This window comes from Spinacia oleracea, chromosome 6 (genome assembly GCF_020520425.1).
Source record: "Spinacia oleracea cultivar Varoflay chromosome 6, BTI_SOV_V1, whole genome shotgun sequence".
NCBI lineage: Eukaryota > Viridiplantae > Streptophyta > Magnoliopsida > Caryophyllales > Amaranthaceae > Spinacia > Spinacia oleracea.
In genome coordinates this window covers 112268288-112319259 of record NC_079492.1, presented here as the reverse complement: position 1 = coordinate 112319259, position 50972 = coordinate 112268288, and the positions used below count along the sequence as shown (strand labels likewise).

Genomic DNA, 50972 nt, shown 5'->3' with positions numbered 1-50972 from the left:
CAACTCCTCCTCAATGATGCCCCATTTGTGTTTACTGATGCTTGTCTTGAGGCCTTTTACAGGATTAAACGGGCACTGATTTCGGCTCCTATCATCCGTTCTCCCGAGTGGGATCTCCCGTTCGAGATAATGTGCGATGCAAGTGACTATGCAGTTGGGGCAGTTTTGGGTCAAAGAAAGGACAAGGTCTTGCATGCTATCTACTATGCTAGTAAGACCTTGTATGTCGCTCAAGTTAATTATGCTACTACTAAGAAGAAGCTTCTAGCTATAGTCTATGCCTTGGACAAGTTTTGTTCTTATCTGATTGGGTCCAAGGTGATAGTCTACACTGACCATGCGGCCCTTAAGTATCTGCTCTCTAAGAAGGAAGCCAAACCTAGGGTTATTAGATGGATACTACTGCTACAGGAATTTGATCTGGAGATCCACGACAAGAAAGGGGCTGAGAATGTGGTTGCAGACCACTTGTCTAGACTGAGATATGATGATGGTAATCTGTCTGCACCGACCGATGATTCATTCCATGATGATCATCTACTTGAGATTGCGGGTCAGTCACCATGGTTCACAAACTATGCGAACTACATTGTGGGGGGTACTCTTCCGGCCGATATGACATATCAACAAAAGAAGAAGTTCTTGCACGATGTTCGGTTCTACTTTTGGGATAATCCGCATTTGTTCCGCGAGACTGCTGAATGGTTGTATAAGCGGTGTGTTCCAGAATGGCAAGTCCATGGTATAATCAATAGGTGTCATTCTTCTCCTTATGGAGGTCACCATGGACCTTCTAAGACTAATGCCAAATTGTCACAGTGCGGGTTTTACTGGCCTACTATGTTTCAGGATGCATAGGTTTTCATTATGGCTTGTGATGCGTGCTAGAGGACCAACACCATTTCGAGGAGGCACGAGATGCCACAGAATGGGATACTTGAGATAAAGGTGTTTGATGTATGGGGGATTGACTACATGGGACCCTTCCCATCGTCCAAGGGTAATCTGTATATCCTTGAAGCTGTAGATTATGTGTCCAAGTGGGTGGAAGCCATTGCCTCACCTACCGACGATGCTAAGACAGTCATTTTCATGTTTAAGAAGATCAATTTCCCCAGATTTGGAGTTCCTAAAGCATTGATCAGTGATGGAGGGTCACACTTCCATGAGAAGCATTTAAATGCGCTCCTGCGCAAATATGAGGTCTATCACCGCACCAAACTAGCCTACCACCCTCGTACGAGTGGGAAAGTTGAGGTCTCTAACCGGGAGAACAAATCTATACTTGAGAAGGTGGTGGCGAAATCTAGGAAGGATTGGAGTGACAAGCTCAATGATACTCTATGGGCATAGAGAAATCCTTTCAAGACACCTATTGGTACTTCCCTGTATCGGTTAGTGTATGGTAAGGCATGTCATTTGCCGGTAGAAATGGAATATAAGGCTTTTTGGGCAATCAAACAGCTCAACATGGATGCTAAGCTAGCCGGTGAGAAGCGGCTATTACAGTTGAATGAGCTAGATGAGTTTAGATTGCAAGCGTATGACAGTGCCAACATCTATAAGGAAAAGACTAAACGATGGCACGACAGTTACATCCTTCAGAGGGAGTTCGCAGTGGGCGACAAGGTTCTATTGTTCAATTCTAGACTTAAGTTATTTCCTGGAAAACTTAAGTCTAGGTGGTCTGGGCCGTTCACTGTGACCATGATCAGTAAGTTTGGATCAATCGAGGTAGAAAATAATACAGGAGAAAGATTCGAAGTCAATGGGCAACGTCTAAAGTTATACCACGAAGGGGCTACCGTAGGAGTGGTTGAGGTCCCGCACATCCACCCTTCCGCCTCATAGATGCTTGAGGTAAAGAGGTCGAGCTTGACCAGAAAATAAACCAGCGCCTTGCGGGAGGCAACCCGTATTTTATTGCTTACGTTAATATAGTTTTGATTTTTTGTACTTTTCGTGTGTTTCTAGTTTGATCTATATCACTAGAAAGGTGAGAAGAGGGAATTACACTATTTACATGTTCAGTGGTGTGCAGATTTGAGGCCTTAGTTCGAAAAAAGTCGAAAAATAGGCGAAACACAGCAAACAGTCAACCGCCTGGTGGGCAGGCAATGAGCTCCCGACCGGGCGTGCGTGGATGGGTTCATTATCGTACATTTTTGCCCACCGGGCAGCTGAATGCCCATCGAAGTGAAATCGAGCTACATGCCCGGCAGGAGGACCTGTGCCCGTCGGGAGGAAGACTACGGAGGAGTTTTTCAAGCTTGGGTTATGGATTTTGGCTAAGGAGGGGGAAAATGAGAAAATCTCCAGCCGCCCGGTGGGCACCGGGCGATGAGCGTCCGACCGGGCGCGCGCTGAAGGGAACGAAAACATTAAAGATTGCCTGACGGGCGAACAGCGGCCCGTCGGGCGGGTTTCGAGCCAGCGACCCGTCGGGCAGACCGATGCCCGTCGGGCGAGAGGAGAAAATCGACTACAAACTACGGGCTCACTCCCTTTTTCTTCATTCTTTCTTCTTTCAGCTTCTTCATTCTCCCCTCTCCTCCATTAAACCCCAAACCCTATAAACTTCAAACCTCCATATCTCCCTCATCTCTCACCCAAATTCATTACATAATACATCAAAATATCACCATAACACCCTCTTCATCCTCCACCAAACTAATTTTACTCTCACTCTCTCCCCACAAAAAACCCAAATTTCATCAAAACACCTCAAACTCTCAAATTTGTTCATCAATGGCTTCTAGGCCCAAGAGGACGTGCACGGGAACAAGGAGACCGGAGGAAGCTTCTACGAGTCATGCACCACGGTTCGGGCCCAACCCGACATTTCCGGACATATATATCGTCCTAGTTAGTGAGGAACAATAAGCTAGGCTCGCCCATCTCAAGCAACGGAAGGTAGTCCCTACTCGTTTTATATGTCAAAAATCTCTAAATGATATGGGCATTGAGAAGGATGTTAGGAATTTATTTTGTGGTGTAGGGATGAAGCATATGTATGGCATGCTTATATTGACTTATAAGAAGCTTACTCTTGAATTCTTGAGTTCATTTAATGTGCATAGAAATGGGTACAAGGAAATTGTTCGTGTGTCCTTTTGATTGATGAACCAAAACTATAATATGCCTATCAAGGATTTTGGTAGAATATTTGGGTTAGCTGTTGAGCACAATCGATTCCCCGGGGAGGGGCATAACAATTCAGAAAGCTGACGGGGAATTCTGAACCCCCTAATATGCAACATTTGCACGCTTCTGCTGTGCAACACCCAGTCCCCATTGTCTTCTTCCGGTTTATGGGATTTACTATTTTTGGAAAGGAGGAGAATCAGAATGTGAGAAGTACGGAGTTAGAGGTGATAGGAGGGTATATGATGGCTGGAGATGGTTATAGAATGAACTTGGCTCATCACTTGGCCAGCCACCTGCTTGCTACTGCAACCTCCCGGTACAAAACGAGTATCACTCTTGGGGGACTGATCACCCACATTGTTATTGCAGTAGCCAATTTTGCTGAGCGGGACCACACTGTGGTTCCAGGGCGTAATTTGTTGGATTTGGACTACTTTGCGAGAATTTTCAAGTTATACTCTAAGCATCTGATGCTTCGTCCTGGCCTTATGTCATGAATGTTCCAGAGAAATGCATTGTTCACCCTACCAGACGTTGAGGGCCGCACTAGATTTTCTAGGGGCCAAGCCCACTACCTTTATGTCGGTGAGAAGATTGCTCCACTTGTTAGGTTATGATACATATGACATTACATAGATCATGCGGAAACAACCATTAACCCAAGACAACATATTATTTACACATAATCATATAGCATAATTTAGATGCATACTCTTTGTTGCGTGCCCTCCCTAGCTGCGCCCGAACCGAACAAGAACAAGTCTTTAGGACTCCAAGTGTCGTCCCTCCGTAGATAGTCCACAGCACGTCCGGATCCGCCTTAAGATTGACCAACTAGAATCGCCCTTAAGGTACTAGAATTTTCGGCACTTTTGAGCAAGATGTGTGTTTGAATTTTTCTCTCAAAAACTCACTTTGAATACTTTGAAACTCGTTATAAATTGTGAGCCCTAGCCTCATATTTATAGGGGTATGGAAAGGGAATCGAAATCCTATTCAGATACAAATTAATTAAACCTAGAATCCTACAAGAACTCTAATTTAATTAATTTATCAAATAGAATTAGGAATTTAATCATTAACCGAACTCTGCATGTTTTAGGAAACGTGCACGAACACAAACACTTGCACACACACGCACGGCAGCCACGATGGGCCACCATGCGTGCGCGCGAGCAGCAGCCCACGCAGCGCCCGCGCGCGCTGCGCGCTGTGCGCGCTGCGCAGCCTGCTAGGCCTGGCCTTGCGCTGGGCCTGGCGTGGCTGTTTTTGCGGCGCGCTTGGCTTGCTGGGCGATGGCCTGGCTTCGTGCTGGGCCTCGTCCGGCAGGCCTCGTCCGATGCTTATTCGTACGATGCGCTTCCGATTAAATTTTCCGATTCCGGAATTCATTTCCGATACGAACAATATTTAATATTTCCGATTCCGGAATTAATTTCCGTTTCGAACAAATATTTAATATTTCCGTTTCCGGAATTATTTTCCGATTCCGGTAATATTTCCGATTCTGACAATATTTCCGTTTCCGGCAATATTTCCGATTCTGGCAATATTTCCATTTCCGATAATATTTTCCGATACGTACCATGTTTCCGTTTCCGGCAACATCTACGACTTGGATAATATTTATATTTCCGATACGATCCATATTTCCGTTTCCGGCAATATCATCGTTTCCGGAGTATTCATTTCTTGCCTGTGACGATCTTAGCTCCCACTGAAACCAAGATCCGTCGGTTCCGAATATTCATAGATGGAGTATTTAATGCCATTAAATACTTGATCCGTTTACGTACTATTTGTGTGACCCTACGGGTTCAGTCAAGAGTAAGCTGTGGATTAATATCATTAATTCCACTTGAACTGAAGCGGCCTCTAGCTAGGCATTCAGCTCACTTGATCTCACTGAATTATTAACTTGTTAATTAATACTGAACCGCATTTATTAGACTTAACATAGAATGCATACTTGGACCAAGGGCATTATTTCCTTCAGTCTCCCACTTGTCCTTAGGGACAAGTGTGCATTTCCTAATTCCTTTGTCGCTCGATGCTTGCTCTTGAACATAAGGTAAGAGTTGTCATCCTTATTATGTCCAGAGGTGTTCCTCGGTTTCAGAGTTCAACTGATCAAATAAACAGATAATCATAGCCTATGATTCATCCGAGCACGGCCATGCATTTCACAGTTTCTAGCTCTCCGAGTGGCCTTGTACAACTTTTAAGCATCTCATCCCGATTTATGGGAGGACAATCCCAATCTTGCGATCTTGAGATTAGACTTCGTTTGATAGGTGATTACCTGAGCGTTGCCTTTATAGCCTCCTTTTACGGTGCGACGGTTGGTCAACGTCAAAGCAACCAGTTCTCAAACAAGTAATCTCAAATCACTCAGGTATTGAGGATTTAGTGTCTAATAATTTAATGAAATTTACTTATGACAGATTTTCATCTCTTACAGTAAAGTTTCATAGGTCTTGTCCGATACTAGTCTTCCCAAAGTAAGTATCTATGCAAATGATTATGACATTGCCATGTCCACATAGTTCAAGAAACAGAACTACTAGTCATCTTGCATTCTAGTCGTCTAACGTTTTCTATGCGTCCAATTTTATAGAAAACTCCGACTAGGGACCATTTTCAACTTTTGACATTCAAGTTCACTTGATAGACATTTCTTAGTCACAGGACTGGTCCTGACAGTCTATCTTGAATATATTGTCAAATTGAAGGGACTCATCATTTAATACTAAACCAAGATTAAATGGAATATGAAAACACATTTCATATATGATAAATGTTCAACCCCAATGTTTTACAACCATGGGCCTCAAACCCATCTTCTAAAACAATTCATGGAATTCAAAGCTATGCTTGATTTCCAGTGCTACAACGTGAGTGTTGCTTCTCACTTGTTGCATAGGTTTAGTTATCATGCTTTGCCAATCTTAATATCCTTTTCATCGAATGTTCTTCGAGATATGATGATAAGATCTTTTCGAGTTTGTTTATTATGTGATCTAGTCTTTCTTACTTCGATGGTGGTTTTACTCATTTTGCAATGAAGAACCATCAAGTTAGCAGACGTTTTTCTTGCTTCAAGAGTGGTTCTACGCATTTTTCAATGAAGAACCATCAAGCCAGCAGATAGGTGATCTACCCAAGTTCAGTGAAGAACTTTAAACAACCCTGTTTTATTTCTTCTTAGGCAATAATTACTTTTACTTCAACTGTATAGGTTGCTAGTGATGCTTTGTTTGGATTTACCTATCCAGGCAGTTCATAGATATGTGGAAGATTCTCCAACTATATCTTAGAACATAGAAATTATTATTTTAATTTCCCACGCAACAACTCATGGTCTCCAATCCATGTTGCCATTTTCAAAACACAATGCTCAATAGCTCGTCCTTGTCAATGGTTAACTCCAAAGGGTCTTGCTTGATCCTTTGCCAGTGTTTATGCGTGCAACATCAATATTTAGCATATCCTTATTTCCTTGAATCAAGAACTATTCCTATGTACCTTTTCAAGTACCATAAGTATTTTTGATCTCAATCTAGTTGATCTTTACTTAGATCAATAGAGATTGGTATATGTTCGTCATGCCTAAAGTCATACGATACGTTTTTGGCGATCCTCATATTATATCATACATGATAAATTCTTTTGTAGAATAATTCCCAATTGAATTCTATTCATGTAACTTTAGCTCATTCAATTTTAGTAGATACTGAATCCAGCTAAATTCTTTGACATATAATATAGGTTAAGAATCTCATTTAGACTCTTTGATGTTTAACTTAGTAAATGCTTATACATAGTTCAAACATTCTTTACTTAGATTTATTCACATGGGTCGAATATCTCCAATGGAGACTTTCGTGTTTGATTTAGTAAATGCCATTACTTAATCTAAAACAATATTATAAGATCTTTGTAAATAGATCTTAATACCCAATATGTACTAAGTTTCGCCATGGTCCATCATTGATGAATAATTTCAAATCTAAGTCATTAGCATTTGAATGTTATTTCACAATAGAGAGATATGTGTGTGATACACATAGGACCAAATAAGTTTTTATGTACTCCCACTAAACTTCTTATACATCTATAAGAATCATGTATATTTTATGAAACTAAAATGCTTATTAGCTTCACTTAAAATACAGTTCCAATTCCCAATTGCTTGCTTAAATCTGTACTTAGATTTTATAAGCTAGCTTTCCTTTTCAAGCATTTATTTGGATCCACAAACTCTATGACATACCATGTACATATTGTATTCCATCATTTGATTGAGGAATACGTTTTGTCATCCAATTGCCATATGTACCAATATGCAATCATTGCTTGAATTATAGACTTAAGCATTATGATTTTGCATGAGGTTTCAACACAATCCATGCCATGAATTTGCTTGTAACCTTTAGCAACTAATCTAGCTTTGTGTGTGAACACAATTCCATGTTTGATGGTTTTTATCCTTAAAACAAACTTGCAACCAATAGGTGTGAAACTATTCTTGCAAATCAACAAAATTTCAATTTTGTCATCAAAACATTGAGTATGTTTTATGGCCTCTAACCATTTAAAACATTTAGTCTATATATGGCCTCTAACCATTTTAGGGAATCTGGGTTTCGTCATAGCTTTCTTACAAGTCACAAACTCATTAATCTACATGATAACAGTTTGACTGCAAGTTGTAGGTTTCTTCACTATTTAATAGAAGGATCTCATAGTTTCAGTGACTTGAATTCTATGCCTACTTGGGTATAGAACATCAAACAATAGAATATCAATAGCCACTTGAAAGTCCTTTGAATATTATGTTCTCCTTGAAGCACTTGTAAAGTCTTCTAAGAGATGTCTATTCTTTAAAGCCACTCCTAAAGTCCTTAAAAAATAAGTTCGGGTTTTCTGAAGCACTTCGAAAAGCCTCCGGAATGTCCGTTTATGTTTGTTGTTCGCCTCGAAGACTTTCGAGGTCTATTTTCTCCCACTTGTCATTTTGGAAACGAATCTCCAAAAGGACATTATTTCGAGCAAACAAACATTATGTTCTCAAAAATTCGTGGTAGAAACAATACCCTTGTGTCTCATTTGAATAAATCACAATGAAACATATATCTAGACTTGGGCCTTAGTTTGTTGAATAACAAACACTAAGCTCCCACTGAGTTTTGCAACTCTCTAGATATATTTTATGAAAAGTTATTCTGAAATTACTTTTCAATAGCTTTGACGAATTTGGTTTAGTTTGGTGGTAGTTGAGCATTTTGTTTTAGAAATTATAGGAAAAGTCTTTATGATTCATCATTGATCGAATCAAGTGCTAATTGACTTCGATTATTCCAACTAAGATATGTTATATCTTATGGACCTAGATTGTGAAATTACAACACACAATCATTGATGATCATATTTGGTCTCAAGTAATCATCAACATGATCTAACCTAGATCTTTATGATTTCTTGCCAAGTGGATTTTATACTTCTGAATCTTTGAACTAGTCAAACAGATTCAAACTTATATCACTTTGAGTAAATAAACCTATATTCACTCAAATCCATGTGAAATAATAAAGTCATAAAATCTTTCTTTAGCTTTGAACTCTATTGTCTAGGAGTTCTAACAATAGTTCATATCTTTTGTTACTTTCAACAAGTAAGACTAGTCGTCTTAAATTGATCTAGAAATCAATTAACTTTCAAAAGTCCATCAAAATAGAGCTTTTGAATGTTAACTTGTTGATATGGTCTAAGCAACAATGCCAAAGATTAGTGGAACTCAAATCAAGGGTTTGATTTGAACCTAGTAAAGTTCTTTAAAGAGTTGTTTGTTTTAATCAAGCATATTGACTCATTCCGTAAATGACCATTTCATTCAAATAAACAAACAAACAAACAAGCATTGTTTTTGTTCTTCTGAATGTGAGTCTTTCTGTGTTTGAAGCAGAAATTTAGGTATGCTGATTATGGAACAAAATAGCCATTTAGTTCCAGCCTTTGAAAGGACTTAAAACAAACTAGATGACTCTACAACTAATGTAGCATTGCCATGCTTCATTTCCCACTTGTAGGTCATTAGTGTATCCTAGCTTCCATTGTTTGAGTTATTACCGAAGTAAGAACCTCAAGCGGTATATGATACCAAGGAAGTTTGATTACTAGGTCACTTCTCTTTAAACATAAACTTATAGGTAGAAACGGAATCGTAATTCCTTTCATTTGTTCCCCGTTTTCCTATTTCTTGTACCCTTTCTTATAGTCTTAAGAATTGAATTCTTTAGTGTTGACTTTTATACTTTGTTAGACATGTCCAATGTCACCAACAAGGTTCTTTACCATTTTAATTTCTGTTGAATATTTTGTTTCAACTAGATGATCTTACCAGAAGCTTCTAAAGTTCTCTAAGTATCGATCTATTCGAATGTCTAGGGACTAGACTCATTCGAGAATTAAATGGACAAAGATATTAGGTTGTTAACCATTGGTAAAGCTGAGCGTATTAGACTCAATGCTTTATGATCTCAAAACTACAGTGTATTTTGAATTCACAAGCACCAATTGGTTTGCCATTCGATTTTGATATTCGAAAACAACCATAAAAGTCGATATAAGAAACGTACATTTTAAATTGCTCACTTTCTCTCTTTTCCGTGAATCGTTCTTGGATTCACTACCAATCGAGGAAATTTACTGTTACCTTTCTAAAAGGATTTATTGCAGTGCAAGATATTTAATTATAAACAATAATTAAAACATACATTGAAGCATGCAAAGTCTAAACATTTATCATGAATAATAACTTGAAATTAAAGCAACCATGCAATTCAAACAAGTTATTAGCATTTTATTCGATTTTATTGTTCCGGCAGGTGTGAATAAAATGATTCCAAGACCCTAAAACCATTGAAGAATTAAGCACAGTTTGTCGACTCAATTCTAAAACATTTTAGGTAAGCAAAAGCCTTTTGCTAATAGTCTAGAAACTACTCTTGGTTGATAGGTACGTCTAAGAACTTATTAGGTAAACCTATCGATTTTGCCACGACATAAAAGGACTCCTTACTTATATCGTTGAGTTTCACCAAAACTAACATGTACTCACAATTATTTGTGTACCTTGCCCCTTTAGGACCAATAAGTAACACCTCGCTGAGCGAAAACTATTACTAGATTGATGTAAAGGATATCCAAGCAAGTGTATATTTTGGCATGGCACCTTTTAACTCAATTTTTAAGTTTGGAACTTAAGGCTCTTACTATGTTGGTTAGATTTTAAGTGAACTAAAATCCTTAATCATGCAACATAATCAAGCTTTTGATCTCATGCATTTTAAGACATATTTAAAAGCAATAAATAACTTAAAACATGCATAAGATATTTGTGATCTAGTATGGCCCGACTTCATCTTGAAGCTTTAACTTCAAAGTCCGTCTTGAAAATCTCCGTGGGAGGCACCATTTTCTTCAAATAGGATAAGCTATAACTAATTACAACTATTTGATGGTTCGCAGACCATATTTGAATTGAAAAACAACTTTGGTATTTAAACCAATTACATTCAAATTAATGGTACGCAGACCATATTTTCTATCCTATTTGGGCCATACTAGTCACTTCATAACCTGCAAAACAGTACATATACAATATATATACCATTCACCCATTCATTATCATGAATGGCCCACATAGCTGGTTAGTAAAACACATTATGCATCAAGTAAACATTTGCAGCAATTAATCAAGGGCACCAATAATCTACCAATTATTCAGTCCTTATTAATTCTAATCAAGTTGTTTTAACCTTAAGGATTTGTAGACCTAATCAAGAGTTTATGACTAAAAAACGCTCCCACTTAAACCAATAAATTCATATGCTTTACTAATTTTAAACATAAAAATGTATTTCTAGTCTAACCGGAAACATACAAATTTAATTAAAATTTAAAGCTCATATAAATTTATAATTGAATCCAAAAAGTTTAATTTAATTTCAGTCGTATTTAAATTAATTCATGATTTTAATTTTAGTAAAATAATTAGAATAAATAACATTTATTATTATTACAATATTCAAAATTAAAATCCAAGAAAATAATTTAAATTATTAATTTTAAAATTAATTAAAATTACGTGAACTGGAATTTTCAAATTAAACATTCAAAACGATCTTTAATCGTAACGCAAACACCCTACGCGTTGCACGCCCATGGGCCGCACGCACACAGCCATTGCTGGCCATGTGCGCGCAGCCCATGCGCTCGTCGCATAGCTGCTGCATCCTCATCGCAAGCCTCCGCACGCATAGGTGCTCGCTGCGCGCGCCAGCGCTCATCGCACGCGAGCTATCGCTCGCAGTGCGCGCGCGACATCGCTCGCTGGGCGCGCGACATCGCTCGCTGGGCGCGCGACATCGCTCGCTGTGCGCGCGAGCAATGCTGGGCGCAGCGCTCGTGGCACGCGAGCTTGCGCTCGCTGCGCGCGAGGCTGCGCGCTCTTGTGCGAGGCAGCGCGCGTTGTGGCGCAGCTCGCTTGCTGCCCACACGCGACTGCCTTGGCTCGCCCTTCGCCCATGCCCATTCGTCCATTGCTCGTGGCACACGACACAAGGCAGGGCTGCTGCCTTGTGCTCGTGCACTACGTCCTTGCTCATTGCATTCGTGCCGCACGGGCGACGAGCTCCCTTGCTCGTCGTCGCATGCCCGCATTATACAACACCCCTTAAGGGTAACACGAAGCGTCCATTGCTTCGTGCGTGCAAGTTTTATGAACGAATCGCATAAAAATTTAAAATTTATAAAATTAATGACAAATTAATAAATATTATTAATTTCATAATTTTAGGGCGAAAAATCGAAAATTTATTATCCAATTGATTTCCGATTGTTATGGATTCAAGTCTAGGTCATAAAAATTTAAAATTTATCATAAATTTACAATTTTTATGGTGGTTTTTAATCATAGGTTTCTAATTAAATTACAATTAATTATGAAAATCAAATTAATTCTAAATTATTCTAATTTTCAACAAATTAATCATAATTACAAATTAGATTGCATAATTAACAAGACTAGGCATTCAAACTTGTTAAACATATGCAGTAGGTCAATCAAAAATTCAAGATTTATCAACAAGAATCGCAAATATTTAATTTAACATCTTAAATTTACGAAATTTTGCATTCGAAAAACTAAAACCTTCGAAAAGTCATAGTTAGGCTTCGAATTTGAGAATTCTGGGTTCGGCAGAAAAATACTATTTTTGTCAAAATTTTAGAATGCCTTTTACATGCGGAATTGACACAAAAATCACTCAATTCGGATGAGTAACGAAGAAACTGCCGAAAAACTGCGTACGTATAATTAAATAAACGCAATTTGCAATTAATTAACAATTACGAAAATTAATCACCCCTTTTAATTCTTGCAAATTTGTAATATTTAACCATGTTCATGCAATTTAGATTATGAAAATAATAAGGGGCTCGTGATACCACTGTTAGGTTATGATACATATGACATTACATAGATCATGCGGAAACAACCATTAACCCAGGACAACATATTATTTACACATAATCATATAGCATAATTTAGATGCATACTCTTTGTTGCGTGCCCTCCCTAGCTGCGCCCGAACCGAACAAGAACAAGTCTTTAGGACTCCAAGTGTCGTCCCTCCGTAGATAGTCCACAGCACGTCCGGATCCGCCTTAAGATTGACCAACTAGAATCGCCCTTAAGGTACTAGAATTTTCGGCACTTTTGAGCAAGATGTGTGTTTGAATTTTTCTCTCAAAAACTCACTTTGAATACTTTGAAACTCGTTATAAATTGTGAGCCCTAGCCTCATATTTATAGGGGTATGGAAAGGGAATCGAAATCCTATTCAGATACAAATTAATTAAACCTAGAATCCTACAAGAACTCTAATTTAATTAATTTATCAAATAGAATTAGGAATTTAATCATTAACCGAACTCTGCATGTTTTAGGAAACGTGCACGAACACAAACACTTGCACACACACGCACGGCAGCCACGATGGGCCACCATGCGTGCGCGCGAGCAGCAGCCCACGCAGCGCCCGCGCGCGCTGCGCGCTGTGCGCGCTGCGCAGCCTGCTGGGCCTGGCCTTGCGCTGGGCCTGGCGTGGCTGTTTGTGCGGCGCGCTTGGCTTGCTGGGCGATGGCCTGGCTTCGTGCTGGGCCTCGTCCGGCAGGCCTCGTCCGATGCTTATTCGTACGATGCGCTTCCGATTAAATTTTCCGATTCCGGAATTCATTTCCGATACGAACAATATTTAATATTTCCGATTCCGGAATTAATTTCCGTTTCGAACAAATATTTAATATTTCCGTTTCCGGAATTATTTTCCGATTCCGGTAATATTTCCGATTCTGACAATATTTCCGTTTCCGGCAATATTTCCGATTCTGGCAATATTTCCATTTCCGATAATATTTTCCGATACGTACCATGTTTCCGTTTCCGGCAACATCTACGACTTGGATAATATTTATATTTCCGATACGATCCATATTTCCGTTTCCGGCAATATCATCGTTTCCGGAGTATTTATTTCTTGCCTGTGACGATCTCAGCTCCCACTGAAACCAAGATCCGTCGATTCCGAATATCCATAGATGGAGTATTTAATGCTATTAAATACTTGATCCGTGTACGTACTATTTGTGTGACCCTACGGGTTCAGTCAAGAGTAAGCTGTGGATTAATATCATTAATTCCACTTGAACTGAAGCGGCCTCTAGCTAGGCATTCAGCTCACTTGATCTCACTGAATTATTAACTTATTAATTAATACTGAACCGCATTTATTAGACTTAACATAGAATGCATACTTGGACCAAGGGCATTATTTCCTTCACCACTACCCCAGCCTCAGCAGCAACCTTAGCCCAAGCCTGAGCCTGGTACCTACTTTAGTAGGAGAGGACTTCGAGAGAGAGGGGATAGACATCAGGGTAGCCCAGCTTCACAGGGGGAGCATCGCTCTTTGGAGGAGCGCATGGACCATCTAGAGATTCGGTTCGATCACTTCGAGGTCGATCATCAGAGGGCTATGTTCCCCATTTATAACCATTTTACTAGGCAAGGAGTTGTGCCTCAGGAGGCCCAACACCCTTTATGGTCTGGCTATCCCCTAGAGGGATATGGAGTTCCTAGTACTAGGGGCACCTTCACTCCCACTCACTACTACGGACAGTATGGAGAGGATTCTAGCAGGCTTGGTGGCCATGCAGGAGATGATATGGATGCTGATGGCCATGGCCATCAGGATGATTGATGATGATGGTGGTTCCATGCCCCTTGAAGTCAATGAGGACATTGTCTGATTTAGCTTGGGGGGGGGGGGGGTGTTCATTTCCTTGTATATACTAGGTACTAATGATGGTGGTTCCATGCCCCTTCAAGGCAATTGGTGTGTTTATTTGCTTTATAGGTTATATTTAATGCTTTAAAAAAAACAAAAAAATACGTTCCGATGAATAAAAAAATCATAGTTCCCTGTGCCCCTTGTTTGAAAACTATTTTGATTCTTGGTTTTTGATGACGAGCAATGTTGATTTGTTGACCATGATTTGAGATTCGACTATTCTGATGCCTTAACATGAGTCAATTTTGGCTAACCGTTTGTGGACTTGGTGCTTGGCTAGTTGATTTGGTTAGGAATGTGTGTTAGCTTCCTGGTATATCATTGATTTTGAGTATTGGTTTGCAACTGTTAGTAATGTTTTATGGCTCACATGCATGCACATTGAGGAGGACGAAGACATTTTTCTTTAAGGTGGCCTTTAGATGATTTTAGATATATTTGTTCCCTTCTTTTCTACCCATGTTGTTGCTTGTGCCCTTTTATTCGGTGACTAACCATATTACAAGCTCATTGAGCCCCATTGGTTACTAGTCTTGGTTTGAGGGAGCTATTAGTGAGTGAGGCGAGGGAGTTGTGGTGTGCTTCATTTGAGAATGATTTGGGTATTGGAAAAAGGAAAGGGAGTTCTTCTTGTCCTTGTGTGGTGAATAAAAAAAATTGAGTAAAAAATGAGAAGAATTGAGAATGTGAAGGTTCCCAAAAGGGAGAAAAAGAAAAAAAGAGAAAAAAAGAAGATAGAAAGAATTCGAGCGTGGAAAAGAAAAGAAAAGAAAACTTCATTATGCTCGAAAGATTTAAAAGCATGAATTCACTCAAGTATCGTAATTTCTTATCTTTATGAGTGAGATTGGTTATAATTGTGAAAGAAGGCAAGAAAGTATGGTGTAGTTCATTTGTTTCTTTATCATGTGTTGAGTGGGAGAGTTGTGTTCATCACTTGTGATTGGTCATGGATTTTTCTAGGATTTATTCTCCCCAAAGCCAAGGCTTTAAGCTCACATTTTACCCAAATATATTACACCCTTACCTAAGCCTAACATTACAAGCTTTGAAGACCTTCCCACCTTTGTGCATAGAGTCATATTAATATGAAAGTAGTTGCTTATCAATGCAAGTTATGACGTGACGTATTCTGAGTCGATTGTTAGGTTGAGTGCATGCCCTTTTAAACACACGAGTGTTTGTGAGTTTGGGAGGGCATTGTTCACATAAATTGTTGGGAGGGGAGCGAACGGGTACATCTTTTATCCGCCACATAACTGAGTAAAGAGTGTGTAAGCACTAGTCTTGAATTCCATGTACACTTGTGGTTTGCCCTGCGTGACAATTGTTAGGGAAGATTAATAGTCAAATGGTCTTGATTGGTTGACACTGATGCATGCTTGTTGGATTTTGCCTTGAATTGTATTCATTGTTTTAAGATGTATTTGGGGTGAAGTTGATTTGTGTATTCATCGATGATTTCTTTGATTAGGGACAAGCAAAGATCTAGCTTGGGGGAGTTTGATATATGCGTTTTCTATAGAGTTTCCACCCCCGTCCCTTAGTACTTTTCCGTGTTAAATGATCTCTTAGGATCCATTCACTACTACAGAAATGTCATTTAATAGAGATTTTTTAATAGCGCTTTTATCCATTTCGCTTTTGAAAGTATAAAAAATAACATATGATAGCGCTTAGAAAAAAAACGTTGTCATATGTACAACTTACTATAGCGCTTAATGATAAACCACTATTAAAATGTATGAGAAAAAATAAATAAAACTCCTTGGCAAAATAAAAAATTCGGATTTTTCACCAAATGCCCCTGAGGTTTACTTTAATGCACCAAATACCCCTAAACTTTCCAAAATGCACCAAACACCCCTGACGTATGCAATAATATCATTAAATGCCCTTTTGTCTGACGGACGTTAACCCTCCGTTACCATGTTTTTACCTTGTTGCCCTTACTTGTCCTTTCTGGCGCCATATCAAAAAAGAAAAAAAAAAAAATTCAAAACCTAACTTCCCAACTTCTTCCTCGACATTTCTCTCTGTTCTCTTACACCATTAGAGAGCACTTGAGTACCAAACCAAAGAGAGAGAAAGATCGAAATTCGCTGGGATTTGTGTAAAACAACTCGCAATAGTTAGTCGAAGTAAATCCCCACGAAAAGATCGACAATTTGGTCCAAAAATCTGCAGTTTTCGCGAGTCCTACAAAAGTGGGTGCAAGGAGAGCAAAGGACTGGAATTTGTGGCTTCAACTTCATCAAAATTGTGTCAAGGTTAGTTCACTCAATTCGTTTCTTGTTCTTGGTGCTATTTTTTGCGAATTTTTCTTTGATTAGGGTTAGGGTTTTGCTAAAATCGTGATTTTTCCATGAGATGGGTTAACTTGAATTTTGGGGTGTTAATGGTAAAACATAGTGTCTGGTTGTGCTTTGTTGTTTTGCCTAATGATTTAGTTCATTAATTTGAATTTTTGTGTTGTGTTTATTGTTTGTATAGGATGGTCGCAATTTGGTTGTTATGTCATTATAATGATCGGAATTTTGATGTGAGGGTACAAGATACTGATGAAACGAACTACATGGATTTGGTTGATGACTTGTTTGATGATTCTATTAAGCAAGATGTTCTGATTCCCGATTTATTTAGATTATTTTATGTTAATCCTAGTACGAATAAAAGAGTAGAATTGTTGAATGATGTTGGTTTGATGGGCATGTGGGGTTTATTTAAGCGCACAGATACTGTGGAAATATGGATAGAGAAGGCAAATGAGAAGGAAACTTCAATCCAATTTAGGACTGCAGTTAAGAAAAGGAAGGATAGGAAGGAAAGGAAGGCTGCAGAACTTAGAAGGAAAGCTGAGGAGTTTGAGAGGGAGAGGGAAGAGGAAAGGAGAAGGTTAGAAAGGGAGGCTGAGATTCAAAGGGATTTGGAGGAGCAATTGGCAAACACAGTGGCAGTTGAGGTGCCTGTGTATGATGTTGAGGATTTAAGCGTAGAGTACGTACGTGTTTACAGCTCACAACATGCTGACTGCCTTTCCCCGGGAGGTTCCCAACCACCAAATACACAAAAAGAGCCTTCACCACCACCAAGAGAGCCCTCACCACCACCAAATGTTCCATCACCACCAAGAGAGCCCTCACCACCACCAAATAATCCATCACCACCACCAAGAAGTCCCTCACCACCACCAACCTCACCACAGACACAACCACAGCAACAACAACAACAACAGACAGAACATCAGCAACAACAACAAACAGAACATCAACAACAACAACAAACAGAACAACAGCAACACCAACCCACAGAACAGCAGCAACAACATCAAACAGAACACCAGCCAGATCAGACACCCCCTCCTAACAGGGCTGAGTTAAACAAAGGGAGGGGTTTCAGAATTTCTAGAAGTCATGCTAAGAAGACGGGTGAGTTTGTTCCTAAGAAGAGGGGGGGAAGGCCTGCTGGTTCAAGGGTGAGGAAACCCACTGCATACAATGTGGAGGAAGAGGAGCAATGGGATGATGAGAGTGATGATGAAAATTTTGAGGAGAGTGAGAGTGATAGTGAAACTGGTTTCAACTCCGACGATTTCATTGACGAAGAAATTGAAGAAGATGAAGAACAAGATGTTCTTAAGGAGGTAATTTCTGAGAGAAGTTTTGAGGATCATTTAGATGGGAGTAATAAGCTGGATAATTTGTATGCAAATGGGAAAGTTGTGGGAAGCATGCCATGGGGGACTATCAAGTTGCAACCATGGATGATATTCCAAAGCAAGACACACTTCATGGAGGTCTTCAGAGACTTCTGTATTCAAGAGGGATTTGCTGTGAGTGTTGAAAAGGCTGATACAACCAGATTCACTGCAATGTGTCTGGTTGAGTCATGCAATTGGAGGATCCATGCCTGTGTGTTGTTGGATGGGGTCAGTTGGGCCATTAAAACTCTTGTCAGTGAGCACAAGTCTTGTGGGAGACTTGAGGAGAATCCCATGGTGACATCTCAGTGGCTATGCACCAAACTACTTCCTGACATTGAAGCAAATCCAGAAATCCCAATTAAGACACTTCAAAGAAAGGCATTGGGGATTTATAGGGTACAAGTGAAACAGAGGTTGATGTACAAGGTGAGAAGCCTCGGGAGGCAGCAAATTTATGGAGGTTTTGATGAGTCATATGCCCTTTTACCATCCTATGCTGAAATGATCAAATCTACCAATCCTGGGAGTTATGCCTTGGTCACTTGGACTGCAGATTCTGGTAACGTGACACCCCGTTTCAAGGCTTGCTTTTTCTCCTTTGCTGCACAAGTTAGGGGTTTCTTAAGAGGTTGTAGGCCTATCATAGGCATTGATGGTGCACATTTGAGTGGATACTATAAGGGAATTCTCCTCACTGCAGTTGCTATCGATGGGATAATGAGATTTTTCCATTAGCCTATAGCATTGTGAGTACGGAGAGTATGGACACATGGTCCTATTTTTTCAGAAGTTTGAAGGCTTTGTTTGTTCAACATGGGTGCCAGAGGGATGACTGGACTTTTATTAGTGACAGAATGAGGGTAATTACTCCTCCCTTTCTTGGTTTTTATTATTTGTAGTATTGTTTATATTTTTTTCAGTTTTCTGGTTCACTTCCCTAGTTATTGAAACTTGGAATTGTGTTATGCAGGGAGTAGAATCTGCTTTGTATGATGTTTTCCCCAAAGCAGTCAGGAGGGTCTGTGCTCAGCATCTGTATACCAACTGCAGACAAGCTGGATACAGTGGCACAGCCTTCCATGACTTGTTCTGGGTTGTTGCTGATGCATACAATCCATATGTCTTCAACAAAGCCATGGAAAAGATTGGCAAACTCATCCCAGAAGCAGTGGGATATCTTGACAAAGTGCCTGAACAGTGGTCCAGACACAAGTTTGATGTTGGGGTCACTTGTGATCACAACACCACCAACTTTGTGGAATCCTTCAACGCGTGTACCAAACCCTTTAGGGATCTTCCTGTTTTGTCACTTCTTGAAGGTAATCCTTTACATTTTATCCTATTTTTGTGTCATTGGAACTTATTTATTTAGGTTTGTATTCAAGTGTCCGAGTCGGGTTTGTGTTCAAGTGTCCGAGTCGGGTATGTGTTCAAGTTTCCGAGTCGGGTATTTATTTTGCATTAAAATGTGTGATGCCAATTATTGTATTCTGTTATGTTAGAAATAAGGTCTTGGTGCATGACGAAGATCGGGGCCAGATTTGATAAAGCTGTTGACATTGGACCCGATCAATTGACGCCATATGCTACTAAGGAGCTTGAAGAGAGGAGTGTTGACTCGAGGTTCTGTTATGCAACTAATGCTGGGGGGGTGAATTTGAGGTTTTAGATGGTCATGTGAAGTTCCCTATTAGGCTTGCTGCTAGAGTTTGTGGTTGTGGGAAATGGCAAGGGTGTGGTATACCTTGCAAGCATGCTATTAGGATAATATACCATCAAAGACTCAATCCTACAGATTTTGTTTCTCCTTACTTCAAAGGGGCAGCCTATAAGCTCACATACTCAGAGCATATTCACCCCATGCCTGACTCAACACAGTGGCCTACATTTGAGCTACCTAGGATTCTTCCCCCACTAATGAGAAGGGCAGCTGGCAGACCAGCCAAGCAGAGAAGAAGAGGTGCTCATGAGAAGAAGAGGGGGAAAAGAAACACCACTGTCAAGTGTGGGAAATGCAAGCAAATTGGGCATAACTCAAGAACTTGTAAAGGAGGTTCCACTGCAAAACAGAGGAAAGAATCTGCTGCAGCTGCTGCTGGTTCTGCTGGTGCATCAACATCTGGTGCTAGGAAGAGGAAGGCTCCAACATCTAATGCATCGAGCAGCAAGAAGTCCAAAGCTGCATAACTAGAAGTAAGCTTAGGATTCAGTTTAGTATTTCTGTTTTAAAGCTTAGGTTTATTTTGAAAAACAACTTAGGTTGTGGCACATTTTGGCATTTTTTTGTAAAGCTACCCACAACTTGATGTTCGGTTTATTTTGGAAACAAACTATTTCAGTTACGAGTTCAAAGACTTGCATATTATTGATAAATGAAATTCATGTGCTCGTGCCATTACAACCATCATTGTTTGTCTTGATTACTTCTTTACTACAAACATTAGACACAAAAACATTACAATTCCTATTTTAATTGCTGCAGCTTGGAATTTTTTGAGCTCTTTCACTCTTTTCTTCAGTTTCTTCAGTTCGTCACTTATATTGTCGTTGTCTTCCGATGTTCCCTCATACTCTATATTGCTCTGTTGCTGTTGGTGTTGTTGATTTTGGTGTAGAACACTTCCTTTGCACCACATAAAATGGTTACAAGGATCACACTTGTAATATAGCCTCTGTGGATTTTTGGATGTCTCGGAGCTTTTTATTGCACATTTTTTGGAACAAATAGGACAACATTTGTTTGGAACAAGTATGTATGAAAACAGATTGGATGATGATGTATTGGAACAAGAACTCATGCTGTGTTGTTGTTCTTGCTGCTCTGTTGTTGCTGCTTCTGTTGTTGATGCTTCTGTTGTTGCTGCTTCTGTTGTTTGTTATTGTTGTTGTTGTGTTGTGTTGTTCTTGCTGCTGGTGTTGTCTATTCTTGTTGTTGCTGTGTTGTTCTTGCTGCTGGTGTTGTGCTGTGTTGAAGTCCTTGCTGCTGCTGCTATTGGTGTTTGTTCTTGTTGCTCTGCTGTCTTGTTATTCTTGTTGTTGCTGCTGCTGCTGTTGTTGTTTGTTCTTGCTGTTGCTGGTGCTGGTGTTGCAGGGTTCTGCTTGTTGTTGGTGCTCCTGTTGCAGTGTTCTGGTTGTGCAGGTGGGGGTTTGGGGTGGACTGTTTGTGCAGTTGGGGGGGATTGGGGTTTAGGGCAGTGTGGTGTTGTTGTTGGGTATGGTATATATAAGGGAAATTAGTGTATGGGTGACTGCAACGGCTATATTATTCAAATTCAACGGCTAGTTTTTGGAAAAAAAATTACCAAACCTCAGGGGTATTTGGTGCTTTTTACCAAACCTCAGGGGTATTCGGTGCATTATGTTTTAACGAACTAACTGCCTAACGGAGGGTTAACGTCCGTCAGACAAAAGGGCATTTAATGATATTATTGCATACGTCAGGGGTGTTTGGTGCATTTTGGAAAGTTTAGGGGTATTTGGTGCATTAAAGTAAACCTCAGGGGCATTTGGTAAAAAATCCGTAAAAAATTAACGCTTAGCTTCTCTTTTCCCCTTATGTTATTTTCACCAGCAAAACCCTCTCTACTTCTACAACCGTCTCACCATGGAGAAAACCGAAGAGGAGAATTTGCAAAGAGCTTGAAGCTCTACAACACCAATAACGTGAGGTTTCTCCCTCTTCCTCTTAATTTCATATCTTCTTCTACTTTTGAAAATTGAATATGAATTCTGGCTGCTGCAGAATACAGAGCGTTTTAGGGATCCAAGAGAATTACGTCGGGGAGGATATACAAGCAACGCTCGAAGGAGATCCTGGCCTAATCCTGCACTTCAACATGGCTTATACGACCTGTATGACTCTTTCTATCTATTTTTCTTTGTCCCATGAACATTGCAAATCTACATTTTTCTGAACTAATTGACTGAAATTAGGTTGATATGATGAATTCGAAGGACGAGCTTCCCGAAGAGTTCCGCAGTTATCAAAGGTTTGAGTTTCTCCGTTGAGTAATTTGATTAATTATACCCTAAATTTGTAGTCTATGACATAAATTGAGCGTTTAATTGGAATTTGATATTTATGCTTGATTTGCATTGTGGGAAATGTTTAATGGGTTTAATTTGATATAATGAAGGTGGATGATGATGGGGAGGTGGATAAAGAAGAAACCCTGCTGCTAGGCAGTTTTTTTCTCCATAAAATTTGCGACCCTTTGCTGAATTGGGATCCAATTACGATTTATTTAATTATGACTTTTAGGGTTTGGATACAACTACGATTCGTTTAATTATGTGTTTAAGTGTTAGTTATATCCCAATTCTTTGCCCTTCTATTGCTGCATTAAGTGACATCAGTAGCCAATATCTGGTACTGTTATTAAATCTATACTTTCATGGGTTATCTCAAACTGGCTCATGCCATGGTTTTGAGTGCAGATTATAATGTGCTAATCTAAAGCAAAAAACCCAACTATTGCCAGGAATTGAGAAATGTTCCTCTGACCCATTGCACCAGAGCAGTAAATTGAGGATTTTATTCTTCTATTTAGTAGGAAATCAGTTTAGTTCACTGGTGCTTAAAAGATTATGGTTTGTGTGATTTGGAGTTACTGTAAAATGATGTCCTTGACGAGGTCGACTGAAGCTCATGGGCTTGCTGTCACACTAGGGGGAAACTACTGTGTAGAGGCTAAAGAGGTGGAGGGGATTTATCCTTAAAGAAGCATGGTTGTTCCTTTTCCTTTTTTTTCCGTGTGAGATGTGAGTGATGAGAGAAATCCAAGGAGAAGATGCTACAATGTTAGAAAAAGAGAGAGTCATTTGTTAGGCAAGGGTTTAAATTTTGATTCTTTGATAATAGAATAGCAATGCACTAAATTTCTTCTAACTCTTACTGGAGTTTAGCATTCATTATTAAAAGCAGTTGTTGGTGCTACTTCTTGCATTCAGTATGAGATCAGTAATTCATTTAGTAGTACAAATAATTGGCCTAGCTTCGTAGTACTTGTACATGACATTGTGCTTTCGTCTAAATTAGTTGTGATTGTACTGTAAATATAAAGCTGATCACAGTAGAATCTAAGACAATACGGCTTCGTGTTAGAGAACTCCTTCATCAAAAACCAGTGATTGATAGGGTTTAAAAACTCGACCTCCTAGATATCAATGGTCTTTTTGATGCAACTTCGACGTTGTAACTATTGCAAGTCCCACAATCGACCACTTCCTTTTCTTTTCCTTGGCCTCTTTAGTATTTTCTTCTAATCTATTTCAAAAAATTTCTAGTTCTGAATCACAATCGTCGTTTACCCTAGAAGCCGGCCTGTCCCTCAAACTTGTCTGATACATTCTTTTTTAGAAACAGATTACGGTGTTATATTTCTGTTATATGAATTGTGACATGCACAACTTGATATGTTTCTGGAACTCTATATAAATAACATATATTGAGTGTGGCACTTTGCCTTATACCGATGAATGAAGTTCGCAGCAAAAATAAGAGAACAATTAGTACAACTCGACGACTCTAAGTCCTAACCGTGTGTTTGAATTAAGGTGATTTTCAAACGTATAAGGCACTATTATTCTGAACTTTGTTTGGCAAAACTGAATTGAATGGAATTAAAATAAAGTCGAAAACAACAGGGTCTAAGAGGGTGATTTTCTCTTCGGAAGGGTGACTTTTTAATTGAATATTAGGTGGCCTTTTGACAGAATATAGACTGACTTGCTTCATTCTATTGTACCTGTCTAATCCTTTGTGAAACCTACTCTAGGATTCTGTTTGGTGAATTGGATATGAAGTAAAATGTCTGCTTGTTTGCAGCCACTAGAATAAATAGAAACGCAGTAGACAAACAAACTCTAGTCTTTATAGAAAATATACATCCTTTGCCGAAAATGTAAAATAGTATGTTTAGAGGAAAGAATCTTACACAAACATCCAATAAGATACACTGAAATAGACGGAGAACATTTAAATCAAAGATACTCTGAAACTCAAGAACTAGGGAGTAATTTAGAAGAATTTGATGTTTTCCTGAACATGAAGTTATCAAATTTGTCAAAGGCCTTTTGTGGAATAAAGTCTTGGCTTTTTTTGTTTGTTTGTTTGATATCTATCCATGCAGGAGTCTATGGAAATGGATGCTGGCTATTGTTTCTTGAAGTCTAGAAGACTGAATGTTGGGATGAGATTTTTTGAGGGTGCCATTTTTTTTGTTTTGTCCTGGTATATATACTGATTCCTGTTCAGGTGACTTTGTACTAATATTCTCTGAAGCGTGAGATCATTGTTTTTTTAACTAATTTTGCGCCAAGTTTGGACAGGAGGTTTACTTATGCTGCTGCATTTTGTGGTTTTTATTAGTGATACTGTTTGTGTGGATTCAGAATTAGAATGTTTTTGCTAATGAATATGCTTGAGATGTCTTGTGGGAACTAAGGTTCTCACGTTGACTTGCTTAGTAGTACATACAAAGGCTTAGCTTGTAACAGATGTTACTCGGGCACTCATCTATACACGGTTACACTTTTAAATGTCCAACTCACCTGTATGACTGTATTCCATGTTTGGTCCAAAATGTGAGTGTGAGGGGGTCGAAAAAGCACGAGGCTAATGCGTGACCTCGTCCCTCGTGGGTGTGACGTTTCTTTTTGTCAAATCAAGTGTAATTGGATTTCCTGTGAGTTTACACCCAATTGACTAGTAATATAGGAGTCGCCATTCAGTTTTTAACGACAATGAGAAAAACTGACTTTGCTATTTCTCCTTTTATTTAACGAATCTCAAACTACGGGACAGGATACGTTCTGTTCGATTTTTGGATCGATTGCGACAGAACGCGTGATCAATTTCGCAGCGTGAGGCTTAGGCTTAGGGGTTGGAGTCAATACTCAGAATAATGAATTGTGTGTGTCTTTTTTCACGTCGAATTTGGGGCTATATTTATAGAAAAGAGTTCGCGGAAAGATAGAATTTTAGAGCTCTAATCCACGAAGAATTAGGAAAGAACACGTCCCAGGTAATTTCAGCGCCCAGGGCTGCGCGCCGAAGATTTCGGCACCCAGAGCCAGGCGTTGAAAATAGGGTCTGGGCCGTTTTCTTTGTCAGATTCGGACTCTTAGAATCCGGAGTGTTTGAGACTTATCCGAGTCTTTTAGCGCGTATTAACTTTGTGCCGGAATGCGTCTGGGCCCGTTACGAACTCTAGGCTCGTTAGGATTTTAATTAATACGTAACTCTTATTTTCGAATCATATTAGAAATAGGATTCCTCTTGCAATTTCTATCTCATTTAGGATTTATGTTGGAGTGCAACACCTAATTCTGACAGGTTTCTATCTTTTATGACTTTCCACTTTTAACAACTGCCCATTACAACAGTTACTATTTTAGCAGGTTTCCATAAATAGCAGGTTTCTATAAATAGCAGGTTTCTATAAATAGCAAGTTTCGGGTGAAATGAAAAGGGTTATTGAGATTCGTTATTTTATAGGAGATGCGTTGCCAAGTGGAGATTTATGTTCTCATCATCGAACCTTCCCTTTCGGAAATGGGGACAAAAGTAGGTGTCTACAGTTAGCCCCCACTTTGACTAAGTCTCGGGATGAGACGATGGTCAAAGTATTGGACGGAGTGCGTCACACAAGCCATAGTGTAGGTGACTTGTTTTGCGAGGGTCTCACGAGCCCCCGAGTGATAACATTTGACTTAAGGGTCATCACTTGAAGTGTCGACATATCCCTCACGTGTCATTGGGATTTGTCAACGGATAGTATAGAAACTCCCTCACTTTGTCATTGGAAGTACCTAAAGAGGCGTAGAAACTCCCTCACTTTGTCATTGGGAGTAGCTACAGATGTTTTCGAAATCAAAGCTATAAAGTGTAATTGGGCCTGGCCAAGCCCAATCACGAGGTAAAAATGTTTTTAAAGATTCTCATTTTCAGGGTTAGCTAAACGAGAAAACCCCCTTGTTTTTATAGGACGTAAAACGAAGGAAAATCCAGCACATCGTTCTTTTTTGGAAAAACGGAAAACCAATCCTTTAATTTTTGGAAAAAGGAAAACTACTCACATCGCTCTTTTTTTGGAAAAACGGAAAACCAATCCTTTAAAAAAAGGAAAACTACTCACATCGTTCTTTTTTGGAAAAACGGAAAACCAATCCTTTAATTTTTGGAAAAAAGGAAAACTACTCACATCGTTCTTTTTTGGAAAAACGGAAAACCAATCCTTTAATTTTTGGAAAAAAGGAAAACTACTCACATCGTTCTTTTTTGGAAAAACAGAAAACCAATCCTTTAATTTTTGGAAAAAGGGAAAACCAGAAAAAGTTATCGCTGCAGCGACTAAGGACCTGCGCGGTTAGTGGCGCAGACCCCGCCGGCTAAAGATGGCGAGCCTGTCCGCTAAGGGTGGACGCCCCGTCCGAAAGAAGTGGACGAATCTATTTTGAAGTTTGTTTGCTTTTTTTTTTTGAAAATAAGGACCTAAGCGGTTTGTGACGTAGACCCCGCCGGCTAAAGATGGCGAGCCTATTTTGAATTTGAAGATTTTATTTTTCGAAAACTGAGGACCTGCGCGGTTAGTGACGCAGACCCCGCCCGCTGAAGGTGGGCGAGCCTATTTTTGTTTTTTTGAAGAATTTATTTTCTTTCGAGGGATGCTCGAATTTAGTTGCAACCTGAATGTGGGTTGACAACGTGCTTAAACGGACCATTGTCTCGTGGTCTTCATCTTTCATGGTTTTGAGCTAGTCTTTACGGCTCAATTTTTCCACCATTCGGTCTTTGATCAGAGGACCATGTACAAGTATCGACGACGACCTTTATTCTGAGGTCGAAATCCGTTTTTTTTTTCTTTTGAGATTATCCACACATGGGACTGTGTATAGCGTAGTCCGGGAACATGATTTTAACTTTGCACACTCTTTGTTGGAGTATATATTTTCTTTCGAGCCCCCAAGCACTCGGGCTTGACGGTCATTTCTTGCCAAGAGAGGTACGTATTTTATAACGTCCTTTAATCATGTTTGGGGTCGTGCTCGTATATGCGAGTGACCTTTATAGTGGTATGCTATTTTGACGAAGTCGTGGAGTGCGACTTCAGTTTCCGGGCGACAAAGTTTATTTTCCAATAATATCCGGTTTAGCTTGGCCCGGATTAATCTTTTGACAAACAAACATTTTTCATTTTGAGAAACCAACGACTTAACAATATTTTTTTGGTGTTTCGAAGAATGACCTTGATATTTATTTTGCTCATATTTGTTTTGAAAAGTGTACACATATATTCCTTGAGACGAGTTTTCGACCAAGTCTTAACATTCATTTTCACTATTTGGGTGCTAAAGGTGCTTTTGGGCTTTGATCTTGATTGCAATAGGGCCTCGTGTCTACCAACACGGTTTTAAGTCCTTTCCTGTTCCGCGTTTTGTGAAATCCGGGCATTGGGCTGCATTTTCAGCGCCCAAGGCTAGGCGTTAATCATTTTGGCGCCCAGCCGTGGGCGCTGAAAGTCTTTTCCTGACGATTTTTGGCTTTCGGATTTCTTAGCGCGTTTCCAAATGGGATCAGGATGTCATTTGATGTCTTCAGCTATATATAGGGGTTAGATACGTCCCTCTTTTCCATCACTCTTAATCTTCTTCTCTCTTGTAGTTGCTTAGCTTTAATTCCTCCTTGCTTTTGTAATGTCGATTCCTCCCTTCTCCCTCCAACGAGCTGTGAGGCGCTGGCTAAGAACCCTTACTCCTACAGAAAAGGCTTTGTTGAAAGAATACCACTTAGAGGCACTTTTAGGCTTACAACAAATTAATATTGACTATAACTTTCTGCATGCTGCCCTGAGCTTTTGGGATTCCGATCATCATGTTTTTGTCTTTCGGGGCAATGAAATATGTCCTTTGCCAGACGACTTTGCTGCGATCCTTGGTTATCCTACTAATGCTACTCCCGCCACCCCTGGCACCATTGAAGAGGGTAAGACAACCATAGGGGCTTTCCTAGGACTAGATGCTAACATGCTTGCCGAGTTTGTTGTAGGTGATGAGGTTGTTTTGGCAAAGCTTGTAAAACATCACTTTAGGCCTAGTAAAAATATGACCGAACATAAATTGAACATTCGAGCCCTTGTATTTTGTTTGTTGAATCATTATTTGCTGTCGAATAACAATGGTGAGTTCGGTGACATAAGGTTGATCCCCTTGATTAGCCAGATGGAAAGTTGCTATTCTATTATGCCGTTGGTTGTTGCCAAGACTTTGCTGAGTGCGGATGAGTTGAAGAAGAATGCCAAATCTGAATATTTTAAGGGAAGCCCCCTATTGCTGCAGGTAGTCGATCTTTTCTTTGCGCACATATATGTTTTTTGCATATTTTTTACTCATCCTGCCTGGAGCTGAGTTTCAGCGCCCAGGGCTGGGCGTTAGAATTTTCGGCGCCTGGTCCTGGGCGTTGAAACTGCGCCCCAGGTTCCGTTTTTTTTTTTTTTTTGATTTGAACGTACCCGTTTTTTGCAGATTTGGCTCATGGAACGACTTAGGCTTTTAGAAACTCCTGCCGATCCTAAACATTATCGCCCTATAGCCTTGGGTAACCGAAAGTATTTGCACCGAGCCCAGGACGAGGCCGAGTGGGCTTCCTTTTTTACTCATGGTATCTGTTCTATTAAGTGGGTGGTACCGTGGTGGGGTTTGACTACTATGACGGGGGGTTCTGATGTGTCGGTTTATGTTTCTTTGTTGGGGCTATCTCGGCCTATTTATATCTTTCCTTACCGAGTCATGCGTCAATACGGCTTAAGGCAGACTATCCCTTTTTCCGATACAGTACCACCTAAAGTAGCAGCCTTTTCACAAGCACGGGTTCAAGCATGGGCTAAGTATTATGATGGTCTCCCGCGTTGGGCCGTGGCTACAAATGGCTTTGTGGGTCTTTCTGAAAACTACAAGTTGTGGATGAGTTCCGATGATAAAGCTGTGAGGACCGAGGCTCGAAATGGGGAGCCAGCTGAGCTTTTGATACCTCGTATTCGGGTTAGATATGAGGGCCGTGATTCTGCCAATCCTCGCACTCATGGTATTAAGACTGTGAAAGCTCGTCCTGATCGAAAGCGAAAGGAAGTTCCTCCCCGCTCCAGTTCTAGGCCTAAGAAGATGCCTAACATGAAGGGGCCTGCCGTTGCTAAAAGAAATGCAAGCTCTCGCGGAGATCGTCGCCGGAATAATGTATGGGTTAGGAGAGCTCAGCCACCAGTAGAAACAGTGACTAATCCAATTGATGTTGATAATCCTTCCCCCACCATTGTCTGTGCCCTTGAGGCTGAGCAGGCTATAACTGTTCAAACTGAGAATGTTTCTGAAGCCTTGGCATCTTTGGAAGTTAGTGTTCAGGAGCCGATTCTTATGGAGATTGATATAGGGGCAGCGCAGAAGACTGTGGGGGTGGATCCTGCGAACATTGCCCTCTACAAGACTTTATTTGATGATCCGGAAGAACTAGAGTAGTGTAGTTCTTGCTAGGGTGTAGGTGCCCTTTATTTATTTCAGTTGTGTTTGTTTTTTCCTTCTTAGCACTTTTGTTTTCCTTCTTATCATTTTTTAATAAAGGCGTATTTTATTTTTACTTTTTTTTGCTTCTCCCTTTTTTTTCTCTTTTTTTTTATATATGTCTAACACTTTTGCACAATGTATATATGTTTTTTACTTGATTGGACCGAATCCATAAATAGGATTGCCTACGTACCTTTGTTAAATATTTTTTAACTTAGAATCAGGTCGCGCGTAGTTCTGGCTAGAATAATTCTAGGATGCCGAATTTTAATAGATATGCCCTGAGGTGGAAACATATTATTTAATTGGTAAAATGAGTGAAGTATTATCATTATTTTAGTCTGCTGTTTTTTGCCGACTGAGCTGGAAACATAAAAATGAAATTCCATGTGTTTTTTGTACGGCTATTTTTTTTGGTACGCGTATCTGGATACGTGCTGTACCCCCCAAGTGTTCGTTATTTTTCCGTTATGTGCGGATAAAATGACGAGCACTTCTGAAAAGTTTAGGCAGGCAGAGAGTTTCAACGCCCAGGCTGGGGCGTCAAAGATTTCGGCGCCCAGTCATGGGCGCTGAAAATGATTTCTGGGCGGTCCTTTCGACGCTTTGCTTCACATGTTCTTGCATTTATTTTTTTTCTCTTTGTTTTGTGCTTTACTTTTTTACTCGTATTAAGATCAATTTTGAGGCTATTTCGGAGGCTTTTTTGACTGTTAGCGTGAGACGCATTTTTGTCCGGATTAAATTTTTCTATTCGTGACTCGAAACGGTTTTGAGAATGGGGTTAGTGTGTGGAAGATATGAAGATCTTTGTATAGGCTTTTGAGTGGGCTGAGGTGCGTGTTGATGCGGGGGCCGGTGTTATTTTAATGAGTTTTTTTTTTTTTTTCTTTTTCTTGAGCATTATTTGTATTGTTTTGAATTTGATTTCCTTTTTTTATTTCTTTGGGTTGCATGGGTTAGACCCTTATGTTGTGGCAATATGATAGTGTGGTTCATTTCGATGTCACGATTCAAGACCGAGTGGGCCTTGTTTATTGGGCCTAGAGTGGGCTGCCTCTTTGTTTTTGTATTTGCAAGTACATTTGGTGTTTCTTTAGTGTTAGAATAAAAGTTTTTAGGAGAAATCTTACGCCTTTATTAATTTGGAAAGTAAGGAAAACACACTGAAATAAAATTAACCTATATTCTAAGGGGTCTTAGGACCATCTAAAGCTTTTTTTTTTCTATCAATCTAAAGAACTACTAGGCGCTTTTTACTAAGGTGCTCTATATGCCTCAAGCCTTGGGTTTAGTCTCGTAAAACTTTGGTCCTCCGCCGGTACTCATCTTGAATTCTATCCCTTTTGTGTTGGCCCACTGACATGTCTTCACCCATCCGTTCTCGGCCTCTTCTAGTGTTGATGCAGGAGAGATTAACCGGGTTGGATCGAAACCTTCATCTTGTGAAGCTAGGGTAGTCATCACAGTCTCGTTCTCCATAGTCCTCGATTCGTTAAACAATGTCCATAGAACCTGGTTGTCCAATATTTTAGCTGTTTTGGTCTTGGTAAGGTGAGGTGCCTCATCCAAGGTATGGGAAATTTCAAATCTGGGCCAAGTTTCAGTAAAGAGGTCCTGGCCCGATACTTGAGACAGGTAGACATCTTCAGCATCATCATCCCACACACCGCACACTTCTCTCTCGATTTGATCCATAGGGACCATGGCGAGTGGTGCACCTTGGTGCGTAATATACGCCGTAGGGTCAAAGTTCATATTTTCTGGTTGGTCAAGAGAGATATGACAAGAACCGAGTGGGCTTTTGTTGTTGTTGGGTTTGCCAACGTTGGGGAGAGGTATTATTTCCTCTATCATATCCTGGATCGTGTTTTTTAGTCTCCAGCAGTTTTCAGTATCATGCCCATTCCCTTGATAGAACTCGCAGCGAGCGCCCTCGACCCAGTACTTACTTTTGACTAGAGGGTCGGGTGTGGGGCCTATGGGCCTTAGTTTTCCTTGATTGGTTAGTCTTTGGAAAGCTTGTACTAGAGTCGACCCGTGTGGGGCAAAATTTCGATTTTGGGTCCACCCTCCCGGGCTCCTTCGGGTTGGAGTTTCTTTCACAACATGGACCTCTTGGGCTTGGGGCATGGGGCCCCTGTGGTAGGTGCTACTCTTGTATGCAGGTTTGCTTTGTACTGTTTTTGTGAGGTCATCCTCGATCTTCATTCCTACTTCATAAACCCTCTTGAAGGTATCACGGCTCAAGTATCTAAGATGTGGTTTGTAAGTTGGGTCCAGGTTGTCAATGAATTTTTGAACTAATTCGGTTTCGGGAGGCCAAATGATCAGTAATGCAAAATGTTTGGCTTGCGCAGCCGCTAAGGATTCGTTTTCCATTTTCAGTTGGTTCATGAGTAGGGTCATTTGGTTCTGTAACTCTTCTATAGACATATTTGAGGGTGCGAATCGAGGTTGGGGAAGCGGAGATCCTTGAAATGAGGGATGACGGACGGAGCTTGGAGTCACTAAACCTGGTGTTGGTGATGTATCTTCGAGACGCACTAACCTTTGATTTCCAGATCGGCACCAAGTGGCAGGACCAGTCCTATGCATAAGATAAGCTAAAGTTTAGGCCCCAAAGTTTCAAGCATTACTTAGTCTAGACTTTTGACTCTCTCTATTGGTTTTTTCGCTCTTTCTTTTGTTGGTACACTTTTTGGTTTTTTTCCTTTTGGTCATTCTTTGGATTTTCGAAACACTTGCCCGTGTGACATTCATAGTTATTAGCATGTTCGGTTTTGATGCCGAGCATTGTCGTCGTAGGAGACCTAACAACGACACAAAGAGTTATTTTTTTAGTCGCTTTTAGAATCGAGTGCTTTTCATACGCCCTTGCAGCAATTTTTACGAATGGTTCTTTTTTTGCTACGTGTTTTCTTCATGCGCGGGCACCGAGGCTGCTGCGCCTGACCAAAAGGCCAGGCAGCAACTTCAGCGCCCAGCGTAGGGCGTGAGAAATTTTGGCGCCCAACCAGGGGCATTGAAAATGCGTCCCTGGCTGGTTCTCGTTTTCTGTTTGCGTCTACTTTTTGTTTTTGCGACTTTGATTTTGCGTGTTTGCCTAATAACGTCCTTTACGCGTTGTGCGGCGTTTGTGGGGTTCGTTACGGGCCATTCCTATTTTTGCGGTGATCGTTCGGGTTTGCGGAACACGTATTTTGGTATAACTCTTTGGCCAATTGGTTTATGAATGTTTGGGCAATTTTTAAGGTCGTTGGTTTTCTAACATTGTTTGTCACACACAATTACATATTTCGCTACACATAACTAACATTACATCATGAGGCAATAATAATATGTTATGTAGTTCATGATAGGCTTTATGGGTAGTATTTGCGCCTGGCTTGGTACCGCTTCTATCGCAGATCCAACACATGCCCCGGTCGAGGTAGTGCCTTCAACAGACGAATTTCGCCCAAGAGGCCAATCACGATGTAAGCCAAGGGGGCATGCACCAATGAGAGGTACCTAATGGGCAAGCGATTGTGTTTGGGACGGGTGTACTACTAGCGAAAGTGCCGAGTGGACAACATTCGAAGCGTATGCACCCCCCGGTTGGCGATGGGTATCCTTAGTCCCAACTCCCGAGATGAAACATCCAAGGGAGCCAAGATTCGTTATGCGATTCTGTCCGTTCACATTAATATGCTGATTTTCAGGTCGTCCCAACTTGATGGGGAAACGCGGGGTAGGATCGTTTCACCCTTCGGCTATTTTGATTACCTACGAGCACGAGTATTTCCTTCACTATCCCCAGCGGAGTCGCCACTGTGAGGGGGTCGAAAAAGCACGAGGCTAATGCGTGACCTCGTCCCTCGTGGGTGTGACGTTTCTTTTTGTCAAATCAAGTGTAATTGGATTTCCTGTGAGTTTACACCCAATTGACTAGTAATATAGGAGTCGCCATTCAGTTTTTAACGACAATGAGAAAAACTGACAAAACCCGGTTATCGAGACATAAAGGGAGTGCAATTATGTTTGACCACGACGGCCGTAGGTTCCCTTGTAATCCCTGGTGTGGGGATCTCTCAACATACACCCGCAAGGTAGAGATTGAGGGTTCGGGGGACTGTAACTACCGAGAGGAGTACTCGCTCTTCGATAACTCCAGAGGCAGGATATCCTTACTAGCTCAGCATAAATAATTGAAGGGACATGCGTTAACTATTAAACTAATCTGAGTTGATTTTAACAATATGCAACATATAATACTAGATCGATCGCGATTATCTGATTTAGATTGTTTTAAGGGACCTAGCATGATAATCCAATTTCCCAACATATTATCTTTATTAGGCGTGACAGAACAATCAGATTTGATTAGTTTAACAGTTCATAAAAGGGCGAGGAAAGCAATTAAATCATGCGAAGGGGCACATTACGACGCACCCTTGAGAGGTGCGTGACGGTTCTCAGAAAACTAACCACTTTGACTTTGCTATTTCTCCTTTTATTTAACGAATCTCAAACTACGGGACAGGATACGTTCTGTTCGATTTTTGGATCGATTGCGACAGAACGCGTGATCAATTTCGCAGCGTGAGGCTTAGGCTTAAGGGTTGGAGTCAATACTCAGAATAATGAATTGTGTGTGTCTTTTTTCACGTCGAATTTGGGGCTATATTTATAGAAAAGAGTTCGTGGAAAGATAGAATTTTAGAGCTCTAATCCACGAAGAATTAGGAAAGAACACGTCCCAGGTAATTTCAGCGCCCAGGGCCGGGCGCCGAAGATTTCGGCGCCCAGAGCCAGGCGTTTAAAATAGGGTCTGGGCCGTTTTCTTTGTCAGATTCGGACTCTTAAAATCCGGAGTGTTTGAGACTTATCCGAGTCTTTTAGCGCGTATTAACTTTGTGACGGAATGCGTCTGGGCCCGTTACGAACTCTAGGCTCGTTAGGATTTTAATTAATACGTAACTCTTATTTTCGAATCATATTAGGAATAGGATTCCTCTTGCAATTTCTATCTCATTTAGGATTTATATTGGAGTGCAACACCTAATTCTGACAGGTTTCTATCTTTTATGACTTGCCACTTTTAACAACTACCCATTACGGCAGTTACTATTTTTAGCAGGTTTCCATAAATAACAGGTTTCTATAAATAGCAAGTTTCGGGTGCGCAATGTTGTTCAACAATTGTATAATCGTTAGGTTATGTTGAAGGAACCAACAAACATAAGACTGTATTGAAGTATTGATTAATGTATTCTACGACGTAGTTTAATTTTTAGTTTTAGTTTTAGTTTAGATCTATGTAATCGGTTTTATTAGGGCGACAATGTAAAAATTCTTTTAATTGAGGTATGGATATTAATTTTTAACTATTTACTATTTTTCAATTATGGTGTTATTTGTGGTAAAAAAAATGAAACATTTTTCAGGTATAAATATTATATTAAAAAAAAACCTTTAATAGCGCTTCATAACATCCGCTATTAGAAAATAATTTGAAAGATGGCGCAAAATCTTTAATAGCGTTTATAATGTGCTATGAAAGAAACATTTGAATTATCCTAGATATTACATATGACAGCGCTTTTGAAAAGCGTTATTAAAGGTACCTTTTACTTTTAATAGCGAAGCCATCAACAACGCTTCAAGAAGCGCTGTTAAAAGCATTATTAAGCGCTATTAAAAGCAATTTTTGTCGTAGTGATTTTAAGTACTAATATTTGTTATTGAGTATGCCTTGAGATTTCAGGTCGTTTGATGGGAAATTGGCCTTTTTAGGCCCGTTTCGAGACATTTCGGGCCACTACGCGATCCCGAGTAGGTTCGGGATGATCATGGTCGACCCTTGGGAGCCTAGGATGTCTATGATTGAGCCCCAAGAGTGAACACACAAGCATCATCCCTTTTTACACACCTCCTATTATTATCAGCCCACTTCCACCAAAACAGACAAACATTGAATTTTGTACCACAGCTAAGCTCCCATATGTCTTGGACTCGCCCATAGTAAGACAACTTGGCATCAACCGGACATCTATCCTTAGCACTAGCATACTCTCTTGATGATGCCACGATGGAGACACCACTATTTTGCACTGACAAGGACTTCTGATCTTGGCGCTCGGTCCAAAATGTGTATTCATTGACATCATAACCCTGATATGAATGCACAGCTTCCCAAGAACCAAGAGCTAGATACTGAACAGTTTCACAAAAACTATTACTAGCTACTTCTAGTTCACCAATAAACTTATCTTGGAACCATTTAATGAACTCTTTATTATGCAACTGCGTCAATTCTCTTTCCCCTGTGGAAGGGTATTCATTAGCCAATTCATGCTTATGCATCACCAAATACGGGTGGACGGCTAGAATATGATGCAACACACATAAGTGAGATTGTAATAGCTTATGCATAGGAGGTGAGATCAATTTTGACCCAATTGTACCCTTGCCTTCTAGTCTTCCCTCGTGTCGGGATGTAGGAAGACCAATAGGTTCAGCTCTTGCTAGAAACTCGGCCACAAAATTTCCAACTTCTTCACCCACGTTTCCTTGAATCATACTACCTTCTGGTTGTGCAGGATTCCTCACTTTATCTTGTAAAACTCCTATGTGTCTCTCAAAAGGATAACATCACCTAAAGAACACTGGACCGCACAACTTAATTTCTCGAACAAGATGGCAAATTAAATGAACCATTATGTCAAAGAACGAAGGTGGAAAATACATCTCAAATTCGCATAATGTTTGGATTTTTACTTTATTCTGAAGTTCATCGAGTGTTGACAGATCAAGCACTTTGCTACATATCGTATTGAAAAATGAACAAAGACTAGTAATAGTATGTCTCACATGCTTTGGCAATATCCCACGAATTGCAATGGGTAAGAATGTTTGCATCATGACATGACAATCATGAGATTTCATACTAGATAACTTCAACTCTCCATTAAAGACACAAGTGTTTTCATGTTCGATGAGTACCCCGAGGGATCCTTAATGCCATACAAGCAATCACAAAATAATCGTTTTTCTTCTTTGGACAATGTGAAACAAGCCGGAGGCAAGTAATCGTTTTTCTTCTTCCCTTTGCCGTTGCCCTTTTCTTTGCCTTTGCCTTTCCCTTTTTTATTGGCACCCCCTTTCTCCATTTCCTTATTATTATATCCCAAAGACTGAGGCCGCAGCTCTGGACGAAACCCCTTACTTTTCAAGTATTCTCTAACTTCCTTGGTATCCTTTGTCTTGCCCGAAATATTCATAAGTGTCCCAAGAATTGCTTCACATACATTTTTCTCAATATGCATGACGTCAAGACAATGCCTATCCAGTAGATCTTTCCAATATGGAAGTTTCCAGAACACGGACTATTTTTTTCATAATGCAGTTGTAACCTTGTCTTTCACTGACTTGCCGGAGACCGTTTGAACATCCTTGACCCGCTCATAAACTTCCTTACCAGTCAACGCTCTACGAGCTACATCTATCTCAACATCCCCATTGAATGTTGTCTTCATATTAGGATAAGGATGATCATGTCTAAAAAGCATTTGCGTTCACAAGAATACATGTTTGTGACATTGAGAAATATATATGGATTGTGTATCATCTTCAAAAGTCGGGCATGCATTCCTTCCTTTGTTCTTGTACCCGGATAAGTTACCATAAGTAGGGAAGTCATTGATGGTGCAGAAAAGCATTGCACACAATCTAAACGTCTCATTTGCATGTGCACTGAATACGAAAACCCCTTCATCCCACATCTTTGTCAAATCATCAATGATAGGTTCAAGGTAGACATCTATGTCATTTCCCGGTTGTTTAGACCACGATATAAGAATCAACAACATGAGGTACTTGTGTTTCATACACAACCAATGAGGTAAATTATAGATGACTAGAAGTACTGGCCATGTAATATGTTGGGAGCTAAAAGTGCCAAATGGATTCATCCCATCCGTACATAACCCAAGCCTCAAATTCTGAGGTTCCTTACCAAAAGTGTCATGAAGCTTGTCAATAGTCTTCCATTGGGGAGAATCATTATGATGTCTAAGAAAACCATCTTTCTTCCTTCGATCAGGATCTGCATGCTACCTCAAATTCCTTGCCTATTTTTTATCGAAAACAAGCGCTTCAGTCTCGGTATTATGGAAAGATACCACAACACCTTAGCTGGCGGCCCATTCTTACCCTCGCTTACCCCTTTGCGTTGGTAACGCGAAACTCCGCACCGTGGACACTTATTCAAATTCTCATACTGCTTACGATATAGCAAACAATCATTTGGACAAGCATGCACTAGTAGAAAAAGTGCTATTAGTAACTGGCAAAAATGGGCTTTTAGTAACTAACATCGTCCGTTGCTATAGCCGGCGTTACTAATAGTGTTAATTATTAGTAACTGCCAAATGCCAGTTACTAATATTGTACTATTCGTAACTGGCATTATTTTTGCCAGTTATTATATGTCAAATTTTACAAAAAGAACCGAACTATTTGTAACTGGTGTTAGACTTGGCCTGTTACTATTAGATTTTTATTCGTAATTGGCTTCGATTATTGCCAGTTACTACAAGCATAGACTAGTTACTACTGGAATATATACTAGTAACCATATCTTTTCATGCCAGTTACGAGATATATATATAGTTACTGGCATGATATTATTATTATTATTATTATTATTATTATTATTATTATTATTATTATAATAATAATAATAATAATAATAATAATAATAATAATAATAATAATACAAGCTAGTTGTAGTAGCACAACAGTAGCAGTGCTAGCAATAGATGTAGCAGCTAGCAGCAACCATATTAGTCACACAAAAGAATAAAGGTGAATGGTATTCATAAAAATAATTTGATTGTATAACATTGGAGTAAATAAAGAAGTACATATGAGGTATCAAAGTTGTTTCTTCATCAAAAATCTAAATAGAAACTCCTAATTGTGCAGAACTTTAACAATAAAATAGAACCAAAAAAAAAATGTAAGAACGACTACATTTCTCTACCGTGGTTGTATTCCTGGTACAGCTTCTTTATTCTCTGTATAAATGTATCTTCAGAGGAAAAAAACAATAAATTTCATCAATTTATTAGTGGCAAAATATCTTGAAGTGATTAACAAAAAGAATTCACCAAACAGTGAGTAAACTGAAAAATATAATGGGCAGTGCAGCTCACCTTAAGCTCCTGGGCTTTCGGACATCCTGCCTTCCTCTTTCTTTTACTATTGTTAGAATTTTACATAACATTAAATTACTACGGAGTATATAAGTACCTTAATTTCAAGTGTCCTTACTCTTAGCAATGCATCTCTACTAGCATGTATCATCAGTTCCTCATTCATGTTCACTGTCAATAATATCTCAATCAACAATAATGGAAGGGAAATTAATTAAGTTCAGCACATTACCACATGTTCTACATGTTTTGATAAAAGAATTCTAGGTAATATATCCGATCATTAGATTAATATATAATTGTTAGTTGTTCATTCTTATTATTCCTTAGTAATAAACCATTAAATGTGTCAAACATCAGAACTAAACCTGGTTATTCCATGCAAGAGTATTACTCTGAAGACACTCTTCGTATTACTGAAATGAAGCAGGTGCGAAGTTTGTAATTACTAAAGGTAATTTTTCCTGATATTATAAAGTCGATGAGACCCCGATAACAAACAAAAACAAAGCCAGTAACCACAAATAGCTTTTCAGTTTCAACAAAAAAATGTAATGTTAGAAAAAATGCCCACAACACCAGAATATATCACAAATTACAATGAAAAAAGTACATTAAACAAGAACCTGATCAATTGTCCGAATATTAGGAGAGAGACCACCATAAACGCATAACACCTGTAGTATCAAACAAGGATGATTATCCAAGAGGGTGAACAAGGAGCATAGGTACTCAGAGTTATATTAGGTGTCAGATGATAGCACTGTCGACTTCCAGGATCAAATGATACAGGAGGAAGAAGTACACAGATGCTGCAAATAGAATCATATATAAATACCTCTAACCCATTGGCCATAAAGATTCCAATACAGAGAGTCATGTATAAAAGGAAAACCATTACATTTGCTCCAGTCAAAAGCAGGATATATAAGATTGGAGTCAAATGTAATTTTGAGAGATCAACTGATGCTCCACAATTTTCTTCTTCAGAAAACAAAGAACCTATCCCAACAGAAACAACCAACAGTGACAGTTAAGATGCATAAATTCATACCTTTTTCTCTTCCCCTAAGTTGTCCTCCACTTATCAATCTTCGAATATTCGTCCATATTTATATCAATTCTCTTAGAATAAGCACCAACTTGTTTCCTGTAGGTAGCTTCCCAATCCCCACTAGACAAGTCAAAATCATTAATCTCGAGGAACAAAGGTGTACTTGATTGTACCCCATTATGGACCTCTGCCCTCTTCTTAGATGGCACATTTTGTTCTGGATCCTTTCTCTTCACTTTGTTCATCGGCCATACTACTTCTGTCAAGTATAGAATCAGAGTTAGTAAAACTATTCTGCAAATTGCGTCAGTTAAACGAATGCATATAAATGAGATAATTTTGACATGGTGTTGGTTTAACAAACGAATCTAATTAGCCAGCAGAAGAATTATTACCAATTATCAATAAGGTTAAATGTATCAGATGGTAGTGGCGGATCTTGAACTAGTTTACGAGGGGGTCCAGTAGAAAAGTTAAGCAATATACTATAGAACATATACCATTATACTCAAATTTTAGGGGGGACCGAAACTACAAATACACTATGTAATGGGGGGGGGGGGGGGGGGGGGGAGGGGCACCCGGGCCATATAAAAGATAAGCCTCTGTCAGATGGCATACAAAAGATGGTATACAACAAAGGTATGCAACAGATGGTGCATACACTAATCTATATCATCAAGAAATTTCAAAGACATCACTCTGATCTAATTAAATAATTCAAGTAAAGAATCTACAGACACAATAGATTATGTGCTCCCAGCGTATACAACATATACAACAACTGTAGACTAAAGCCTCAAATATAAAAAACAAGAGCAACATCAAGAATTGTTCTTAACTATCTAAATTAACTTTTCTCAAAAATAAGAAAAAAAATAAACTACTTAAAATTAAAGATCTACTTTATGACTTCAGTTGTACCCAGAGGGTTAAACTGTGAATAGTGTGATACATAATTCTCACATCATCAAATCATTGTGAGGCATCTTTCAATGTGTTTAGGATCACGGGCCTCGAGAATCAAAGAATGGGAGTGCTCAATCTTGGTGAGGGATTGATAGAGCTCAATAGAAAGATTTGAAGAGCAAAAGTAGAAATAACTGGAAGGGGCAAAAATTATAGCATCCTACTTGATAAACGACTAAGACACTTCTGTATCAAATAAACAGAATGCATAAAGTTCAATTGAAAAGTGTAAAGGTCAGTATATCAGGATTTTTTATGTACACATGTAAATGTAGTACTCTGTAGCAGAAACATGTAGCCGAAATTATTATGAGTATATGAATAGCGTAAAATTCCGTGTTATAAGTGTTATGAAAGGTAGGAAGTAAGTTTTATTGGCAGTTATTTTCATACCACAAATTGATTCATTTCATTAGCTTGATCCATCTTTTTGCCTAGCTTTTACTGTCTACTTATCTAGAACAATCAACTAAGAATATGGCGCATAAACTCTACCTCAAAATGCAGAGAATCGACCAGTTGATATTGGCATTTTATCGAACACCTAGTGTGCACCTAGCATCCTTAGCTGTTGAACAATTGAAATCACAACAAAAAGCAAGATGAGAACTTGGAACATGTGGATCTCAATCCCAGAATCCCAGTGCTAAAAATAACATCATAACCTATCACAATTGTTATATCTACGGAAACTAAAAGTAGAATGCTTCCAATAATCTGCCACTTTCGCGTGCCGACGAAATAGGAGCTGGTTATCATGCTCGATAGTTTGATTGTTTTTTATAATTCCAAATACCAACATTTTAGTTTTGTCTCTCATTTTAGATTCACAAAAAGTCCAACTCTTTCAATCAAACTTTTCCAACAAAAATAAAGAGAAAAAACTTAAAGATTTCATTTGAACACTTCACAATTACATATATAAACACTTCATACCTTCCCATTCCTACAAAAGAAACCTAAAGATTTTACAGATAAGAAATAAAATTTGCAATTTCATATGAGAAATCACAAAAAAACAGTTCATTCGCAAATTTTGATAACCTAATCGTTTCAAGAACCTAATTCAAAAAAGAATTCACAAATTGATCGATAGTAAATTTAATCAAAAAAAATTTAGGGTAGAAAGATTACCATAAGAAGACGATCGAAGGCAAAGAAGGCCAAATATGTTGTTGTTATTGAGCTGTTGATAAAGAATCATAATGAAAGTTAGGGGATTTTGGAGGAGCAATGGCAGCGAATCTCTATTATATAAAGGAACAGCTGAGGTTAAAATAGTAAAATAACTTTTCGTGTCCCCATAGAAAAAGACAGTAATACCCCCTAATTAAACCGCACCCTTTCATTCCAAACCCTAAAATTACCCAGAGCACACACGACATCCTCCCTCAACCCCATCGCCCTTTCTCTCTCAACCTTTTCGAATCTTCTCTTCAATGGCTTTCCCCTACTCAGAAATTCAACAAAACATGATTCTCCGGCTGCGAGGATAAACTATTTGGTGAAGACTAATATCCCTCAGACTCTCTCCGCCGTCATGTCCGTCCGGCACGTCGAATTCCAGAACCACAAATCTGGAAAGTAGAAGTTCCCAAAACAATAATGGTGAGTATTTTACAATTCCAATCGCAATTTACCCTTTTTCAAATTGATTTCAAATTTCTGGTTGATTTATTCAAACAAAAGAGGGATTCATATGATGGATTCATTTGATTTCAATTTTCTGACTAATTGAATCTTCTCAGAATTGCAAATCTGGAATTGAATCCTACTTTTGCTCCAATCGAATTTTAGTCCGCTCCAATTAGGGTTCTATAAATTTGGGTGAAATTCCTGGGTTTGATCGATCTTCTTCAAATATCGGGTAACAGTTTTCATTTGCTTTTCTGTTTTGTTTAAATTACATTTCTTCTTCTGGGGATTCTTTTTCTTTCTGTTTTGATAATTATTACGATTTTAATTAGGTGTTGGTAATTTAATTTTGTTTTGTGATTATTTTCAAGCAATATTCTGAATTTCTTTTGAATTAGGTGTTGTAATTTAATTTCGTTTCATGATTTTTTTTCTTCAGGATTTTAGTTAATTTTTAGTTTGCTGAAGTTTCTGCAATTTGTTTTTGAGAAAATGGGAAAGCGTGGAAATAATCAGAAGAAAGCCCCTCAGAATTTGAGGAAAATGAAGCTATTCTGAAGATGTGAAAAAATTCAATAATATGGAGGACGAAATTGATGTCTGTAAGTATTCTCCTTCGTATTGTTCTTATAATTATTGTATTGAGTTTGTATTGATTAGAAATACTGAGTTTGTATTGATTTCTTTGATTAATTAAATTGTAGATAATGGTGGGATCAAAAAATATGACAGTGTTTCCGGACTTTCTGAGGTATTTCTTTTCAAATATGTTTTTCCTCTATCATAATTGTAGTATGTGCAATTTTTATACGATCCTGCTATGTCAAATTGAATCACAAAACCTGTCAAACGGACCTAAATTAAACATTTTGGTTAACCGGTAAATGATTTGTGTGTTCATTAGCACTATAATAGGTTGATTACTTATTTAGTTCGTCTTCCTGCTAGCTCCGCCTTACAGAACTAAATAATACATTGCATTGTCGAAATAATGTTGCCTGCTAGATTCATGATACCCCGATTAACAATAATTGCTAACCAGTTTGGATCAGATGAGGTGATCCAGATGTAAATCATTATCTCTCACCAGTATGGAATCAGCTGATGTGTTGGAAAAGAAGCAGAGTCTGCAAATCCAAAACTGTTAAAGGTCAAAGAGAGGAGCTGACTCTGCTTCTTTTCCAACACAGCAGCTGATTCCGTCTCTCTTGCCTTCTGTTTTTTATCTACATTATTTTACAAACCTCACAAAGAAACATCTTTTGTGTAAAATTCACTAATGGTTTCCCAAACTCCATGCATTAAATCTTTTCAACTAATAGTGTTCCTTCAGAAGATTGTGTATTATATTTTCAACTAATAGCGTTCATTTCAACTAATAGTGTTCCTTCCTCTTCTTACTCCCAGCAGCCGAGAGATCAAATACGTCGTTCACATGGTTAGACGGTTGTGTGGACAAAAACAAAAAGTAAGGCTCTGAATCTCAAGATCATAAGGCATGCAGTTAAACTGTTGTTTCTTGACATGCTTATTAACTTTTATTTACTACTCCAAGTAGAAAATAGTTAACTTTTCTTCCCTTTTTGTGCGTTTGATGATGAAAATGAGTGATTTTTTTACAAAGTGTACTTGGACATGAATTATGCTTAAATTTTCAATTTTTATCATGTTCTTGACGGTTATATATTGAAAGTTCGTACCTTTATGCCGTGATTGTTGAAAATTAGGTTTAGTTTTTGTGTTTACTACGTTGCCTAGAATAACAATTTTACCAAATGTGGCTCGACTTACAATATTCTAGGTTATTATTCTTTCTATGAAATTCATTAACTTAGGGTGATATTATTTAGGTATAAGTCAGACTATGGAATGTTCTGCTTTTGCATTGCAGACAGTGAGCATGACTGGAGGAAAGGAACTGAGCAATACAAGTTCATTGGAGGTGATGACCAACTTGAACGGCGGGAAAAGAGAAAAACAAGAGTTCCAACAATTAGTAACAAAATAGTTGATATACCACCCGATGAGTATTGCTGGAGGAACTATAGCCAGAAACCCATCAAAGGCTCTCCTCATCCCAGGTTAAAAAGTCTTGCATACTTATCAAAACTGCATAAGATGGCTTATTCAAATTGATTATGCTGGAATTCGTGACTGGCACCAGTTCGCAGATACTCGACAAGCCATGCTTGCTGTCATAGAGAGTTGAGTTAGCTCATAATTTTTATGCATGTTTTTTCAGTAGCTAGCTTATGACATTGTAGGATTTACGTTCCAGTGCCAATATATTTGATTTTTGGCTTTAAGTTACTATGACAGCAGAATCTATCATGCCAACAATGATGCTATGCAGGTTCATAGATTTTGTATTCTGTGTTTTCTTTGCCTCCTTGCTGCCTAATGTGCTTCAATCAATATGGAACATGCTATAAATAAGAGAACCTAGGGAGGGATGACATCAAGAGATTGCTTACGCTATATAATGTGATCAGAATGTAGCTTATGGTGATGTTTACATTGCGCTGTAAACATGTATTAATCGTAGATTTTGGTCATAATGTGATTGGATTGATTTGAATGAGATCAATTGTTTGTTTATGCAGTAACGCTACATAATGTGATTGGATTGTAGCTTATATTCGCATTGAGCTGTAAACGTGCTGCTGTAGAAAATAAACTGGCATAAAGTGGGTTGGGTTTTGAATTTTTGATGTACTATGTGCTATCTCACAGATAACATTCCAGGAGGAGATCTTGAAACAATTTTTCGTTTGAAGTTCACTTTTAGGCTTTTAGCTATAACTGTTGGTCCTGTAGATTATGAAACTACCTGCTATCTGTTTCAAGTATTTGTCTAGCTATGTGAGTTTTTCCAACTAGATGAGGCTTCTAACAATCAGTGCCCTCAGTGGCCAATTATGTTAATCTTCTGCGGAACCAACTATGATAATGCTTTCCACTTTAGTTAAAGATATTCACATTTATTACAAAATCTCAAACTAATCTAATTTTATAAACTGGCCGGTACAGTTTCTTTGCTATTACTATTCCAGTGGCTATGTAAGTCCAATTTGGTAATTTATGTCTAATTGATGCAATTTTTGGCCGGGGGATAGTTAAATCAGGTTCAACACTACAGGCCTACGGTGACTGTTATAATTTTTTTTCGTTAGAAATCTTAAACTTACAGAATGCCTTGAAACAATTTTTATTCATATATCCGTCCTAATGATGGTTTACTTTAAACTTCCTACCTCCAATTAGATTTAGATTTTTCGTCATGTAAGGATATTTGTTGTGATTAGTTGTAACAACAATTTCAGTTTTTTTTAATAATTTCGCACGCATCGCGTGCATATAAGACTAGTAGAGAAAAAGGGAAGATGATTTTGGGGCATAGAAACTAATGAGGGATTGAGATTTGAGATATTTGAGAGATGGAACATAGCGGTTTTTATATCCGTACTTTCTTATAGGAGAGGAATTAGTAACAGGCCTACTTGTAACCTTAACTTTGCTAGTTACGGGTAATGAGGCCAAAAAAGTTCGACTAGATATTGTAACGGGTATTAGCTTTTCCGGTTACTAATGCTTGGTAAAATTATCTTGGACCAGTTTATTTACAACTCACCGCAAAAAAGCCCATTAGTAATGGGCAATTTATAACTGGCAATATAATGCTAGTTATTAATAGGGGGTTACTAATGACACTTTTTCTACTAGTGATGTTTCTTCTTGTACTCTAAAACAAAGGGACACATGAGCTTCTTGGCATAATAGTTCGACTTTGGAAGTTCATTGCCAGCCGGTAACATATCACTTAGCGCTACCAACAACTCAGTGAAACTAATGTCAGTCCAACCTCCGCTTGTCTTGATATTGTAGAGTGTGCAAACAGCGGTAAGCTTGTTGTACTTTGTACAACCAGGATACAGTGGCGTTTCAGACGCCTCAGACAAGCACTCAAAAATACGATCGCGAACCTCATCCTCGACCTCGTGCATCATGTCCTCCACACGATTATTATCATCATCAATATTATTTTCAACGTTATCGTCATCCTCAACAAAATCCTAATCCTAGAAGATAGAAATTAATTATTTAGAGTTCTAAAAGGATTCCAATTAATTAATTAGTATTCTAACAGGATTCGAAATCCTTTTCCATGATTCTATAAATATATGCCTAGGGTCATAAATTTATATAAGAGTTTTTAACAAGTATTCATACAATAAAAAGCTGTGATTTTTTAGCAGAAAAACCAGTCACATTACTTGCCCATTTAGCCGAAAATAATAGTACCTTAAGGGCGATTCTAGTTGGTCAATCTTAAGGCGGATCCGGACGTGCTGTGGACTATCTACGGAGGGACGACACTTGGAGTCCTAAAGACTTGTTCTTGTTCGGTTCGGGCGCAGCTAGGGAGGGCACGCTACAAAGTGTATGCATCTAAATTATGCTAACTGATTATGTGTAAATAATATGTTTCCTGGCATTAAGGTTTTTCCGCATGATTTATGTTTTTCATATGTATCATAACCTAATAGTGGTATCACGAGCCTCTTATTATTTGCATAATCTAAATTGCATAACGTGCAAAGAATTAAAAGGGGTGATTAATTTTCGTAATTGTTAATTAATTGCAAATTGCGTTTATTTAATTATATGTACGCGGTTTTTCGGCAGTTTATTCGTTACTCAACCAAATCGAGTGATTTTTGTGTCAATTTCGCATGTAAAAGGCATTCTAAAATTTTGACAAAAACAATAATTTTCTGCCGAACCCAGAATTCCCAAATTCGAAGCCTAACTATGACTTTTCGGAGGTTTTAGTTTTTCGAACGCAAAAGTTTGTAATTTTAAGATGTTAAATTGAATATTTGCGATTCTTGTTTATAAATCTTGAATTTTTTTATTGACCTACTGTATATGTTTAACAAATTTGAATGCCTAAGCTTGTTAATTATACAACCTAATTTGTAATTGTAATTAATTTGTTGAAATTCGAATAATTTAGAATTTGATTTGATTTTCATGATTAATTGACGATTTAATTAGGTATCCATGATTAAAAACCACCATAAAAATGGTTAATTTGTGATAAATTTTAAATTTTTATGACCTAGATTTGAATCCATGTTAATCGAAAATTAATTGATTAATAAATTTTCGATTTTTCGCCCTGAAATTATGAAATTAATATGATTTATTAATTTGTCGATAATTTTAAATTAAAAAATTTTAAAATTTTATGAAAAACGCTCATAAACGTTGCACGCACAAAGCAAAGGACGCTATGTGTTATCCTTAAGGGGTGTTGTATAGTGCGGGCATGCGACGACGAGCAAGGGAGCTCGTCGCCCGTGCGTTACGAATGCAGCGAGCAACATAGCATGGTGCGCGCGCGAGGCAATGGTGCTGGCCGTGTGTGCTATGCGATGGGCGATGAGCGATGGGTGACAAGCAAGGCACTGCGAGCAGTCGCGTGTGGGCAGCAAGCGTGCTGCGCCACATCGCGCACTGTCTCGCGCCAGCGAGCGATGCCTCGCGAAGGGGCTGCTGCGATGCGATGTACGCGGGCAGGCTGCGCGCAAGCGTGGCTTGGCTTGCTGCGTTTGCGCGTGGCTGCTGCTACTCGTGCCTTGTGCAACGGTCAGTCGAGGGGCGATGAGGCCTCGAGGCTCAATGGGGCTTGGGCGCAAGCCCAAGTGCCTCGTCTTGCGACGATTGACATGTTTAATTAATTTTAAAATTAATAATTTAAATTGTTTTCTCGGATTTTAATTTTGAATATTATGATTATTATAAATTTTTATTTATACTAAATATTTTACTAAAATTAAACCTTTAATTAATTTAAATTCTTAAATTCAACTGAAAATAAATTAATTGGATTCGATTATAATTTTATATGAGCTTTAAATTTTAATTAAACTTGTATGTTTCCGGTTAGACTAGAAATACATTTTTATGTTTAAAATTAGTAAAGCATATAAAGTTATTGGTTTAAGTGGGAGCCTTTAGTCATAAACTCTTGATTAGGTCTACAAATCCTTTAAGGTTAAACAACTTGATTAGAATTAATAAGGACTGAATAATTGGTAGATTATTGGTGCCCTTGATTAATTGCTGCAAATATTTATGTGATGCATAACAATGTGTTTTACTAACCAGCTATGTGGGCCATTCATGATAATGAATGGGTGAATGGTATATATTGTGTGTACTATTTTGCAGGTTATGAAGTGACTAGTATGGCCCAAATAGGATAGAAAATATGGTCTGCGTACCATTAATTTAAATGTAATTGGTCTAATGCACCAAAGTTTATTTTTTTTTCAATTCAAATATGGTTTGCGTACCATCAAATAGTTGTAATTAGTTTAATTATAGCAGATCCTATTTGAAGAAAATGGCGCCTCCCACGGTGAAATTCAAGACGGAGTTTCCAATTTATTTTCAAGACGGATTTTGAAGTTGAAGCTTCAAGATGAAGTCGGGCCATACTAGATCACATTTATCTTATGCATGCTTTAAGTTATTTATTGCTTTTAAATATGTCTTAAATATGCATGAGATTGTGGCTTGATTATGTTGCATGATTAAGGATTTTAGTTCACTTAAAATCTAACCAACATAGTAAGAGCCTTAAGTTCCAAACTTAAAAATTGAGTTAAAAGGTGCCATGCCAAAATAACACTTACTTGGATAACCTTACATGAATCTTAGTAATAGTTTTCCTCCATAGCGAGGTGTTACTTATTGATTCTAAAGGGGTAAGGTACACAAACAATTGTGAGTACATGTTAGTTTTGGTGAAACTCAACGATATAAGTAAGGAGTCCTTTTATGTCGTGGCAAAATCGATAGGTTTACCTAATAAGTTCTTAGACGTACCTATCAACCAAGAGTAGTTTCTAGACTATTAGCAAAAGGCTTTTGCTTACCTAAAAGATTTTAGAATTGAGTCAAAATACATTATGTGCTTAATTCTTCAATGGTTTTTAGGGTCTTGGAATCATTTTATTCACACCTGCCGGAACACATAACTTGAATAAAATTCTTAATGAACATTAAATTATGCATGTATGCTAGAATTTAAGTTTATTAAGAGAAACTGTGAATGATTATATATTTGTTTATTCTTTTTCAATTGTAGTTTTAAAATATGGCAAACAACAATTCATTCAACATTCGATCAATTCTCGAAAAGGAGAAGTTGAACGGGAAAAACTTCCTTGACTGGTAAAGGAACTTGCAAATAGTTCTTATGCAGGAAGAAAAGGAGTATGTCCTGGAAGAGGCGATGCCCGAAGCCGCTGGCGACGGGGTCACTCAGGCAGCCCTCAATCGTTGGATTGATGCCAACAAGGATGTGAAATGTCTAATGCTTGCAACCATGAGTGCAGATCTACAGAAAACGTTCATCAACTCAGATGCTTTCACGATCATCAGTGAGTTAAAGAACATGTTCCAAGATCTGGCTCGGGTCGAAAGATTCGAGACTCATAGGCAAATTCTTGAGACCAAGCTTAAGAAAGGCGAGCCCGTAAGTCCACATGTTCTCAAAATGATTGGACACATTGAGAATATGAGTCGGCTGGATCACTAATTCTCTCAGGAAATGGCTGTAGGCACCATCCTCCATTCACTTCATAACGGGTATGATCAGTTTAAACTGAACTACAGTATGAATAGTCTGGACAAAACGCTCACTGGGCTTCACGGTATGCTGAAGACCGCTGAAAAGACGCTCAAAAGTGATAAGCAAGATGTGCTTATGGTGCGTGGGGGCAAGTTCAAGAAATCTGGTAAGAAGAGGAATGCTAAGAAAGGTGGCAAGAAGGCCAGCCCGACTAAGCAAACTGGCGCCAAGTCTGAAAAGAGGAAGGTCAGTCAACCCACTTCTGAATCCGAATGCTTCTACTGCAAGAAGAAGGGGCATTGGAAGAGAGATTGCTTGAAGCTAAAGGAAGATCAGAAGAACGGAACAGTCGTTCCATCTTCAGGTATTTTCGTTATAGACATTATACTTGCTAATTCAACCTCTTGGGTATTAGATACAGGTTGTGGCTCACACTTATGTTCCAATTCACAGGGATTAAGAAGAAGTAGAAGGTTAAGAAAGGGTGAAGTCGACCTACGAGTGGGAAATGGAGCAAGGATTGCTGCATTAGCTGTAGGAACTTATTATTTGTCGTTGCCCTCTGGGCTAGTTTTGGAACTGGAAGAGTGTTTCCATGTTCCAAGTCTTACTAAAAACATCATTTCTGTTTCTTGCTTAGATGCTAAGG

General features: G+C 38.8%; 4 protein-coding genes and 3 long non-coding RNA genes across 11 annotated transcripts; 5 read left to right on the top strand and 2 right to left on the bottom strand.

Moving 5' to 3' along the window:
• Window positions 1-16347: 16347 nt before the first annotated feature.
• Window positions 16348-18999, top strand: LOC130463490 (uncharacterized). Its single transcript, XM_056832632.1, has 2 exons — window positions 16348-16831; window positions 17055-18999. The coding sequence occupies exon 2, from the start codon at window positions 17056-17058 to the stop codon at window positions 18997-18999; it is 1944 nt and encodes a 647-aa protein (XP_056688610.1). The 5' UTR covers window positions 16348-16831; window position 17055.
• A 26-nt stretch (window positions 19000-19025) lies between these two features.
• LOC130463489 (uncharacterized) lies at window positions 19026-20451 on the top strand. The gene is made up of 4 exons (XM_056832631.1): window positions 19026-19124; window positions 19235-19583; window positions 19767-19887; window positions 19959-20451. The coding sequence occupies exons 1-4, from the start codon at window positions 19026-19028 to the stop codon at window positions 20449-20451; spliced, it is 1062 nt and encodes a 353-aa protein (XP_056688609.1).
• Window positions 20452-21767: 1316 nt separating this feature from the next.
• Window positions 21768-24677, top strand: LOC110784723 (uncharacterized). Of its 2 annotated transcripts, none has more exons than XR_002532352.2 (4): window positions 21768-21927; window positions 22007-22116; window positions 22198-22253; window positions 24396-24677. It is a non-coding gene; the product is annotated as an uncharacterized lncRNA (long non-coding RNA). The 2 variants fall into 2 exon arrangements; XR_008923315.1 differs by having other exon boundaries at window positions 21774-21932.
• Window positions 24678-27118: 2441 nt separating this feature from the next.
• Window positions 27119-31250, top strand: LOC130462669 (uncharacterized). Its single transcript, XM_056831413.1, has 2 exons — window positions 27119-28602; window positions 28789-31250. The coding sequence occupies exons 1-2, from the start codon at window positions 27961-27963 to the stop codon at window positions 29773-29775; spliced, it is 1629 nt and encodes a 542-aa protein (XP_056687391.1). The 5' UTR covers window positions 27119-27960; the 3' UTR covers window positions 29776-31250.
• Window positions 31251-35682: 4432 nt separating this feature from the next.
• On the bottom strand, window positions 35683-37673 carry LOC130463488 (uncharacterized). Its single transcript, XM_056832629.1, has 5 exons — window positions 37474-37673; window positions 37234-37362; window positions 36808-37146; window positions 36551-36625; window positions 35683-36439 (listed from the first exon to the last, which is right to left on the bottom strand). The coding sequence occupies exons 1-5, from the start codon at window positions 37671-37673 to the stop codon at window positions 35683-35685; spliced, it is 1500 nt and encodes a 499-aa protein (XP_056688607.1).
• Window positions 37674-38665: 992 nt separating this feature from the next.
• LOC110784724 (uncharacterized) lies at window positions 38666-42288 on the bottom strand. 3 transcript variants are annotated; one of them, XR_002532355.2, is made up of 4 exons: window positions 42178-42288; window positions 41539-41611; window positions 40075-40333; window positions 38666-39697 (listed from the first exon to the last, which is right to left on the bottom strand). It is a non-coding gene; the product is annotated as an uncharacterized lncRNA (long non-coding RNA). The 3 variants fall into 3 exon arrangements; XR_002532354.2 differs by having other exon boundaries at window positions 38666-39832; window positions 42178-42284; XR_002532353.2 differs by having other exon boundaries at window positions 38666-40333.
• A 172-nt stretch (window positions 42289-42460) lies between these two features.
• Window positions 42461-45195, top strand: LOC130462748 (uncharacterized). Of its 2 annotated transcripts, none has more exons than XR_008923491.1 (6): window positions 42461-42651; window positions 42792-42910; window positions 43118-43280; window positions 43383-43429; window positions 44086-44146; window positions 44570-45195. It is a non-coding gene; the product is annotated as an uncharacterized lncRNA (long non-coding RNA). The 2 variants fall into 2 exon arrangements; XR_008923492.1 differs by having other exon boundaries at window positions 44529-45195.
• The last annotated feature ends 5777 nt before the right edge of the window (window positions 45196-50972 follow it).

Excerpts from the sequence above, each read along its gene's own strand:
- LOC130463490 (XM_056832632.1), top strand. The coding sequence starts at position 17,056 with ATGGTCGCAATTTGGTTGTTATGTCATTATAATGATCGGAATTTTGAT.
- LOC130463489 (XM_056832631.1), top strand. The coding sequence starts at position 19,026 with ATGGACACATGGTCCTATTTTTTCAGAAGTTTGAAGGCTTTGTTTGTT. Across the intron at positions 19,584-19,766 it reads TGTTTTGTCACTTCTTGAAG|AAATAAGGTCTTGGTGCATG; the intron begins GTAATCCTTTAC and ends CTGTTATGTTAG. Across the intron at positions 19,888-19,958 it reads GAGAGGAGTGTTGACTCGAG|GCTTGCTGCTAGAGTTTGTG; the intron begins GTTCTGTTATGC and ends GTTCCCTATTAG.
- LOC130462669 (XM_056831413.1), top strand. The coding sequence starts at position 27,961 with ATGTCGATTCCTCCCTTCTCCCTCCAACGAGCTGTGAGGCGCTGGCTA. Across the intron at positions 28,603-28,788 it reads GAAGCCCCCTATTGCTGCAG|ATTTGGCTCATGGAACGACT; the intron begins GTAGTCGATCTT and ends CGTTTTTTGCAG.
- LOC130463488 (XM_056832629.1), bottom strand. The coding sequence starts at position 37,673 with ATGTTGTTGATTCTTATATCGTGGTCTAAACAACCGGGAAATGACATA. Across the intron at positions 36,626-36,807 it reads GGCATTAAGGATCCCTCGGG|CAAAGTGCTTGATCTGTCAA; the intron begins GTACTCATCGAA and ends TACGATATGTAG. Across the intron at positions 36,440-36,550 it reads ACATTATGCGAATTTGAGAT|ACACATAGGAGTTTTACAAG; the intron begins GTATTTTCCACC and ends TCCTTTTGAGAG.